This window comes from Uloborus diversus, unplaced genomic scaffold (assembly GCF_026930045.1).
Source record: "Uloborus diversus isolate 005 unplaced genomic scaffold, Udiv.v.3.1 scaffold_512, whole genome shotgun sequence".
Lineage (NCBI taxonomy): Eukaryota > Metazoa > Arthropoda > Arachnida > Araneae > Uloboridae > Uloborus > Uloborus diversus.
In genome coordinates, this window is record NW_026558695.1 from 1,181 (window position 1) to 73,269 (window position 72,089).

Below are 72,089 nucleotides of genomic sequence, written 5' to 3' on the forward strand. Positions count from 1 at the left end.
AATTAGTTAGGCATTAAAATACTTTGTCGCATAATATTTAAAATCAGTGTTTATTTTACAGTTGGTTGTTTAGTTTGGGGTGATTCTTGTATTGGAATTGTAAAATAAATTTGATTTATTGGTTTGGGTAGGAAATCGTATGTAAATATGACCAATTACTTTTGCTTTTTTAAAATTATTTAAAAATAAAGGGTCGTTACCTTAGTGAAAGGATGTTGATCCAGGGACCTTCCTCCAGAAATGTTTGGAAATTGATGGTCGAAAAGCGCCTGAATAAATGCATTTTTAGGACATCAATTTCCATTATTACTCCAATCGAACTGCTAAAACTTATTTTCAATTTCTTGCAGGGGACGAGAGTTAAGGAGAGAAAATTTTTGAAGACCGTTCTTTTCAGACTGACTAGGGAAAAAGAAGGGGGGGGGGGTGGAAAGAAAGAGAGGGGAACTTAAGTTGCAAAGCAATAAACTGCATCTGTGAAATATTTTTAATTTAAAGATTTCTTTTTGAAGGAATCGAATTTTCCCCCCAACATTATTTGCTTTTCTTTTTGTTAAAATAACTTCGCTTTCCCAAGACGCGTTCTTTTCTTGAGTAAGGGTTTCGGAACCCCTGACTCCTTCTGAACACCACGCCATCGCCTGGTGCCTTCTAACGCAGGATTCCCAAACTTTAACGATTTGCAGCACCTTTTGAAGAATTAGAATTTTCTCACGGCATCCTACTCTAGTTTTATGTACATATTATTGTTACTATGAACACTTTGCCACGCCTCTCACCTCCTCCTGCGGCACTCAGTGATCTGGGCAGTCATTCCAAGCTCGTCAGCTTGCGAGATCGAGATTCTCGCTCACGTGATCGGTTGTGACGTAGGCATGTCGCAAAGTAGCATTCTAATCTACTCAAACCTAGCCGCAAGATAAGTTCAGATTAAAACTTATTTTCAAACCAAAAACCCTCAATCTTCATTAAAAGTAAACATGGAATATCGAACAAGTTATATTTCATGTACTTAAGTTGATCATCAAAAACCTCTTTTAAAACCATTAGTTCACAAATTGGAACATTTACTATAAGCTCTAAATATAATACAGCTAAGCCTGCGCGAACCTCAAAATGCATTATTTAAGTCGATATTACCATGGGTATGCAAAAATTTTATAGTCTACATTATTTGCATTTGTTATAAAGGGTGTCGCAAAATTAACGCAAGATTTGAATTTGCCGCCATTTTTGCAATAAATTGTGGGCAATCTTGAAAAAAGAACAATTTGGCAGCTGAGGGTCTAGGGTTATTACAAATGGAGCGTTTTCGATTCTGTAATGCGTTTTCATTATCGAACAATTGTTTGAAAAATAATGAAAGTTTGGGCGGGTCAAGCAGTTTACTGTTATTGGCACTCGATATCGCAATTAGGTAATGTGCAGGTGGTTGTGGGATTGCTGACATAGACGTTTGACTTCAAATAACCCCATAGGGAGAAATCTAATGATGTAAAATCACACGATCTAGGGTATAATTCATATCACCGAAACGAGAGAGTACACGAACAAGAAATTCCTCATGCAGTGATTGAATTGTTTCGCTGGCTGTATAATAGCATAACACTCCATTTTTACTAACCCTAAACTCCCAGCTGTCAAATTGTTCTTTTTCCATGGCTGCCAACAATTCACAGCAAAAATTGTGGCAAATTCAAATCTTGCGTTAATTTTGGGACACCCTTTATTTTAAATGTGAAAACCAAAAGTAATCATGAGCAGCATTAACTGCATCAAAATAATACAAAACTAAGAATTGTAACTTCGTACTTAGCGCTGCGCCCCGGTAAGTAAATAAACATGGCCGACCGTGATTTACAGTAGAAGACCGTTATAACACACACCTTGGGACCAGAGCTTTTGCGTTATACAGGTTTTTGCGTTATATAGATCATTTCACAAATTTTGAAACTAATATTCAGAATATATCATATATTAGCACTTCAGAAAGAGTTTTATCTGCAATGAGTATTAAAGCACCAATATTACAATTAGTTATTCACAAATAAATATGTTTCACAATCAAAAGAAAGTGCATCATCCTGCACTTCTGTTGGTTCATGGTTTGCATAACAACTGCATTTTCAAGAGCCATCTGGTATTTTCTATGTACTGTAAGTACTAATTTTCTCTTAAAAGCTTTGAATTAAGATGGAAAGATGAGAAACTATTTCAAAATTTGATTTTCCTTACAATATTAGTGCTTGCAATGCAAAACAGAGGGATTTTTTAAACTTCAAAACATATTGTTTACAAAGTTGTGCGTTTTATAGAGAATTGCATTATATAGGTCGGCGTTATAACGGTCTTCTACTGTATTTAGGAATAAACAATGTTGCAAAAAATGGTACAATCCAGCAAATTGTACAAAATTATTACTTATGCTTAATTAAAAACGTATTACTTTAAAAACCGGTAAATTAGCCACTTTTGTTGAATTTTTGAATATCATGGCTTTTAGGTTTTATTTTGATGCGGTTTTGAATCGCACTTTTATGAAATTTTTTTGGATGTCATGCCTTTTACGAAATTTTTTGGGATTTCCTGCTTTTTGCTCTCTGACCACTCTCTTTCCTGATGTTAAATGAAAACATTTTGAAAGTTAGATATTTTTTGTTGGGATTCTTTTAGCGTCAACCAATGGAATGAAATTTCCAGTAACTTTTTGCTGTTTAATAAGTAAATTTTTTTAGACTGGTTAAATTAATAAAATTTTCTTTTTCCTTTTTACGTTACAGAAGTTTTGTGTACATCAAACTCAATTTCAATACATTTTGTATCAGCATTTCATATACACTTTGTCCAGGGTTGTGTCCAAGGGGAGGGTTTTGGGGGTTAAACCCCTCCCATTGGGGAAAATATAATAAAAAAACCAAAGAAAAGTACATATTTGACTTAAAATTAACTTGAAGGTTAAAGTTTGTGTACAGCATTTAAAAAAAAAACATTCTCTTTGAAGTTTTGAAGCAATTTTTTTCTTTTTTCTAGTTTGTCTGAAAATAAGTCGTCAAAATGCTACTACTCCAGATGCCCCCCCCCCCCTTCGCTGTACCAATAAAATTACGGAGCATCTCTAATTTTGTGTTCAGATCTTCAGTTTTGCTAAATTTCCAGAAAATGCCCCAAATACCTAACATCATTTAAATTGCATCCAAAAATCGCTTAAACGTGGTTTTGGATTTGTTTCAGTTTTTAAAGGTCCTAAGGTTACCAAATATCGTCACCTCAGAATAGTGATGTAAAATACCTGGGTATTTATTTTTAGGGGTAAATACCCAGGGTATATACCCGGGTAAATACCTAAAGTGGGTATTTACCTGGGTATTTATTTCAAAAATTTATATTCAACTAAAATACTTTTCTCTGTGTATTCCACTACGAATATATACAGGGTCTATTTCAAAAGTAACGCAATTTTTTTTAAAAGTAATTTATTGAACAGATTTGCACAAACATTTAAAATTCTTCAAAGTAATGTCCTTCGGCTTCTGCCATGACTGGTAAGTGCCCTGAAAGGCATTTTAGGGGAATTCCCCATAAGGTCTTCTTCATAGCTGATTGGATCTCTTCTAGGGATGAAAAATGGGTTCATTTCAGGCCTACCTTAATCCGAGGAAAGAAGTCTGTCAGACTGTAGGGGGCTGGGACAGCATTTTCACTTGGGGTTTGGACAAATACTCGTGGACTCGCAGCTCATTATGGCACGGTGCTTCAGCACAAACTTGCCTCACACTTTTCTCATCACTAAATGTTGAGTAATGCAAAACACAGCAGTAGACGACATGTTCAGTTCATTTGCAACCATCTTGATAGTCAATCGAGGGTCCAAGTCTAACAATTGAGGAACACAAGCCACATTGTTGTCGGTTTTGCTGGTTGACAGTCGCCTAGAGCGTTGTTCATCTTGAACCCTCCGCCCTCTTTAGAGGTCTTTAACCACCTCGAAACTTATGAATAGGACAGAGAAGAGTTCCCGTAAGCCTCACCATGGGCGCCCATATAGGGTGCTGTTTAATAGGTAAATTTTTATCGACTGGTAAAATTAGTAAAATTTTGTTTTTTCAATTAATGTTTGAAAAGTTTTTTGTATATCGAACTCAATTTCAATAAATTTTGTATCAGCATTTCATATAGACTTTGTCATAACTGTGTTACATTTTATTGATTTGAATTTGTATTGGTTGAAATGTTCCACCCTTAGAATTCGTTGCAGTTGGATAAAATTGACATGACATGCATGTTAAATGAAAAAAAAATTGCAAGATAGATATTTTTTACTAGGATTATTTTACCATTAACCAGTGAAATGAAATTCCAATAACTTTTTGCTGATTAATAGTTAAATTTTTTTTTACTGGTTAAATTAGTAAAATTTTGTTTTTCCAATTTATGTTTGAGGAGTTTCATGTGTATCAAACTCAATTTCAACTCATTTTTTCAGCATTTTATATACACTTTGTCGTAACTCGGTTACATTTTATTGGTTTGAATTTGTATTGTACTAACATGCATGCTATGAAAATTTTTTGATGAATGAAAAATTTAATGAAAGACAACTTTAATTGTGTTATTGTATTAGGATGTTCAATTGAAACCTGGTCAGTGCGTCCAACTTTGCATTAGACGTTTATGGCTCCATGTAGCTGTGTGTGTGGTGACCCCATGTATAGGTAGAGAGACTGATGCAAGCACAAAGTTTGACTTTACATAGTGACTGTCTACATGAGGAAGGGAAGGTTGTCATTTAACTTATCGTTCACAACAGAACAGGCAAGTTCACAGGAAAATTCAACTCAAACACGGTCAGTGTGTCTAACTTTGCATTAGACATAAGACTTTGCAGTAGACGTTGCCCCTTACATCTAATGCCCAAGTTAGACGCATTGACCGGGTTTCAGTTGAATGTCCCTGCGAACTCGCCTGTTCTGTTGTGGACGAAAAGTTGAGTGTCAACCTTCTCTTAGTCGTACAGCCACACTGTCGCTATGTAAAGTCAAACTTTGTGCTTGCATCAGTCTCTCTACCAATACACGGAATCACCACACATGCAGCTACATGGATCCCCTTACGTGTTTTGCAAAGTTAGACACACTGATTGGGTTTCATTTGACGGCCCCTAATACAATAATTCAGGAAAAAGAATAAGTAGAGTTTGAAATTAGATATTTTTCTTGATGTACCTCATAAACATTACTGAAAATTTTTTAATAATTAAAAAATAATTCTTAATTAAAAACTAAAACAAACAATACTAATAGGAAAAAAAGTATGGATCATCCAACTACTGGTAATTTTCTGGATGAAAAAGAAAAGTACAGTTGGCTCTCTGTTTAACGACACTCTATTTAACGACTTTCTCTATTCAACAACCGCTTTTCACCTTCCCAGATGGTCCACTGCAGTGTTAAAAGCATTCTATTCAAGGACAATTTTTTGTGGTCCCTTGAAAGTCGTTAAACAGAGAACCAACTGATACCAAAGACAGAAGCTGGAGAATTCACTATTGGAATTTAGACATTATTTAAACATGCTTTATGTAAATTAAAAAGATTTATCAAATTTGATGAAAAATGCAATTTATTGGTAGAACTATGCTAATCTTGCTATTTTTTAAAGCTAACTACAATAAAGAGTAAATTAAGAACTTTTTTCCTTTGGAGCAAGTCTTGCAATTTTTCTTTTGTTAGGGGATAAGACAATTAATAAATTGTTTTTCAAAAAAGCAGAATATTTTATTATGTAAATTACTTTTAATGTAACACTATTAATATAAATAATTGAAAGAGACAGCTGTTGTAAATTATATTTCGAATCATATAGAAGGTTTTTATGACGTCAGATAAGTTATAATTTACTGCTGTGTGATGGCGTAAAGTGAAAAATAAATGTACGCCCCCATAAAAACATCTAGTGCTGGATATCCTGTAAAAATCAATATCCTGCATTCCTAAAGGAAAATAAGTAGCAGAGTTCTGTAATTATCAATATTTTATGTTCTTGCCACTGTATGCATAGTATCTCAACTAATGACTGACTGGAAATTTTAACATAATAAAAATTAGGTATCTTCTAAAAACAGCATATCAGTTAAAAATTTTGGCTCCTTAAGTCAGAAATTATAAAACCTTTGAGAACAATAAATCGTAACCTATTTGAAGAACTGTAGTACCTTATTGGTATTAATTTCTTTTTTACTTTATTAATGCATTTTGATTGTCAAAATGGTTCGAAATGTAGTTAACTTTTTTTCAGATTACAATTAGATTGATGTTAAGGAAAAAAATATAAAGATAAAAAATGAATGTCAATTAGGAATACAGTAAAACCTGTAAAGTTGACCACTTGTCTAAGTTGACCGCTTTTGTCAGGAACGGAATTAGTCCTATCTTATATAATGAAGGAAAACCTCTCTATCTTGACCACTAATATACACCAGCTTTGGTTTGGAGAAATGTAAAAAACTAGGGATGCACCGGATATCCGGTATCCGGCTGATTTTTTAACTATCCGGAACTATGAGGTATCCGATCCGTCAAACCACTCCGGATCCGGATATCCGACAGTTTTTTGCAGGATATCGGGCAGTTATCCGGTAAAAATGTGAGAGATATCCGGCAGGTAAGGGGGCATCTGATATCCGGTATCCGGGAAATCACTATCTGGTGCATCCCTAAAAAAAACCCTTTGTAAGTTGACCAACAGGCAAAAGCATTAAATTGTACTAGAGGTTTCATCAGTTATGCCTCAAATAAATAACCAGACATTTTAGAAAATCCTATGAATATTTATGTTCCATCGAAAAACATTGGCCTGATGTTATGTCCCAGAAAATGCGCCAAACTTCAATAAGGAGTTATTTTGTTGAAAAGTAGATTATTACCATGGTTACAAATGTTCAAGAAAAAATCAAATGAAGAATTTGAGTAACTTTCGACTTATGAATTTTTAGGAATTGTTAATATCAAGTAAGTTGTTTTTCATCAGTAACGACACTTTTTTTTTTGATTGATTCACAGAAATTTTAAATTTGTATGATACTTTACGAGTCATTCTGGTAAAAAATCTCTAAAAATATTTAAACAACATTTTTTCTTATTGTTTTAAAGTAATGTTAAACAATGAAAGTGAGTTTAAAGTATTCCAATTAGTTAAAATGAATGCATGAGACAAGAAATGACAAAAAAAAAAAGAAAAAAAATTCCTTACTACCCTCTATAAGTTGACAACCTGTCTAGTTGATCATCAAAGTGCAAGTGGTCAACTTACACAGGTTTTACTGTAATTGCAATAGCAATATTTTCTCTTTTTTCCCTACCCAGCTATGCAACTCTTAAAATATCAAGAAATGTATAAAAAGGATAATTTCTTATTTTAAATAATGTATATTTTTTTAATTAAGTTTTTAATTAGGAATTGTCACATACGTACGTTAAAAATCTTTTTAATCTATCTTTATTTATTCCAATTGCTCATTTTTTTAATGCAGTTAATGGTTTTAGCAAAAATCACAAAAAATAAATAAATAGTTGTTTAATATCTGCCTGCATAGCAAATTCTACCTTTTGCGTTAATGTTATAACAGTAAAGAGTATGATAAACCTGTGGTCATTTTGACGATGAAAGATGCTAATTTTAAGTACTCTATTCTTGAGAACAATATAAAATTTTGACTGAAAATATTATAAAGGGTTCTCGAGTACATCTAATATTAACTTTTCTAAAGAAAATCGAAAAAAAGGGAAGTTTTTAAAATCCTCACAAAATTACTTATTTTCCACGAAAACAAAATATAAATCAAGTAAAGCAAATGGCTAAATTTAACACCTAAATGAGGAAATCAGAATATTGTTAGCGGTTCAACCACGTACCAACAAATGAAAGTCGGAAAACGCTAGTTATGGTTCAACTTCATCCCAGCAATGCAAGAAACGAAAACCCGAGTTATGGTTCAATTTCACTCCAAGAATGCGACGAACGAAAACGTGAGTTATGGTTCTACTCCGCTCCAGTTATAGGGGAAAAGAAGAACACGATACATGGTTCAGATTAACTCCTATGGTTGGAGAAAGATGGAATGACGAATATGGTTCAACTACGCACGAAACTTGGGAGTGATATAAAACACCCTGTTTTGGTTCAATCGTGCACTGAATATAGGTTGCAGCAAATTTACTCCTTTCTTTGGTGCAACGGTGGACGTAATTTTTAACAGTGTAGGAACGCCGGATATGCTTAACCATGGTGCCTCGACCTAAAGACGCGGGCATTGCGAACCGCATCGCGATCCAGTGGGCGTAGGTTCAAGTCAGCCATGAGGCAAATCTCGAGGGTACTTTTCGGAGAAAATGCAAAACGTTGCTAAAAAAGGATTTGTAGAAAAATTTTTTGTTATGTATATACGCATCATTGTCATATTTTTCTTATAAATTAACCAATAATCCTTATATATTATTTCTGAAGCCTGTGTTTTTGTTCCTACGCGAGATCTTCCTTATTTCTTGATCGATTTCTTTGATTTACCTCTCGTTTTAAAGGTTATCGTGAAGGCTAATGACGAAAAATACACTCACGTTCCAAAAAAAAACTTTTTTTGTTAAAAAAAACCTGTTTTAAAGCACCGAACTGTGGTTTTCGGTTAATTTTATAAGTTTAACTTACGCTGTGCCAGACAGAGCTTAATGGCTTGATCGGCGGAGCGTTCGACTGGTAACCAGAAGAATGAGTGTTCGGGCCCAGCCCAGACTATCTGCATCGAAAAATCAGACTAATCTCGCATTTCATGAACACTTAAAATACAATAAATAACACAAGTCAGGCAATAAAATAAATGAGATTGGAATGCTCCTTGCTGCTACGAAAACTTGCTGCAACCTGCAGCTAAATTGTTTCGTAATTGTAAGGATTATTTCTCTCTTCTGTTTTTCAAACTTAGGGCTTCGATCAGAAAAATAAAGCATAATATAAGCGAAAATATAAGTACGAGTGTTCGTATCAGGTTTAAGATTTCAGACTACAATAGAATAATTTTTGCTCACGAAAAAAAAAATCGTATACTGAAATGTAGATTCTTCTGATGACAGTTTTTGACCTTTTGTACAAACAAAATAATTACTATCCCAAATTGAAATTACGCTTTTCATTTAGTTAACCTATGAATATTTATCAGAATACAAAGCAAAATATTAAAGCTACAAACAACTCGATGGGTAAAATATTATTTATTTTTTCTCTTTCGGGAAAAAAAAACAAATAGCCAGTCACATTTTTACTGCATTCGAAAGGCTACGCTTAAAAAACGAACTTAGTTGAACTGATTTTGTATTTAACCGTGCGGTTAAATGATAAACACGTGCTGCCATCTAAGCCATAACAGTTCAAGCATCCTGCAATAAAAAATTGTATAAATTTTCAAAAATAAAAACACTTCTCTTCAATATCTTATCTTAGATATTATTTCTGTGGATTATTTTTATGTCGGTAAGCGAGATCTTTTTTCTTTCATGAAGAGATTTCCCCCTCATATTTAAGCTTATCGGACCGGCTAATGACGAAAAATAGACCTACGGTCTAAAAATCAATTTTTCGGAAACTCCCTTTGCTGCTGCAAAACCTTAATCGAAGGGTGTTTTTTCTTTTTTTGCAAATTTTGACTCCGTTCAGATAACTAAACATAATCTATCGATACCAATAATATAAAGCAGTAGTGTTTGTTTGTTTGAACGCGCTAATCTCGGGAACTACTGGTTCGAATTGAAAAATTATTTTGGTGTTGAATAGTCCATTTGTTGAGGAAGATTATAGGCTATTTTTAGCGTGATAATTTTTATGGGAGGGTAAACCAATTTGTGACATAACGCCCGTAATGGCGCAACTCTCGTCTAGCATTCCTTTCGTTCGCGCATACAACAAAAGCGTGCATGGTCGCTGAAATCTTGTTTCTTTACTCTTTGGGTCAGCTTTAACCGTTAAGTGAGAGTAGAAAAAGTAATGAAACTAACAGAAGATGGATGATCGTCGCAACATAACGCAATCTCCTAACGAAAAGTGAGTTTAATAATGCAATATAATACCAATAACATTGTAAACAATATATATTCAAAACAGCATTTAATCTTTAAATTTATTTTCAAAACAAAAACATTTTTGCGATTAGTTATACTAAGAATATCTCGCTTCATTTAGGATTTTGAACTGTGATAAGACGTACATATTTTAAACGAACTTCATCCCCGCAGACTCCGCAACGCGGCGGTTAGGGACGACTGAGAAAACAAAAAACAATAAATAAACATTTAATTTGCATGAGAGAATAAAATCTAAACTGACTTTAACTTTAAAACGATCACTCGTTAAAAGGTTATTTATTTGGGGGGGGGGGATCCAATAAAGTGTGCGGTTAGGGTCCTTGGTTATTTTGCGGGGGGGGGGGGGGGCAAAAATGATGATACTAAAATTATTCCGTCTTTTAAACGTATTGTGTAATTTAAACGTCAAAATATAAGAGCAGGAGACGTAGCAGTTTATCAGAATGATATTGATTGCATAAATATTGTCACTTAAAATATAGAATTACATGTTAATAATGCTACAAGCTTTAATACGGCTACACAAAACGATATTGGTGAAATGTGTATAGTGGGATGTCTCAATGAAGCAAAGAAACAAATTATTATTGTCAACATATATATATATATATATATATATATATATATATATATATATATATATATATATATATATATATATATATATATATATATATATATCCAAACGAAAGCATTTCAAGTATTATTCAATTTATTCATAAACAGCTTTTAAATTATACACAAGAAAGTTCTGCTTTAGTTAATGAAGATAATTATACAATTCCTTTAATTTTAACCAGAGATTTTAATGTTAATTTTGCTTCTGATCGAGCTAAAAATTTACTTTCGTTTCTACAATCCAAATTACAATTACAAATGATTAATGAGCCAGAAGAAGCCACTACAAGTCACGGAACTGTACTTGATGCAGTCTTGGCAAGATTTTTAGATAAAAATACAATGTAAAAATTTCGTTGCTTATTATAGCTACCATAAGCCAACTGTTACTTTCATAGGATTAAATAATGATAATAATTTAATCCTATGAAAGTTATCACTTCCTCCGAGCGTCCGTGACGCATTTTTTTTTCGACAATGAAAATTATTTCTTTAAGTTGACATTTTACTGTTTTTATTTATTTTTGAAATGACATTAATTCGTTTTTAAAATTATTTTTTGTCAACAGGGGAAAAACAAACGATTTTTTTCTATGATGTATTTATTTTAATGAGCTTATTAATTTTAATTCTTTTTTTTCTTTTTGAAAGCGTTTAAAGATTTTTTTAAGTGGAAAAATGTGTATTAGCTGCTCTGTTTGAAAAGTACTGCTATTTCATATGTTTGTTTTTACGCATCTAATTCTTTAGATGAGCGAGGCATACTTTATTTCTAGAAATCGGCTTAAAATATTTTTTAAAGTATGGTATAAATAATTTGCGATTTCAGCTAATTTTGAGAATTTTGATCAAATACTAGAAAGTCGATTGGTATACGGGAAAGTAGGCTCGTTTAGTTCTGGATGTAACTTCTTGTTCAAAGTAAAAGAAAACACATAGCGCCAGTTTGCATTTGCAATAATGTACTGCGAATGTTATTCACCTTGTGACAGCATAATTCCTCCTCTCTCTCTCAAAGCAGAAAAGTACTCTTTCCATGCGATGCGCCTTGTTATCGAGCTATACTATACTCACTTTCTGTTTTCAATATTTTCTGTAGCTGCATTAAAAATGAAATGTGTCATAAACTGAAATGGCTGCATATTTTACTAACCTCTCATAACATGTACTTAACTTTTCTCTGATTAGCCCTTTTTTTTTACAAAGGAGTTGTACCACGAGAGGTATCGAAACGTAGCTGTGATGTTCGCTTCCATACCAAACTACAAGGAGTTCTATGATGAAACAGATATTAACAAGCAAGGACTAGAGTGTCTAAGGCTTCTTAATGAAATTATTTGTGATTTCGATAAGGTTAGTTGATATTTTTTACCAGTTTGTTTACTGGCAATGTGCATTTCATTCATTAGGACTGTATTGCTCAATTTTAATTAACATTTTAAAGTTCTTATCTACTCTATTAAAACTCAACGGTATGTATGTCCGCCGTAGAGTCACTTCTGATTCGCTGTTTAATGGATGACGTCATCACAAATTTTACGTGACCTTGATCATGGCCACATGACAGTGGTGGTCCCATGAGACCTTGATGCCGCCATGCATCACAACTATCATGTGACAGGGATGACTCCATAACTGTGCAACGTGCCTCAGGCGGCAAATCTAACCTCCATGCGCTGCTAGTTCAAGTATGGAATGAGTCCTTTTAAAAAAGTCTTATTTGAACTTTTTTCATTGCATTTGTTTACCTATTGAACTGTAACTGCACTTTATTTTTCAATACTATACCACAATCCAGGTTTTTTATATTTATTACATTTACGTTGGATTACTTGCTTTTTGTGTATGCGCTTTTGAGTTCCTCAACTAATCCGAAATAAGTACTACCGTGGGCAGGTAAATAGCCGCATCTGCAGAAATGAGTTTCTTTGAAAGAATACGTTTTTTATTCAATAATAACAATAGAGAAATAATGGAATTTGGCGGGTTTTTTTTTAACAGAAACCAAATAGGCAAGCTTGTACAATAATGCTAACGTACAATAGATGTAAAAAGTGCAAGAAAAAAAAGAAAAGAAAATTTTGCAGTTACTGCCTTTTACTGCCCGCGGCAGAATACGTTATTTATTCTTAGATGAGTATTGGAAATGCAGCGTTCTGTTGAAACAAATTCCACTTATATATCCCTTACGAATTATAATGAAATGTTTGAGTTCAAGTACCCATTGCAACTCACTTAAAATGCTATCCTTAATCGTTCCCTTTTTACATACAAGTACTTATCGGCTGAAGTACCTGTCATTACAGTAAGCCTCCAGTAGTTGTTACAGTAATTTCATCCTGAAAATACCCCTCTCCTTACGCTTTCCAGAAGGAGACTTTAAGTCGGATTTGAAAGCTTTTAGTCGAAGGATATACAAAGGAGGATTGGTTTCCATTTACGTTTATAAACAATATGCTGATCCACAAGCGGCATGCAACATACGTTAAACTGGCAAAAAGCAGCAAATTGTTTCTAAATTTATCATTTTATTGTTATTACGGAATTTTGAAAACTGTCCATTTAATTTTCGTAAAAACTCAGCAGTTATTTATATTAAAATGTCGTATGTGCGCTTCTGTTTCCACTCAAAATTATTTCGTTGTTTAAAATTTACTGCTCTTTGAACGGTTCAATGAAACTGTTTAAAATTTACTACTCTCTGAACAGTTTAGTGAAATTGTTGTCTAAAATTTACTGATCTTGCTGTTTAAAATTTAATACTTTCTGACTAGTTTAACAAAATTATTGTTAAAAATTCACTATCTCTGAACAGTTTAACAAAATTGTTGTTTGAAATTTGCTACTCTCTGAACAGTTTAGTCAAAAAAAAAAAAATAATAATAATAAATTTACTACTCTAAACAGTTAACAGAATTGTTGTTTAAAATTTACTATTCACTGAAGTTCAAAAAAATTGTTGTTTAAAATTTACTATTCACTAAAGTTCAACAAAATTGCTATTGAAACTTTACCACTTTCGGACTAGTTCAACAAAATTGCTGTTAAAAATTCAGTACTCTCTGAACAGTTTAAGAAAACTGTTGTTTGAAGTTTACTCCTTTCTGAACAGTTTAAAAAATCTGCAGTGCACCTTTAAGAACCGTACATGTCCCCTAAGTTCAAGTTCTTGTAGTATAGTATAGAAGACAAGTACAGTCGACTCCCGCTACAACGCGATTCGACTTACGCGAAATGACTATAACCTCGAGTTTTTCACGAGTAAGGAATTTTAGAGCTAACGCGATTTCTGACTCGCAACACGGAAATAGTTGGAAAGAAATCGTGGTGCTAAGCGTCGGTTCCGTTATCGATTACTAAATATTGGTTTCATGAATGTTCTTTCATCATTTTAAGCATCACTGATTGCGCAAGTTTTAAGTTTGCACTAGTCTAAACATCGCTTTGTTAGTCTTTATTCTTTTTTTAATTCTAAATGTGAAAGGTACTGAAATATTGAGTCACCTAAGCACACTGTTTCATCTAAGGTTTGAATATAGAAAGAAAAAGCGAAAGTTTGTGACATTTTAAGAAAAAGTAAAGATTCTTGATACACTTGAGCAACTAAAAAGTGGATCGAGGTAGCACGACAATTTACGTATGGGTAAATCTTCCATACATACAAGAACTTAAAAAACAAGAAAATGCGATCCGTAAAAGTTCAGAACTTAGTTTTGAAATGAACTCCGTGTATAGTGTCGAAACAAAATGCAAACAGTAGGAAATTGGAAGCTGCTCTTGTACTGTGAGTTATAGAGACCCTGGAAGAGGGAATTACCATAAATGGAAAACGTTATGAAAGTAAATGTGAAGCAACTGTTTTTGTGAAAATATTTTAGAAAAACCATCTGAGATTGTGCTACATAAATCATAAGCTTCAATTTTAAAGTTATAAATAACTATCGTATGCACTGCACTATATGGTACACTATTATAGCGCAGCGCTTTATTATTACTACATACTGTACAAACCGTACTATTTTATGTCTCTCTCTCCTACTGATCATTGGTTTTATGCGTTGAATAATGCAGCTGCTTTAAAAATACAGCTTTTTACTTAATATACGGTAATATATAGCAAAAATTGGACTAAAAAACAGTTTGAGGGGTGTTTAAAAATGGCTAAAATAAATGAGTGTGTCAATTTTCAATTCGTATACACACCATTTCCCCAATGCGGAATTTCGACGTACGCGAGAGGTCTTGGAACGCATCCCTCGCGTAAGTCGGGACTCGACTGTATTTCGTAATTGTATTTGGACATGTTAATAAGACATGGAATATTATTAGCAAAAAATGGTAGAGTAAACCTGGGCATGTTTACGCGGATTTTTTTTAATGAATTTTCTAATTTTTATGTTTTAACCTAGGAAATTGTAGGCATTGTGGTTTTAAAGCAGTTAATGAAGTCAAAATTTGTATATTCAGTTGTTGCTCAGCTTGTGTTTTTAGCCATAAAAAAATGTTTTATAAGTTCAAGTCGGTTGCGTAAACTTGCTCCGAACACGGGGCACGTTCACGCATATTAAAAATGATACCAAGCAGTAAAAGAAATAGATATTTAACCAAATTTAAATGTTTTATTTCTTTCAAAACACTTTAAAACCACAAACAATTAAAGAACATTTTATAGGTCAAAGTAAAATCATAGGGCTTACTGCTAATTAAAAACAGAAACTATTTAGTCATCTTCTTCATCACTGTTAGATTTTACTAACAAAAATAAAGTATTTCATTTCGCATACTTGTCATGGGACTGCGTTTTAACATCTAAGACATTGAACCCTGCTTGTCCTTTTTTCGATTGGTTGTGTGCTTTCAAACAATAGATGCAAGCACAATTTTCTACTTCGTAAACAGAATCGTTCACTAATTTCCTTTTTACAGAGTGTACTAACTTTTTCCCTGTTGCAGGTTTTGGTTTCATACTTTTTTCTTTGATGTCTTCTATTTCTGCTTCAATAGTAACTTGTAAATTTTAAAGTAATTTCTCCTTTTTGTTTTGTTCTGCCCATTATGTTTTTTCTTTGTAGCTTCTAACTGCGATTGTCTAAGAGCTTCTTTAATTAGATTATCAGTTGGGATTGTGAGCATCTTCTTTTATTTTCCTTTCCTGGTTCATAAACTTGTCCAAATGGTCTCAGTTGGGGTAGTACATATGCGACGATGGTGAAGGCTTACTGAGAGAAATACTTGGATTATCGATAAGTTTTTTCGTTATTTTGACATCTAACGTGGTTCTGTTGGTGTTTTGAACCTAATGTCTTACCGTCTTTAAAATAAAGAAAATGTATTACAAGCTGAACAATGTATAAAGTTAAAGCTGAGCAGGCATGAAGACAACACTATATGATTGTAAGCTATAAGAAATGAATATGTTGCTTAATTAAAAATGAATGGTGATTTTCAAAATTAAATAACCTGAAAATTATTAAAGGTCTAGACACTACAGAGCGAAAAAAGCGTTCGGGGCCCGTTTAGAAGTAAGACAAAGTATAGAGTAAGACACAGTAAGAACGTGCAAAAATGTGCCCCGATGGAAATGCGTAAAAGTGCCCCGTCGGTAAGTTTGTATTAATTTTTGACGTGCAACAAAATTTAATAACTTTTCTGTCCATACAAATACATATCTCAAAAAGTGATAAAAGTCTGCTTTTTTTTATACATTTATTTGTTCTTAACTAAGTACTATTTATTCACTATAAACTTAAAAACGTTCAACACAAAATGTACTCGACTGTAGAAAACAGATTTTTCCGCATGTTCAACCGAAGCTCGACTGATGCTCAAAACCTTGGGAGAATAGTTGCTAAGGAGCAGTATCAATCTGGTATGACTGTTGGCCCTCTAGTTATTACTCATTTTGGAAAAAGGGCACGGTCTACCCTAATGTTTAAATTATATACTGTTTTAATTATTTATTTGTTTATTTATTTTTAAAAACACTTCAAATTTCAAGGTTTCGCAAAAAGTGTTATGATCCTCAAAACGCTAATATGTTCGAGTTTTTTTTTTTTTTTTTTTTCATATTGATTACCCTTATAGTATTTATTAAAAAACTATGCTTAGCTACAAAAATTATGGAATTATGTATTCTTCTTTTAATTTCAGTTTTTATGTTTAAAAATTGAATTATGTATTCTGTTCTTAATTTCAGTTGTTGCTGAAGCCGAAGTTCAGCAGAATAGAAAAAATCAAAACCATAGGAAGTACGTACATGGCAGCTGCGGGACTACAGCCGGGAAGAGAAGAGAACGGAGTAAGATGAAAAAATATGCTACTGTTGATTGATACTATTGAGTCATTAGACATTTGCAAACATTGTTAACTTCCTTCGCAGGTGGAATGCGAAGCGAAGTTGAACAGTTGATTCTCCTGGTACAAAAAGTTTAAGAAAAATTGACTTTTTAGTGCAATGCTTCAATTTCCACGTTTTGAGACAGAGACGGGACTGCATTAGGTTTTCAATCCCGAAATCCCGATCCCGAATCCCGCAAGATATTTAGCGTGATTAATCCCGCGGGATTCCCAATTCCGAAAAATTTTTCCATTCAACCGTTTTACAGCTTTTGCCGCTCATAAAACGATTATTTTCACAAGCATCATCTGAAGTTTGAATCTTCTTCTTCCTATATCTGCAAGAAAAACTGTTTCTCATCTGACCAACGATGGATTTACCATTGAAGAACACAATAAAAATATATAGAGTATATTTTTCTGAAAATTCATTGGTATTCTCATTCAATGTTTCAGTTTTTTACGTTCAGCAACTGAGAAAATGCGTGTAACCTATAAGCATTTTTGAAAACCGTCACTAAAAATATTTAAAATCCAATCAATTACGCTTTAGAAAAAAAAGAGAAATTGTATTACATATTCCAAAGCCCACTGGAGTGGCCTGAATGCAATGTTGGAGCACTTCTGTAAGCTTCAGTAATGCGCTCAAAACCTTTAAGTTACAAAAAGTGCACTCCAAAGAAGAAAAAATTGAAAAATATGACATTATTTATATATTCGGCACGACTTTAAAGGAGCGACAGAAACTTATATGAAACATAGAATGACTCGCATGACAATTCAGTAAGTTAAGCTGCTGATGTTTTTGAATTCCTCTTTAAAGTGAGAGGTAAAATTAGCGAAATTAACGCTTTTACTGAGACTCCGACTTGGTGATATGGTGAAATCAAGCAGTATTCACCCCTTGTTGCAATGAATCAAATTCACTGATACAATGACCAACGTTAATGAAGCATCAAGGGTTATTATCAATGCACGTTATACTGGATACAGCAAAACATATATCCAACAGACATCGTTTTTGTCCGATTGTCCGAAATTTGCGGTTCTTAAACAAAAACCCAGCAAAGAAAAGAAAAATCTATTTCAGAAGGTGATGAAATTAATGCGGATCTTTTTCTAAATGTCCACAATTATTTAATTTTAGTAAAACTAATTGCAGTGGAGGCCACAGCACGTGTTTTCATCAAGCGCAATATTTTTAGGGTAAAAATCCTTTACCATCCCATACGAGCGGCACACTTTTGCTTACCAAACGATAATTTCTACGTAGAATCTGACTTAGTAGTGATTTACAATTGCTATACAAATTTCAAAAAGACTATTAATTTACAAGTTATAAAAGCAGTCCTTCCTAAAACGTACAACCTTTTTTTATTCGACATAAAAGTTTAATTTTTAGAAGAATAAAGTCAATCCCGCGGGATTGGTTTCTTACAATCCCGAAATCCCGCGGGACTGAATTCGGCGCGGGATTGGAAACCCTAGACTGCATAAATGATGTCACACTTTTCTTCACCCCTACCCCCCATTTGTCTCAAAGTGTCACACTTCCCCTTGCTCTCCTCCTTTGCCGCATGTCGCGCTACTTTTTATAAACATATCGTTATAAAAAATGCGTGATGTGACGCTTCTTGTTATACCGTCCCAACTCTCTTCACAAACTATCAGTTTCACAAACCTCTCTCTCCTCAAAGCGTGACATCAGTTGTAGGCTAATACACATTTGTAACAAAAAAACTGGCATCCCTGCAAAGTAATAGATGCCCCACGTTTCGTTCTGTAAACCAGATGCTCGCTTTTTCATCTTATCAGTGATCAAACAGTAGATTATGCAAGAACAGTTAAAACTGGATCTTTTCGCCGTTTATTTAAAAAGTTGTAGCAATTTTTTTTTTTTTTTTTTTTTTTCTTTTTGTTATTGTGACCGAGGAGGCAAATGTCAGTTCATTGAAGTTTAGATTCCGTTAGAATGGTGCGACTCAACTCATAAAGTGAAGGTAAAATGCTTAGCTCCAGAGACTGCAATCCTGAATGTCGTAACCGGCCTGTCGGTATATGTTTGTAGTTCTGTCTTAGGCCCGGTTTATGGCGGAAACTTACAACTTATTTATTTATACAGAAGCTAAAGAGCTTCACATACATAGAGTATAAGTTCCGTACAAAGCGCCTTGCCTCCGGATACACACAAGAAGGATTTACTACACAAGAGAGAGAGATATATATATAACGCCCAGGGCACCGGCGGGAATCAATCCCACGAATTCCGACGAAGCTTTTACCAGTGCCACGGAGGCCCCCAACTTACAACTTATTACCTGAACTTTTACCTTCTTTTTACAAGTTGAGCCGCATCATGCTTGCATACTCTTGCTGGTATGCTGAAATAATTTATGCTACCAATGTGAAGGTAATATCAGCTTCAATGAAAAGACATCTGCGTTCAGCTCGGTCATGATTACTCCAGACTGATAAGCCTAAAAGAAGAGCGAAATTGCAATCTGTGTATGTCATATCCGGAATGTCGGTACATTGTTAGAGCATGCAGTTTGACTCTCATGATTTCAAATGCGATGGGCTATATTAAACGATTCTATTACTGAAAATGTTTCAAATGGCACTGCATCTTGGCACCTCACTATCTGCTGACTTATTGCATCCCCCAGCGGAGGACATCCATTCTTATAGGGTAACGGCACCAGTAACAGACATGCTTAAGACATCGCTCTCGGGTTAACTCAATTTGCTGAGCCTTTTAATGTTTTTAGACTTTTTTAACTATTTTTCTCTCACGCAACAACATTTCATTTAACGTTTGACTGCTTCTGGATCCTCTCAATTAGTTAATTCTATTTTTATTCGCTCATTTTCCGAAAAAGGTCCGATCCCCCCCCCCCTCCCCTCGTAACACAGTAACATACCCCGGCGGCAATACTGAGGATACCCAGTATAAGATACAATGAGGAAAGGATGAATAATGGACAGAATTCCCATTTTCTCTTCAAAATGTGCAAAAGTTCCTAATTTTTAGATCCAAAAACTTATTAAATTCAATTGAACATGAAACACCGGCAGACCTCGTAGTGGCTGTTTCTAACCTTCCATCACTGTCTTGTAAATAAATACCAACTGGCTGATAAAATTCCCTCTGATGACACTAGATGGTTGCACTGCATTCAAGGGTCGCAGCAACATCAGATTTACCCGCCTAAAATTCTTATTTAAATTCAAACTTACGACTGTCTGTAACTGGACCCTTGTCTGTTACTGGTGCCGTTACTCTATGTTTCGTCACTGCCGGTAGTAGCCATTAGGATAACGGCACCAGTAACATACATGCTTAAGATATCGCTCTCAGGTTAACTCAATTTTCTGACCCTTTTAATGTAGTTAAATTTTTAAAACTATTTTACTTCCATGCAACAATATCTCGTCTAACGTTTGGCTGCTTCTGGATACTCTGAATGAGTCAATTCTATTTGTATTTGCTGAATTTAGAAGAAAGCTCCGAACCCCAGTAACAGACACCGAAAAATCTGATGATACGCAGTAACAGACAGGCTAAAAGGATGAGTAATAGACAAAATTCTCTTTTTCTCTTAAAAATTTGCGAACGTTCTTTATTTCTAGTACAAAAGTCTTTAAATTCAAATGAACAATAATTGAGTACCTACCCAACTAGAAAGTGTACATCACAAAAAATAAAATAAAATAGAATTTATGACGACAGCCAGGTTTTTACTAACAAAACTTGAATTTAAGCTCGTACAGGAAACATTTTACTTTCAATATAAGTAGGAAGGCAACTTGCCTAACAGCCTCTTTACTAAACTATGCAAATGTAAAAATAAAAATACGTACGTAATCAGTCTTCTTCATAATTCTTCATCTCCTTCTGAACTCGAAGCTGGATGCCACATTTTCGTGGTTTCGTTATTGTTTTTTTTTTCTGTTCTCTCCTTTTCTTCATCTAATTCCTGCTTTCTTATTCTTGATGTCTTCCTGTTCCTTATTTTATTAAAGTCTTGCTTCAGATCGTATTTTCTTAGCCTCTTCTTGTTCCTGTTTGTATTTCTGTTTTTTCAGTACCTCGCTTTGCCACTCTTGTTAACAAAAACTGCTACTTGTGTTCTACTGTTGCTGTTAGATTTTATATTTACATTCTTAGCAGGAGCAGGGAGGGGGACTTTTACAAGAGTTTTTTTGCAGGAGCCTTTGAGTTTTTAGCCTTGGTTGAAATACATTGACCAGAAATTCAAAATACGTTTTGCTTGTCATCCACTCTGAATCAGTTTCCTAATCCTCAACCACGGGGCATGCTGAACTTGATCTGTGGGGTTCTTACTTATTTATGGATCACTGTTGGTGGTAGAAGATGTCCAGCAGCGTTTGCAGTGAATAAAACTGACATCTTTGTTCCCATTTTGGTTTACAATTTTGTCACCTTTAATTGCAAGCTCTCGGGTACCTTTTGGGTTGAGAAAAAATACAGTTTTGTCGCAATTAAAAATTCGATTCGGATTTCCTAAAATGCCAAGGTGATTGTTCTCTTTTCTTTTAAATAGTCGTGAACGGTCTCGAACCAGTTACCAGGAAACTTTTGAACGGGACAATGTGAGGTTTTCATTGATCCTATGAGCGACTGAAGGGTTCCGTTTAAGCAAACCATTATACCATGATTTCCCAGGTCTTCCATCAGTAAAAATATTAAGTCCCCCCCAATTCCTTTAAGAGCAGCTGCACATTGTCTAAAAATTCTTCTTTTAATATCAGAAACCCTGCTTTAGATGATGAGGCTACCCAGAGTACTAGTATTTTCCCTTCGTTCTTTGAAAGCACTGGGCCTGAACCCATCCTGCTTATGCTAGGATAAACTCCTTTCACTTTGTTCGTGGGACTCTATTTTTCCTTGCTGAAGCGGCAACACTCATACCATTACTATTTACACCCAATAAGGCTGTTTGCATTTGTTCTTCTCTGTAACAAAATTTCCTAGCATGGGGTGGGGGGGGGGGGGCATCCTGAACTGAAAGAAAAAGGTGTATTCACTATTCTGAGGTTCCAAAAAATATGGCATGAGTAACATACACCCTTTTGAACCAGTAACAGATACCCTGTCTGACACGAGTCACGTTGTTCGATTTTCAATATTGAACCTGTAGGCATAATTGCATCAATGAATAACCTCTACTGGAGCAAAAAAAAAAAAAAAGAGGAAAAAATGAAAGAGACTTCAGGGACCAATAACAGACATGGGAGTCTGTTACTAGAAAAGCGAATTTTCTGAGGATCAGTAATAGACATAGATAAAACTCACATTAGAAGTGATTGTACGTGAAAAATGATGTGAAAACCGAAAAGAGCATGGTTCAAACATTAAAAATACCTCCAGCATGCACTCATATCGACAGCTTACAATAGAAAATGATGGTTAAAAACATTCACCTCCTTAACGTAAACAGCTAGCTGTAGTATGAAACACCAGCTAACCTCGTGATAGCTATTCATAACCTTCCTTTACTGCGTCGTAAATACCAACTGACTCATGAAATTCACTCTGATAATACTAGATGGTTGCATCGTATTCAGTAGCTACAGCAACATCAGTTTAGCCCTCCTAAAATTCTTATTTAAGTCCGAACTTATGACTGTCTGTTACTCGTGCCGTCACCCTACTACTTGAGAACTTAGACGTCTAGTTTAGCACCAGAAGGATCTTGTTATCACATCTAGGGGAAATCAGATCTACGTCTATTATGGGTAGAGCTACTGAGTCTGGTAACAAAATTATTTTCTGATGAAAATGAAAATGTATTTTTATTTAGTAAGTATAACTTTTACCATGACTTAAGTATGCTCACAAAAGAAAAAAAAAGATTAGTACGTTTTAGGAATTAGTATTTCTCCTATTTGAGTTTAATTCTTACTCAAAATTAAGTTACTGTAAATTTCCCACAAGTTCTTTCAAATAATGGACGAACTGTTTTCTTTCACAGGACCTGTCTCGGCAAGGGCATAACGTTGTTGCGCTAACAGAATTTGCTATTGCACTCATGGCATTGTTAGATCAAATCAACAGGGAATCATTTCAAAGATTTAGGCTTAGAGTTGGTAAGTAAGGGTTTCATTTACTTATTATTAAACAGTGTTTTTGCTATGCATGTCAACACGTATTTTTCTGCTGCAAATCATCCAGCTAGCCGTTAAAAATTTCTAGCAACAAGCAAAAAAGATTCAGCAACTTTTAATCTCAATTTTATTTGTGTTCTGCTATTATTATTTATTACGCGTATAAAATATCAAATGAAATAGGTATATTTGTTGAATACATTTTTAGCGAGCTGATGTGTGCCTCACATGACTTCCTTTTACTCCAATTTAATGTCATTTCCCCATTACTGGCAATTTTAATGTGATTCAATAGTTTACTCTCGAAATATCACCAACAGTGCCCAAACTGGAACAGATTTTTAAAAAAAAAGTCGTCTAATTTGTCGTCAAGTTGGCGACAAATTAGACTTGAAGGCGGTTTTACTTCAAACAAATTTTATTGGAAACAGTTCTTGACGCCAAAATCCAGACTCCAACTCCGAGAATTTAGGGGCACCTGACTCCGACTCGACTCCTGTGCCCAATAATTAATCGGACTCCGACTCCCCGACTTCGACTCTGACTTCGTAGCTTTGGCAAAAATTTATACACGGAGGACAGATGACTGACTCTGATTTTTGGATATTCGACTCCGACTCCTTTATCCCAAAATGAGATTGACTCCGACCCCGACTCCGCAGCTATGGTTTTAACTGTGAAATAATTATTGTTGATATGACTTGTTTTCATTTTCACGCTAAAGTTTTAATTTAGGCATTCAGTTTTCGGCGAATAAACCCGAATGAAAAATAAACGTTTTTTTTTTTTTTTTTTTTGATATGATGTATTTATTTTAATAAGCTTATTAATTTTAATTATTATTTTTTCGTTTTGAAAGCTGTTAAAGAATTTTTTAATGGAAAAAAGTGTATTAGCTGCTTTGTTTTAAAGGTGCTGCTTTTATTTTTTTTAAGATGAGTGAGGAATATTATATTTCTAGAAATCAGCTTAAAATATTTAAAAACATTTTTGAAACAATTTGCGATTTTAGCTATTTTTGAGAATATTGATCAAGTACTAGAAAATAGTATGGGTATAAGGGAAAGTAGGCTCGTTTAGTTCTAGACAGAACTTCTTGTTTAATCAAAAATTTCTTTCAAACTTTTATTTTTAACATACCCGATTATTGAATTTGTGAAGCTGTTCAAAATAACAATACAAGAGATAATACATTACAAATTACAGCATATTCAAAATCAAAACACACAAAATGATTTCGATAAAATCATTATAGCTCGTTTGAGAAATGTGCCTGTTTTAGATGCAGTAAAAGCGCATTATCATACTGCTCGTATGTCGACTTTTTATAACTATTTTCGCATGTCTTTTGCAATCTCTATGTTCCCCGGATTTTCAAATTTTTTAATTTAGCAATTTAACCTGAAAAATTACATTTTTTGAGTAACTAAAGCGTAAATTGTAATAACAAGCTTAAAATTTTACGTAATGATTTTTTTTTCATTCAAATTCGAGAACATTCCTTTTTTTTTTTTTTTTTTTTTAACTATTGTATGTATTTTAATACCATCAGAAAATGGAGATTCCAACGAAAAAAATACGCTCCGTTTTTTTTTTTTTTTAATCAGATATTTTGCAATGAGATTTTTCGACTGAAAATTAAAATGCTTTTTTTTATTAAATCAAAAAAAGAAGAAAAAATAAACATTTTAAATTAAAAAATGCAGTGTATTTGAGACATAAAAAGGTCGACATAAAAAAAAATCATTTTTTTTATGAAAGATAAAAATAAAAAACAAAAAAAAAATGTTTTTTTAATTTTTCACATAAATTTTAAGGTTATATAAAAAAAAGTGCAAATACAAAAATTGTAGTTATTTTTATTACCAATAACTTTGTCATTTACTTTTTCCGACAGGACTCGTAGTTTTGCCGGAAATCACGACAAAACGTTTTCCTCCCTTAAACCCCCCCTCCTCCCCCTTTCCCGAACTCAGATCGTCAGTAAATTATTTTTCCTATTAATTTTATTATATTTTCTTATTTTTCCAATGGAGTTCAACCCTGTTCTAAATTTTTTTTGGGCTCAAACATTATTGGCACTGGCCTAATATTTCTTCGGGAAGAAAAGAGCATTAAACTAAGTTATGAACGAAAAAACGCAAGTCAACTATTTGACATGCATCTTTTTCGAAAAGTTGAATCAACTAACTGCCTCGTGTGTAGGAGGTCTTAAAGAAATAAAATTGGAATTTTTTAGAATATGAAAATCATATATGTTGCATTAATTGATTCTTATTTGTAATAGTAGCTCAGCTAGTTACATTTTACTTTAATAGAATTTTCAGAAACATATGTATAAAGAACAGCTCAGATGATTGCAATTTTGTTTAAAACTCTTGTGAAAAAATATACTATTTTTCTGAAAACATTGCATCCCGTGAGTCATGGACATTTTTGAGCAGAAGTCATAGAAAGTCATGGATTTGAAAACTCTAATTGTTACAGTATCGTGTGGGGGAGGTGACATCTTCAAACTTACACCCACACTCTTCTTTCTTCCGTTGGCTTCCCTAGTTTCACAATTATTTCTACACTTGAACTAAAATTGCTTCTAAGCATTAATTAAAATTAGGGGAAAATATTCATTCTTTCTTTTTCTCATTAAAATATGTCTATCAGCAACACGTTTGTTATACATCAGATAGAAAAGTAATGCCAAAAATTAAAAACTTGACTAAACTTTTAGAATAGAGTCAGGTAACTTTTATGTTTTGTTTTATAGTTTAAAAAAAATTGTTCCGTTTTACCAGTACACATTGCTTTAAGTTTTGAAATCTTAGTATGTTTTTTATTTTTTAGTTTGACTGTCTTTGTTTATTTATAGCTTTTTATTTTTAACATAACTTAAATTAGATATGCTAAAAATAGGGTGCTTTGCTACTAATTTTGTCATATACAGGTGTCCCTCGTATAACACGGTTAATTCGTTCCGCGTAGTATCGAAAACGTGCTATACGAGACTTTTTTTAAAATAACGTTTTTACTTATTTTTAATACAAATTATGTATGTGCATGAGAAAAATCCGGTTTATATATATATATATATATATATATATATATATATATATAATATGTATCGTGTTGTATCGAAACCAAGATTCATAAAAACAAAGTAAATAACTGGAGTTATTAGCAGAAATTAACAGAATGTATTTAAAAAAACGAAATTCCATCTTTTATAAATATAACATTCGTGTTTTATCATAACTGTCAAGTATTAAATTCAAGTTTGGTGCCGTGTAATATCGAAGCTGTGTTGTAGAAGTACGTTTTATACGAGGGACGCATATATATATATATATATATATATATATATATATATATATATATATATATATATATATATATATATATATATATATATATATGTATATGTATATATATATATATATGTATATATGTATATATATATATATATACATATATATATATATATATATATATGTATATGTGTATATATATATACATATACATATATATATATATATATATATATATATATATATATATATATATATATATATATATATATATATATATATATATATATATATATATATATATATATATATATATATATATATTAGGGTGGTCCTTATTTATATGGGAAATTTTTTTTTTCGGAATTCAACAAGTGACGCCCCCTAGTTTTGTGACACTATATTAAAAAGTAACGTGTGCAAAATTTGAACTCGATCGGTCAATAATAACACGTGCCCCTAGACCGTTGCACTTTTTAACAATTTGATAATTTTCCCTTAAATCTTCAACTTTTTACTTCAGACCCAGTACATCGTTTCTCCTAGGTTTGCAAAATATTTTTACAGTGAGGTAGCACTAAAATTAATCTTTTTAATTACTTTATATCATCTAAAGATTTTACGTTGAATAAGAATGAAATAATGCTTTAGAAATGTTCCTTAATCGTACGCTTTTCTCCATGTATCTCGATAGTGTGTATTTTTTTCCAATAGTCTTGGACGGTCTGTAAAATCAATTATTTTTGTGACTCATATTTGGTAAATTAGTTGTGAAATCCTTCGATTAATTGTGCTCCTCTTTCAATTGTATCATTCACAATTTTCAGTATTTTAACGATCTCTCTTCCCTTTAAATAGCTTTCTTCATTTTGCCGTGAATCAAGATCAAATAGGAAAAAATCTTTTAGTATTTGTAACTTATCCCCAAACAGTTTTATTGACTCGTAATTGATTCTATAAAGAGGAAGATCTTTACGAAGAAAGTATTCTAAATCATCTACTGTTATCTGAAATTTGTTAAACAGTCATCAGACACGTCTTCCTCATCACAAGCATTTTTTGGACTAGTCATTTCCTATCTTTAAAGTTAATTCCTTCATCGATTACCGACAAAGCTACTAGTTTATCCCCTGAATACCATAAGTGATTTATGAATTTTCCAATCACTGCTTCTGCTGCATGTTTTTCATCATTTTGTACGCTTCTAGTCTTTCAGACATATTATATTATTCAAAGGAGCCTCGATTGGGTGACTGCAAAAAACCATATCTTCATCCAGCATTTAATTGTAAAACAGCTTTGTAAAACAGCATTGAAGGATCTTCTTTTCATGTAAGGTCAATTTAAATTGTTTCTTAAATATAAAAATTTTCAAACAAATATTCCTTTTGCCACCCATGTGGCTCAGGAATAAGCTCCAGGTTGCCGAAAACATATCCCTGTAGGAAGAAATTCACCAGGAAATATTATTACAAGTTACGAGAATTCTCTGTAATCTTTCTCAATTCCGCTTTTTACGAACAATCATCAACTTCGTCTTTTAGAATTTAAGTGGTATATGTACTTGATTGAAATGTTATAAGTTCTGAATGATGAAGATCTTTCCACAAAGTTTTGAAGTGCTTAAATAATTGAATATCTGATCTAGAACTAAGAAAGGCAAGAACTTCTTTATGGACACACTCTGCAGTACGATTTCTAATGCATGATGATGGCAATCCAAATGTAATATATCACCGTTCAGTTTTTGCTCTAAAAAATTGCATGCACAATTTATACGGTTGATATTGCAAGTCGTTGTATCAAACACTACAGCTAGAGCGGTTAGCAATAAAGAGCTATCATCTAAGATATCATATACAACTGAAGAAATATTTAAGGAATTCCGAGTAGCTGTTCAATATTAGGACCTGAAGCTATCACGGTAATCCCGTCGGCGTTCTTTTTCCAGTTACATCTGAATGTAGCTTTGTATCCCACTGAATAACTACAAAATCTAAGTTTAAATTCGTGAAATTAAATTTTACCTTTCGAAGGTTTTCTCTTGCTCTCGTACGATTGATCACTAGGTAATTCGGATTAAAATTTACTGCATCTACATAGGCTGTAAATAAATTAGCAACATCTTTATCCCTAATATGGCATTTGTCAAACAATGATGAAAGGCGAGAAGATATCCATAGTTGTCAAGCTTTTTTGCATTGAGGTAGACCAGCTGTATAAAACAAAAGTTCAACAGTTTAGGATAGATATTCATTTCGGTTTCTAAATCTTGTGAATCGCAAGAATTTGATGATAATAAAGGACTATGTACTGAAGTAGAAGAAAATTGATTTAAAGTATAGATTTCTACATTGTTCTGATCTGGATATTTTTTTTAAATTTATATTTTCAAAATTAAAAATTGCATAAGCATTTAGGTATGTTTATAACTAAAGAACAGCGAATGAAAATATAATTGCAATTACTTATATTTATAGCACTGAAACCTTGCGACTCTATTTGCCACACCTATTACACAGGGAATTTTGTAAATCAACACCCCCAAAGCCTGGAGGAGGCAATTTGTTGTTGTCAAAGATCATTCATTAATGGCCTAGGACATTCATTAGTGGCCTATAGAATACCTTGTGTTTATCTTGGTGGGAGTAAACGTTCCCCTGCCGCTTGGTTGGAACAAGCGCAGAAAAGCGGTACGTTTGACCCAAGGCCATTGGTGTACATGTACCCTCTGTAACATGTGAAATTTTACAGAATGAAAGTGAGAGAATGGTCAGTCTGGAAGTAGCAGCACCTATTGAGGTTCAAAATTACTTTAAATATAAAACGTTAGAATATTTTTGCATAAAAATGAGAAAATCCGCAATTTTTTCTTCGAAACTCAAAAAAGGAGGCCCTAGGGGCACGTGTTAATATTTATGGATTGACTTAAAATTTTGCAAGGATCATTTATTTGTATAATGGAACAAATTGAGGGGGCGTCGCGTAAAATATCTGCAACTTCAAAAATAAGGACCACCCTAATATATATATATAGTATATATATATATAGTATATATATATATATATATATATATATATATATATATATATATATATATATATATATATATATATATATATATATATATATATATATATATATATATTACTTGGTAAATAAATTTCATCTTGCTGTTTCTCTTTTATCACTTTAAGATGCATAGAATGATAGAATGGAACATTAAAATTCTTAAATTCGACGTCAACAGAGCCAAATTTATCTAGACAAAAGCTTAATATCTAGATGAAAGCAATACTACACTGAAGATTTTTTTTTCCTCATCTTCTTTTCCCAATTCTATGATAAATTTAAAAAAAAAAATAGAAAGGAATGGAAAAGAGAAAAGATATCATTGCTGATTTATTCCGCCTGATCTTGCCGCAGGTTAGACCAGAAGAAATAGTGTTGGACATATGTTTAACAAAAATCACTTCAATTTTATAGAGAAACTAGTGGTACCCCGCACGTCTTTGCCCGTAGTAGAAAAATTAAATGATCATTTGGTTCGCCGAACAATGGATGATAAATTTCTCGCCAATTTGCTATGGCTATTTGCTCGCTCATGTTACGGTTTCATTTTATGATAATTTGATAATCTACTCTTTCACGTTGTGATAATTTGCTCGGTAAAATTTTCTTAAAATTAAAATATAAAAAGAACAAAATCGAATTTTCGAAAAATCGCTTCGAGGTGCACACCCCCATGCTACAAACTAATTTCGTGTCAAATTTCATGAAAATAAGCCGAACGCTTTAGGCGCTGTGCGCATCACAGAGATCCATCCAGACATCCAGACAGAGATCCTGATATCCAGACAGACTTTCAGCTTTATTATTAGTGAAGATTTAATTAGATTGCTTTAATATTATTCTAAAATGTAAATGCTAATGTGCTTTATGTATTTGTGAATCTAAAGTTAAGGGGACGTCGAGTTCGTGATATTTCCTTTTATTTTCAGGTATTAACCACGGTCCAGTAATTGCTGGTGTCGTAGGGGCACAAAAACCGCAGTACGATATCTGGGGTAACACAGTCAATGTCGCCAGCCGGATGGATAGTTGTGGGGTCATGGGGAAAATACAGGTAAAAGATAAATTATGCAAATTATGAGTGTACTTGGAAAAATTCAATACTTTCATAAACTGTTACTTTTTAAGCCCTTAAACTTATTTTCCTGATTCTTCTTTTTATTTTCTCTTTTCTCTCTCAATACTACTTGAAATGTTAGTGAAAATTCAATAAAGGCTATGGTTTTCTGGGCACCAAAACACGCAGTGTTTTGACGAAAGCAACTGTGTTCACGGGTCATTCCATAGAAATGTCAACCTCAACCTCAGAAATTTCTTTTCCACAAAACCTTAATTGTGACCTTTCATTTCATTCAGCATACTTTCTAGTACATAAATCCAATAACAGTTTGCAAAAATTGCATTCGGTGTTTTTCTTCTGGCTCTTAACGTGCGAGGTTGTCGAAAAGGCTTAGCATGTGCAAAAAACATGCGTCTACGTTTTCATGTGTAATGTAAAAGTTTTTGCAAATTTTTAAAAGAACTATGTTTATTATAGATGATTAGATGTTGGCCCAATAAAATTGACTGTTCTTTTTGCACACATTATAAGATAAGTCTTTTAATTAGTTTGGTCATTTTACTGAAAATATTTACGTTACGTTAGTCACGAAAATGTACTATTTTCTGCTTAAAAACTAAACCAGATGATTGAACCAAACAGCACTTTTTATTCTCTTATATCTGTGTCATATCTACTTAAAAAGTGCAAAATATTCATTTTAGTATCAGTAGATATAAAATAATTAGTGTGACTAACGCAACAGTTTGCATGTGACTAACGTAACATTTTAAAAATGATTGCTAATATTCAAAACTTATTTAATTTAATGTACGTTTTCATGAACAATTTTGAATATGTCGGTATTCTATATTGTTTAAAAATATGAAGGGTAAAAAATACCAGTAATATTACATTGTAGACCTTCTGTTTACTTAGAAAATACTTTTTTAAAGGTCTTTATCAAGATACTTTCAATTTAAAGAATTATTAAAAAAGAAAAAGGTGAGTTAAGCTAAATGAGTACTCTGCTGAATGTGCATTCAACGCAAGAATCCAAGCTTAAGGATTAAGATAATAGCAATACAGTCTTAACAAAGGAGAATGCCTCTATTTTTTAGAAAATACATCTCTACCTATTATTAAAATGAAGTAATGGCTGCTCGTTGGAAAACATTCGAAGATGTTACATGATACAGTGACAATAAGCGCTGCTGCCATATATTTCAGAAAATGTAAGAATGATCATTTAGAAATTCAAACATTTGCGGTGATATCTGGAATTAAAATGCATTCTGCAAAAACGTTCGAATATTTTTTTTCACTATTACATTTTAATTCAAAAAGATGTACAACACTATTCGTTCGATGAATCAGTAAACCTTAAAAAATAACATGCCATTGAAAAGTACTACGGAGTTTCTTATGACGATAACTAATACCGACAGAATACTAGAATTCGGTAAAACTATCAACTTGCATAAAGTTAATTTTTTAAAAGAGAGATATTTAGGATTTAATTAGCCCAAATTGATGTTATTCAGTTTGTAAAAACTGTTTTTTTTTTATTTGTTATTTTTTTTACGCTCATTCAAATTGAGTTAATTGAACTGAATCCTTCCATTCAATTTCTTACACTAATATAGAAAAAAAGTAAAGAAGAACCATAATGCAACACAAAGAAGGTTCCTAAAAAGTGTAAAAGTAATATAAGAGCAAGGGATTAATTACAAAAAGTTTTTTATATGCATTCATTGCGTGTTATTCGATGGTTACGTTAGTCACGTTACGTTAGTCACACTCAGTTTTTCGTAAAAGTACCATTAAGGACCAAAAAAGATTCATCTGTAATAAATCTGTAGTACATTTTTAAAAATAGATTATTTACCTCTTACAAATATATCTGGCAATTTTAAATGCCTGCGTAAGTTTCAGAAAAATTTGCCTCGTAACATAAGCATTGTTTCTCAGGGTTGCAAAAATATTACGTTAGTCACGATGCCTTTTTTGGTGAAAAAACAGCTGCCAGCGCTTATTTTGCTTCAAATTCTTGGTAGAAATAAAAAATAGTCACCTTGTACATTTTAAATCTGCATATTAAACCAAAACACATTTATTTTTACTCCCGGTGTAAGTAAAAATAGTTTGAAAATCAGCTGCGAATGTTACGTTAGTCACTATGGAATGATCCTCACGCTCTTTTTTTTTTTTTATAAAAATCTTGTACTGTCAACTCTAACAATGAAACGTGTTGCTTTATAGTGTAAAAGCTCTTATTTTCGTGAGGCTTTTTTTTTCGCAATTTTCACGAGTCCATCGACATCATGAAAATTTAAGCCTCGAGAAGTATTTTTTGAAGGTGTAGTCAGGGTTGTGCGCAGAGAGGGAGAAGGGATACCTGTTGGCCCGGGCCCGAACCTGAAAAGACCCAATATTTTTAAAATGAGGGGTGTAATATAAAGGCAAACAATATGGAGAAGAAGAGCCCATAAAATTCATTTGTGACGGGACCCAAAATTTCTGTGCACGCCGCTAGGTGTAGTTCTGTTCGTGTAAAATTCACGAAATTTTCAGCTAACAAAATCCCTCTTGTCTTATTTTCTGCGAAAATTACAGCTCGTGAAAATAAGTGCTTTTAAAGTAATAAAACTAATTTCGCACACACCAACAAATGATCACATATCCTTTGCTTTGAGCTCTTATGGGAATATATCTGAAAACTAAGGACATGTGAAATTTGTAAGAAATCTTTTCCTTTCTCTCAGCAATCAAAGGCAATAACTCTTTTGGTTACAATTAAAAATGTTAGGCAAAGTATTCTCTTATGATTAATCATATTTTTGTGTTCTCGATACAGGTCACTGAAGACACAGCAAAAACACTCATGGAGCATAATTACGAGTGTGAATGTCGAGGGACAATCTACGTCAAGGGCAAGGGCAACTTGACGACCTATTTTGTGAAAACTCAGTTCGACCGACATGGAGATTGCTGACATGCTTCACGAACCTAATGTTTTTGCTCATCGAAATGTTATCATCGTTGCAATTAAATGCTCAACAGTGTAAGGTATTTTCCCAACTGCTTTAAAGAACAACTTTCATTTGGAAATTCGGAATCTGATGAACTTCTGAGCATTCACCAAAACTTACGGTGTTCGATTGATGCTAAAGCTCTTGCGTGTGCAGTGGTATGCGGCACGTGTAAGTTGTACGACTAAGGCTAAAGCTCTTATTTGTACAATGGTATGTGGCATGTGTAAGATGTACGACTAAGGCTGAAGCTCTTATGGGCGCAATGTTATGTAGCTCGTGTAAGCTGTACGTAAGGTTAAAGCACTTACCTGCATGTGTGCAATGGTATAAGACACATGTAAGTTGTATGACTAAGGGTAAAGCTCTTATGTGTGCAGTGGTATGTAACATGCGTAAGTTGTACGACTAAGGTTAAAGCACTTATTCGTGCAGTTGTATAAGACACGTGTAAGCTGAACAACTACGGCTGAAGCTCTTATGTGTGCAATGGTATGTGACGAAGGTGTGTCAACCCCAATGGAAACTTTTAAAAATTGTTTTATTTATTTTGGTTTATCATAGCATTCATCATCTCGTATTTATATGTAAAAAGGAAAAAAGAAAAAACTATTCTAAGCATAGGTTTTAAATATGGCTAAATATTTTGCGTTTCTTCTTGTTCGTGAACGCATCGTGCAAGAAAATTAAAACACAAATTAAAAGTGCGTAAGCGTGTCAGGTGATAAGTTTTAAGTACTTAAAATGCAACAAATATCTTTTATTGCTCAAAATCTTTGTGACGGATATGTACCATCAAAATCAATCGTTTAGCACGAGAGGGGAAGAGACATTTTTGTGAAAATAGGAAACATGTGAATGGGAAGAGATAACTGAATAAGCAATTACAAATAATGGCTTCTTTCGAAGCTTTTAATGAACCCAATGCATTTCAGAATCATTAAATTACCAATTTGTATTTTTATGCCGAGCAACGCAGCACTGAACTTTGAAAATTTAGAGAAAATGTCTTACCATATTTGTGCATCAAGTCATCTAAATATCCATATCGTCACCTTAAAGCAAAAATAGGATATCTTACTATTATTTCTAGGATTAGACAACTTACTGACATAACGATGATATTCAGAAAAATAAATCAAACTTAACGCGTAGAAAAACTGTAATAATGAAATGAATTCTACATTTAATGCCTGCAACTGGAAACATAGAAAATGCTTTTTTTTTTTTTTTTTTTTTTGATAGAAAGAAGAGAATTATTTAAAATGTCAATGAAATTTATGTAAACTGGAGTGCGATTTTAGGCTTTCAACACTGGAAATTCTTGAGCGACTCCAAGTGAACAAACATTCACCGGAAAGTTTTTCTATTTTTCTTGACATTCTCTTTAATAACGCAAAATAAAAAATAATCTTAGCAAAAAAATACTTGCTTATTAAATGAATTCAACATTTTTGAAAGAAAAAGAAGAAACTATTTTGATATCTGAAATTTGATGAACAAATTAGCATATTGCTAGTAAGATATTTTCATGAATTATTTTGTTTTACATTTTTTACTAGTTAAAATGAAACATAAATTATGTTTCACTAGATTAGTTCTTGAGCGATATTCCTGAAAATTATTCAAATTATATTTTTGGTGATAACAAAGAAAGATAAATTTTGTACAAACAGTTTGAAAATACATCATAATTAATGTTGTGCATATGTAGAAATATGGGGTTTTTTTTTCGAATTGAGTAGAGCTATTCTTTTGAAAATTAAATTATTTGAATAGCGTTGTAGATTAATATAATTCTTGCAATAAAATAAAATGTTATTATTATTTTTTAAAAATGAGCTGGAATAGCTTAGAATCCATACATCATATAAAAAACAAGCTACAAAGCTAGAGGTTTGAATGGTCGGGGGAAAACGGAAATTAGGAGGAAAAAAACAGTTTTTTTTTTTTTTTTGTGTCTTTTCGAAGGGGTTTATTTCCGTTTAGAAAAAACGTTAAAGTTTCGAAATTTCTGACACTAAAATCATGTGTTCTGAAATATATTATATATACATTTTTAATGTAAACACTGATTTCAATAATGAAACTGTAAGATAATTTACTTTCCCTGTACTCCAAAATACACTCGCTATTTTTCTAATTAACAGGTGTAAATGTGTACACCGAACAGAAGTAGTGTATCCCCGTGTGTATGTATATACTACCATATATAAATGCATGTAAGAAACTTAAAACTAATTAATAATAATAGTATTTATTAGGGGTGCACCCATTAATCGGCCACTTTGCCGATTACTTATAATGGGACAAATTTTGCCGATTAATCGGCAGAAAAAAATATTTTTCAAAGTCAATTTTTTACGCATACCTTCAACAAGAAACTATATGATGAATACATTTATGATCAGTAAATGAATGTAATTTGCTAGAAACATTATAATAGAACTGCAATATGAAACTACAGAGTAAAAAGAAATAGTTTAGAAAGTGCGTAAAACCGAATGAAATATTAAAGAATAACTCCCACACCTTTTTTCACATAACAATACCAAGAATAATTAATTTCCAGGACCTTTAAATTGGAGTGCGAAAAATATCTCCTGCCTTGGAGCTACTTTTTATTTTTATGTTATTAATGTTATTTCTATTTATCTTTTGGAGGACAGAAATGTATCAGAAATAAAGAAATGTGTATATGATCCCACTGGAACCTTCCCTTAACTCTCTCCAACGAAAAAGAAAAAGCTTCCAAATGCTTTTGTTTCATTTCTTAAAGAAAATCAGGATCGTTTTCTGAAATGTACGTGTTTTTTTTTTTTTTTTTTTTTTTTTTTTCAGTTATTAAGTTTCTAGTAACTATACATATGATTAGATTACACATTTGGAAACTTACTACTTAATTTATCAATTTTTGATTCAATAAAAATAAAATTAATCTTTTAAATACCATTTGATGCAAAAGAAAGTGTACATCATTATTATCATTTTTTTACAAACTGATAGTTGAAGTTATATTTTTTTCATTATTTTTTTTTACTTGGAATAAATATGCACATATATACAATTATGCATGATGTTTCATGAGTCAATATTTTTCCCCTTTAGAATAGTGCTAAAATTTAAAATTTTAAAACAAATTTAAATTAAGAAATGATTCTAAAATTGCCTGCTGTCCACAGGCTGCCCCATAATATTTTTTTAATTTTCATGTCTAATTAACGTCATGTGATTTTATTAACATTAATTATAAAAATTGCCTGGAAAAAATTGCATGAAATTTTGAAATTATATTTAGAAAATTAGGAAAGAGGAGAAAAAAAATAGTTTTTTAGAAAAAAACTGTCAACTATTTCTAAAGTCAAAAAATAAGTGACGGAGGAATTGGTAGCATTGAAAATAATCATTATGATCATTAATCGTCCAGAGCCGATTAAACGGCCGATTGTCAACAGCCGATTAATCTGTGATCGGCCAATTTATTTATCGGTGCATCCCTAGTATTTATAAATGACAACTTACTTTGAATCTCACAAATCACAAAAGGAAAAAAAAATGTCAAGACATTTCACTAAACACTTTACAAAATCACATCTTACTCAAAATTAAATGCTGATTTGGTGATTTGACCAATTTTAGGTCATTTTTGGTACATTGAACAAAAAAAGCCATGCTGTTTTTTTAAGTAAAAATTTCACGCATATTTCTCACAAAAAGAAAAAAATAGCATAACATAAATTTGCATATATCTTTAAAATATGTTTTGTGTATTCTAAGAAAATGTAACTATTAAATACATATTAATTCATAAATTGTTTTCATTTTTTTAGAAAAAAAACCCGGATAAAACTTTTTTCCCTCCGTCTCAAAATTTCCAAAAAGGATTTACATCTTTATATGAGGGTAAAATCTCTGTTACAGAAGGTATTTTTGCTATTGTACAACTAGAAGAAATTTAAATGTTTTGAGTGCTTTAAAAAATGAAAATCGCTTAGCAAAGCAAAAGGCATGTTACAAAAAAAAAGTTTCGATGTACATCTGTCAATGTTGAATTATTGTACGAAACTAAGAAGTTACTTCTTTGATACCATTTCAGTCAGATCATTCGTTTTTTAATAATATTTGTATAAAAGTATTTGAAACTTTTAGTGATACTGACGACGTTCAACTAGATCAGAGACGTTGATCTAGTTGAACTAGTTGATCTATGACGCGTACCCCAGTGTGTAACGTCGTAGTGTTTAACAGTGGCACGTGAAGATTTATTTTCAAAAAAATTTAGTTGAAAATATAATAAATAGATTGCTTTAAGGCAATATTGCCAGCTCAAATTCTAATTCTTCGCGTTGATTGGCTAGCGTTTCTGTTTGGCAGACGATCAGAAGAAACTCAAATCATTTTAACTTTACCTTTTGCAATTTTGCCTCTTAAAAAATTAGAGACATTCGACATGACAAAAAAAACAATTGCTGAAACAACTTTCTTCGTGTTCGTAGGTCTGCTGGAAGAGTAAAATACTAGAGTTATGACACTAAATGTAAGCGAATAGCATTTTTCAATGTCATCTACAAACAACAGTGATTTGCACATTCTTTGATAGCAAGTGAAACTCTTTGAATCTCTTCTCTGTACTGTTTGGTCTTCACTAAAGAACTCAGAAACTAAACAACTAGAACCAAACTTTTTACCATAAGTTTTAGCTCTAAAAACCACTACATGTGACTTTGCAATTTGCTTCCATTTGCCCCACGTTCCCAATTACCCCAACAGACCATAAGTTTAAAAGGAGGTTGTTTTAAAATCTCGCAATAAAATATATCACTCATTAAAGTTCCGTTAGCAGCACTGAAGGAAAATTATTACCAAGATTTTTATTCTTAGGAATAATGAACATTTTTCATTCAATTTAAGTATCTTCCAAATAGGTTAATGGAAATTTAAAAAAAAAAAAAAATAGTGTAGTTTTAGGGGCTCACAGAACACTTAAATGTCTGCAACTTATGTATAATATACGGCATTATTTAAACCCTACAAACTGAACCATGCATAACAAACTAAACTTCTCTCTCTGAAAATTATGTATTAGCCATTTTTTGGCTAGTTTAACTAGAGAATTTAAAGGTATACATTTTTTCACTGTATAGTTATAGCATTATAAATAGTTTTACATTAGAAAAAAAAAGCAAACTTATGACTAAAAGCACCTTCTTCTCTTCGCCAACAGAAACCATACGATATCTTTCCACTTTTGTTTTGCAAGGAAACTTTTTAAATTCATTTTCAATTAGTTATTCGTTTTTCTTATGAACTTTTGTTATGGAACTCTCTCTAGGACAGTTTGACAGATATCCATAACCGTCTAAACATATTGTGGACAGTAAATTGGAAGCTTATATCTTTTCTGTCGAGTTAGACTTGGAGCTGTTCTGGAAAACCTCATGCAACTCATACCAGCACAAATCAAACAGTATCAGTCTCACTGTCTTGTTCACTTGAGAAACGTCGTAAAAAGCTTCACAGAACACGTAGAATTATATCAGTATTTTTTATCTATTCTTTGAATCCCTTTGGTTTGTTCTTCTGAAGAGATTTATAAAACCCTTAGAACTAGTTGAAAATTATCATTCTCGATGGTTGATTCTTTTGAAGAACATTTATAAAACATTTCACAGTACAAGTCTTACAGTATGAATCAGTTTGGTTTGTTCTTCTGATCTTCTGAAGAGATTTATAAAAACCTCAGAACAAGTTGAAAAGTATCATTCTCGTTGGTAAATTCTTCTGAAGAACATTTATAAAACATTTCACAGCACGAATTCAAGGGCATGAACCCCTTTGGTTCGTTCTGCTCATGAGCTTTATAAAAAGCTTCACAGAACAAGTCGAGCTGAGCAATATCTGTCTCTTGGATTTTTTTTCCTTTGGAGAACTTTTTTTCAAAGTTTCACAGAACAAATCGAACAGTATCAGTGAAATTGAATGGATTTTCTCTCTAACTTTCTGAGCATCTTGCGAAAAGTTTTGAATGGTATAGAGGAGGATCTTGTTTCAATCGTCTGAGAAGCCTTATGAAACATTTTAATGCAGCAATACTGACTTCTCTTGAAGAGTAGCAGACACAAATGCAATAGAAAACAAATGCAGCAGCAGCCTCTTAAAAATATTGATGACTTCTTCATTTTCTGTGAGGAAATCTGTGACGAATAGTATACATTTCCCGGGGATAATTTGAATAGTAACATTGATATTTTTGGATTGTTCTTTTTGACGGTAATAAATATAGCAACAGTATTACCTCAACAATCATTCATATTATCGAGCTGTTCGACAGTACAAAATGTAACTTGACAGTTTTTGACAGTTTTTCTTAACAGTAATAGATATAGCTCATGCAATCCCGGTGTCAACTCGACTTTAACATTGATGTTCTTGGATTATTCTTTTTAACAATAATAAATATAACTTATGCGGCATTATTTCATACCGCAACTGCATTTTGTCTCACTAAATGTCATTGTCCTCTTTATGTTAGTCTCCGAAGAAACTTAAAATATTGAGGGTTTTTTTTTTTTTTTTTTTTTTCAAAAGACCTTGAACTGTATCATTGACCACCCTATCATTATTCTTCGGAAGAAGCAAAAAGATTTAAAATTTATGCAACAGAAAATTTTAAGATACCAATGTGATCCACGTTATATGAGGAATAACCCTGAAGAGAGGTAAAAATTGCTACTCTACTAATTTTGCTTAGGAGCATAATATGCAGAATCCTTCCCAAACATCTGATAGTATCGTAAGAGTAAGTTTAAGGTATAGAAGAGTTTTGAAACTCATCCTGTTAGATACATAAATGCTGAATAAAAATTATTACCTACTCGACTCATTTTCCTTTGGAGCACGATGTCAGATCTTTTTCGAGCCGCTGATAAGCTTAGTACTCTAAGGTCCGGCTGCAAAATTCTGCTCTTATCGAGTATAAAGTCAAAATCAAATTTTTACATTACAATACGAAAGGGACAATGTGTTTTAGCTAGGTTGCCTAGCAAGAAGTGCCCGCAAGTATTTTTTATCAAATTAATATTGTTTGACATTGTGGGGTAAAAATGACGCATTTGTTATTAAAATAAACTATACTCTACTGCAAAAAGAAATATGCCATAATAACTCGAAAAGTTGTGGTTGCCGTTGCGCAACTGGTCGCAACCTATTCGCAGCCACATGTAAATGGGTACTATTGGTGCACATTTCTGCACTCATAAAGTATAGTCATCATTTATATATCAAATTAAAGCTTTTTTTCTGAACGTATTAAACTAAGGTTGCCTATGAAAAAATGGATACCATTAAAGATAAATTAACGAATAGGGGATTTTTAAACACATCCTGTGATACATATAAAAATTGTTATTCAACATATTTTTGCACGATCCTTACCGAACCTCTTGTAGGATTTTTTGAAAGAAAACTTAATGTACCGGAAGGCTCTGGAACAGGATACGGTAAAAGATAATTTAACGAAAAGAGCAATTTTTAAACACATCCTGTAATACATATAAAAATTGTTACTCGACAAATTTTTGCACGATCCCTTACTAAAACTCTGATAGGATATTTCAAAAGAAAAATTTAGGTACCAGAAGGCTCTGAAACACTCCCTGTTAGATACATACATTTTGCATTAAGTGTTTATATTCTTTAGGAAAGTATTTTTGCATACTGCTAGAGTATTTCACTAAATCAAAGATTATTTTTTCTTGTTAGATGCGTTTTATCTAAGATTTTGCTCTATTACTGAGAATCCCCAAAAAAAGAAAAATCAAAATTATTTTTATAGAAATTCTTTGACTTAAAATAAAAATGTATAGATGCCTATCCATATAAAGCATCGTTGCTTAAAAATGTGATTATTATTCATTTAAATCATTTTTATACCTATATGATGTAATACAATTTAGACAATCAAATAGTTCTTTTTTCATAGATTTAGTGAATAACAAAGTATTTTGAGTAGTAATCAAAGAATAAAATTCTAAAATATCAGGTAAAAATCAAAAGCCAACTGCGTATTTTGAATATCATGATTGGCTAATGGTGATTTTGTTGTAAATATGTGATTACATAGGCATTTGTAATATTATGAGCTTAAAGTTCTTCACTTGGAATAATTTATGTACAAGCTTAAGAATGTTTATTTTTTAGGAAATTAGTCAATTTTTGGCACATTATTATTTATGACTTGAGAATAATCTGTTAAGAGTTTTATCAAAATTTATAGAAGTTTTTGAGCAACTATTATGTGGCAATAATACTTCTGCGTATAGATTTAAATTTTTCTCCCATCAGAGAACTAAATTCGTTGCTACTAAATGTTTTACCTAATTTTGTGTCCTTAGAAAACCTATTAAAATTTTTATTTTGTTTTAAAAAAATTTTGAAATCTTAAAACATATCAAAATTTAAAGATTATTCGTATTATACGCAAAGTGATAAATTTATTATTTCATACATTTTTGCTCCTATTCAAGTAAATAAATAATTACATTATACAAATTAATATGTTCTTTGTGTAAGTAAAGAAATAACCTTATAAAAATCAGCAGAGAAAAAGAAATTTTCAGCAAAGGAGTCAGGGTTTTTTTAATAAAAAAGTAAGCACCTGTTAGAACACACAATAAAATGTGTAAATGCCTTTCCTTTTTTCCTACAAATAAGCAATTTATTACAAAGAGTGTTCCATTCTAAATGCAACAAATTTTTAGATATTTTTTCAGTTTTTCTGCAAGTTTTCTACTAATAAATAGTTTGCTTTTTAGCATTTTTCTCCATTAAATCACATTATTTTTTAGCTTAAAACCTTAATACTGAAATAATTGAGTTGATGTTATGTATTCTTCTTCAATATCCAGTATTCCATTGAATATGTTATATTCGTTCATTCTACAGATGAATTTCAAGTCAGAACTTTAAAATTGAAGAATGTTTAAAGTTTTAGACTCTTGCAATAAAAACGTTACTTGAATTTCAAAGTATTCTTGAATATTGTTTAAAAAAACTATTTCTAAGTTATCTAGCTTTCTGTAACCTAAATTAAATCGAAAAACTTGATAAATGTATACAGGCCATGTAATTACAAATCTGTTATATGCTACTGTAAAATATATTTTCATGTTACTGAATTAATTTTAGAAATAGCATTTGAAAACGTATGCATATCAAGTTTTATCAAGGCATTTCTAACGGTAATCTGCTATGAATTATCGATATTAAATTGTATTCAAAGAATCAAAGCTTTTTGCCAAAATTTATGGACATTTAAATTAAACAAATTTGTCTTAAACTTTGCAAATTTAACAGTATTTTATTTGCATTTTCACGCGAGCGATATTTGTTGATTTAGAAATGCGAATTTTTTGCATTAATATTTATAGCTATATGTAGGAAAACAAAAAAAAAGCAATTTTTTGAAAGGGAAAAAAAGTTAAGTTTACTTGTAGGCCTGTACTTTCATGTAAAATTCAATTTGTATGATAGTATTTTTTACCCAGTTCAAAGAGGTTCTCGCCAAACTGTTATTCTTTCAGTGAGTTTGGTATCAATCTCTTTAAAGTATTCCTTGCAATTGTGCCAATCCAGTGCCTATGTTGTAAATGTTTATTGTTGCAAAACTCAGAATAAAACAGCTGTTTGCTAGTTGTCGTTGTTTTTTTTTTTTTTTTTTCATGTATAAACAAGAAAGCTACGCCATCACATATACGAGATAACACACACTATAGGTTTTTAGTTATAAATTTAATTCAGAAACATTAAGGTAACATAGGAGAAAGCAGCGTAAAGGTAAGCGATCATGCTTATGTAAATAACCTTATAAAATACACTATCAAGAAATCGATTTTCCTCCCTGCCCAAAAGTGGAAAACAAGTACAGGGTGGGGCGCGGAAACTTCTTTTTTTGAATTTGGCACGCAAAAAGGGTAAACGTCACAGACTGATGGGGAGAGATTTTAACCCGTTTACATGCGGAACCTACATGTACGCTTTTACAACTTAAACTTCAAAAAATTTCTGAGCAGCCCTTCCTAATATGATTAAAATATGAAACGCGCGTGAAAACAAAAGGTTCCCTTTCTTCGATCGGAATTGCATATAAGGAAATTACTCGTTATTTATGTATACGAGTATACTTGATATTTTATCATTGTACAAATGTATACTTGATGTATTATCACAGTCTAGTGATTATGAAATGAAACAGATTTCTTTTAACACAGTAACGTAATCAGTCACACTCAACACTGAATAAAAATTCTCTTAGGTGAAAAACTGAGTGGACTTTTGCCTGACTGCGATGAAGGTCCAGAGAAAGGCTAAAGTTTGTCCACCAGACTGGTTAGTTTGTAATTCAAGTGAACGATAACATTATTTTTGTTGGAAAATATTCATTGCAGAGTCGGCAATCATGTGAAATACGAACTGAAATTCTACTTGAATAATCACAAAAACTTCTCAAAATAACTTTGGCAAAAATTTATTCAACTAAAATCATAAAACACGATTGCAACTAATAGGAACTGAAAAACTGGCCATCCCGGCATTTCTTGACAAATTGCACTTAAGTGCCCCAACCCGCGAGTAGCATGAAAAGAAAAGACTGGGAGGATGAAAAATCACTTCATCAAAGTTTTATACCTTAAATCGCTATTGTGATTGCGCAGTTGCATGAAATTCAAAAAGTATTTCGATTTAGAAGCCAACAAAGCAGTTTTGGCATATTACCGTAGATGCCAAATCAAATTTAGTTTAGAAAAATGAAGGACAGGAGGCACATGACCTGGAATGTTTCATTATTTCCAGAAATTTTCCCTTTGAGCAATGCATTGGGGTTGTTTCCTTCAGTCAAAAGTACTACTTTTATCACTGAAATTGATAGAAAAAGCAAATAATATGGAGCGAGAAAAAACTTTCATTTTCCCAACGCTTGATTTTTATTTATTTATTTATTTTTTTATTGCCCGATTTTGGAAATAAGGCGTAGTCTTTATGACGTCACAAATGATGCACTTTGGCGCATCTTTCTACCGCGTTTCCACGTTATGATAATCAAGAAGCGAATTAAATATTGCGCTCTACGCTTGCTATCAACCATATCGTTGCAAGCACACGTGAGTACAGATGCAAATTAAATATTATTCTGTGTGAATGGCATCAGTGAATGGCATTTCATCATTTGTGATGTCATTGGCAGAAGTGTAAACAATGAAAGCGCACCGATTAAAATAAATTTCTTAAAATATTAAAATTAGTCAAATTATTTTTTGAAAAAAATAGTCAAATCCTATGTTTTTAAGCATGCTCTTTCAGAAAAAAAGTACTTTTAAAATTTCGGAAACAACCCGTTTGGGAAGTTAAAATTCAAATATTCTTATTCAAACTAATTACGGTGCAATAATGTGCAGTATACGGGTGCTCGAAGAGTAGATGACATCATGTCGTGTTACATTCAATTCTTAAATAAGTTATTTTAAATGATTTAATCCATAACGCAGTTTTTTGTGTTTTGAGAGATTTTATTTTACCCACGCAAGTGGGTACTTTTTGTCCACTATAATATTAAAATCTGTTCTCGTCCGTCTGTCTGAAAATCGATCTTCTCGAGAACCGCTGCGAATCGAGAGTCAAACGAGATACCGATCAATTCGAAATTTTACAAAGAAAACAATAGGACCAATCTCGTAATTGTGCGACTTTAATTAGCGGAGACATTAATTAAAACCTTAATTAACATAACGTTATTCAGGAATTTTTATTTCTTTCCTGTTGCAATTTTGCATATGAGTGAGCAAATGAAATTCTAAGAATTGATTTGAAAGAAATTTTTTTGGTTGCTGTCCAAATCTTAAAATAACGTTTCCACCTAGAATTTCATTTTAAATTAGTTTATAATTGGTTGCTCTATTCGGACATAGCCTTTATTTTATCGTCTGTCCTTTTTTACTTTTTACATTCAACGTTCTTAACTCTTTTCAGCATATAAAAGTTGTTTCTTTAGCTATGTTTGGGGCCCGTGGTAGCCCAATCGGTAGAGTGCCGGATTCGGGGCCGGAGGGTCCTGAGTTCGAACCTCGATGGTCGAAGACCCACCGTCGTCATTAAAGGGGACTGGGCGACGTTAAATATGCTCATGGTCTCAATGTCCTCCAAGTGAAACGATACCCCTGGGGGTGCTAGCACCAGGTAGCTATTAGCTCCTGAACTAGTTCTAAATTCTCATTAACTGTTCGATCCGGTGATGGTGCTGCCATCTATCGGTATATAAAATAATGGAGGCAAGGCACTTAGTATGCAGTCCTCGACATAAATACAGTTGTAGTCAGTTGTGACTCTGAATAGGAATAGGACTAATTATGTTTATTTTGTTGGACTTTTTCCCGTCACATGAGTGAGTTTTCGAATTGTAATAACTCTTTTTTTCCTTCCTGATTCTATTTTTGAAATACAGTTTGTATCGTTAAAAGAACATGTTAAATTAAGATTGTTTTGATTTCTTTAAGTGAAACAGAGTTGAACAAAAAAGATTGTTTTTAAGGATTTTAACTAAAGCTAAATTGGAATCTGATGCCTTGGTATTAAATTAATGATTATTGGTATTTATTTAAGCTTGGTGCTTTAGTTTCACGTAATCAACCAAAAAGTGTGCGTCATTTTATGTAAAAAAACTGATTGTAATTGTACATTAATATTTCAGATATAGTCTATCAGGTGTAATTCATTTTAACGTGAGCACAGATTATAGTTGATAATGCATATATTTTCAACTTTTGTGCTAATTGAAAATACTCATAACTTATACACTGATAACTATGATTAACGTTAAAGAGATTTTTGCCAAAAATATGCTCTACTGGTGTTTTGCAAACCTTGCATTACGCGTATTTATTTACTCTTTAGCGCTTTAGAAACGGGTGTCAGCGTAATACAAAAACATCAATCGGACATCTCTTTCATTTTTTGAAGTAGCCCGTGCAACACCGGGCACGCAGCTAGTAAGTTAATCTAAAACCTGACGTAAATGAAGATACAGTTTTGAGAATAACTTCTGAAAAGTCAAGACGCTGATGTTTTAGTGAGCCGGTGAAAGTTTCTTAGATGGAAGAATAATCTCTGGAAGCATCGCTTCTTCCCTGGATCTAATTCGATTCAATCAGACGATAGTGGACTGCAGAGATAACCTGTTAGCTATAAAAATCAGTTCAAGTATTTGTATTTAAAAACGCAATGTGAAACAGAAATGTCCTATCGATGACTTTTTCCAAATTTCGGAGCAATTATTTTTCCCTTTCACCTTAGAAGATTTTAAAGGTTTGTTCCTTTTTTTCCCCCTTCGAAACTTGTGTCAAATAAAAGATCTGAGAACTCGTCGAGTAAGAAATTTCCTAACGCGCTTGTTTCCCTTAAAAATATGTCTAAAATGTGTCTTACTTCAAAATATTTCATTTAGTATTTATGCAAAACATCTAACAAAATCAGAGTAAGAACAAAAGATTAATTTGATGAAACAAGATTTTAAAAAATTTCACTTTGTCATGTTGGCGCGAATTCTGAAGGATTATAAAGTGTGAATATTTCCTTCGACACTTTGAAAGCCGCAGACGATCAAGTGCAAACGATTTTCCCCTTTCATTTGCGTATTCCTTTCTCAAGCTCGCAGAATCATCACAGAACTGATTTCTCCAAATAAGACCGTTTCGCTGTTTAAAACCAACATTATCGGTCGCCACCGGCCAACTGATGACTAAATAAAAAAGTGACTAAAAATTTTAGTATCATTCGGCACCTGTGTTATCGATTAACGTTAGTACCTTTATTACTTCCATTAACCTTTATTTATACTGATAATTTCTATGTTTTATTTGCAATTCAAAACATAATTTGCTGTTTGGCTACTTATTTTTGGTGTACAAAAAGAAAAAGAAATGGCAACAAAAACTTTACTAATAGCCTCCAGAAAAATGTTGAAACTTAATCTTTATTCGGGGTGCAACTGCTTTGATACTAATACTCACACAAACATTGTAAAACTTACTAGAAGTCACGTTGTACTTCACCTTTTTTAGGTCTATACTCTGTGACGATTCGGGATGAAAAATGTTGCTGTTGTTTTTTTTAGAATCAGTTACGTTTACTTAGGTTTTGTGTGGTTCTATTGAGAAGTAGCACTTTTGCCCCCCCCCCTCTCTGAAAAATATTATTAACCGCTAATTAGCTATTTTTACGGTATTCACCGTCGAATATTCATTTAATCATCTTTAACTTGAAGAATTTCCTTAAGCTGTAGTCAATACCACGTGTAACTGACTGGCATTTTTAGAGCAAAGCAGTAAGTATATTGTAATATTCAACGCAAAATATACGTTGTGCGAACGATATTTTCTCCTGGACTATTTACTTTTTAACCTGAATTCTGTAGTTGAATTCTGGAAACATATTTTGGTTGATTTTTAAAAATTTGTTATAAACACGGTAATTGAGAGACATTTGAAAAATTAGCATGTCAATCCGTTACTATGCTTTTGAGATTTTTTTCTTTTTTTTGAGCAGTCACGATTGCTAATTGTTTTCATTTGACCGTCCTTGATGTCCGGTTCCTTTTACAACCCCACCGTCCTCTGCAGGCGCGACTCCTCCCGGTAGCCGCTGCTCCTGGTCGATGGCGTCCATGTCCTACCCACACGCACGCTCATACACACTCACACACATCCACAGATGCGCCTTTACACACATACACACACGCCAGCGTGCATACACACTGGTCTAAGCGCACACACAAGCATACACATACACAACTATAAACAAGTAACTGCCCAACAGCAGGGAAAGGAACCGTTTCTAGAAACAAGTGTTTAGGGTAGTAACCACTGAGTAAGGTCCTGTCGCAACTCGTGCTTGCGAAAAACATAATTTGAATTCAAAATTTCAGAATTCAAATTAAAAGTTTTTTTTTTAATCATTCCCAAAATGTATTTCTAGAATTCAGTTATACCATTGAATTCAGATAAAGATAAGATAAATAAATACCTTTGTGCTGAATAGTAAAGTCAGAACAAACAACGTAAGTAGAAGCTGTAATTTACAAATTTGTGCTTCTACTTACGTTGTTTGTTCTGACTTTACATTGAATTCAGCTTCAAAAATACAATAATCCAGGAGAAAAGATCGTTTACCCAACGTATATTTTGCGTTGAATGTTGCAAAATATACATTATTTTGCTTTAAAAATGTCAGTCAGTTACCCGTGCAATTGCCCATGCATAATTTAAATCATTTAGCGCAAGTATTTATTTCCATTGTTCTTGGTGTAAAAAAGATATATAATTTTCATCTGTTAACTATATTTTATTGAATATTCTGATTGCGCAACACATATGCCAGAAAGGTCATTTAATGACTGTTTTGCGCATTATGAATTAAATTTTCAACTGTTCGAATTTGTAAGTTTGCTTTTGTATGATATTTCTTGTGTTAATTGACAAAAAAGCAATCCTCTAGCTTCAAACAAAGCATTGACTTTAAAATAATCTCACGTTTGTAGATGCAATAATTTATGGAAAATTGAGTCCTTGCTTTATACTCAAGAAGAATTTCATCTCCCAGAAATAAAACGATTTGTCTTTTTGCAGAAAATGAAATTTGAATCCTGACTAAAAATGCTAGTATTAAAATCGGAAAGCTTAAGACCAAATATTTGTCGCTTCAAAGTATTTTAGAATTTTATTCTTCGCAAATAAATCTGCAGCAATAGAGCAATTCTGTAAAAAAAAAAATCTGCAGTACAGGTAAGCAGAACAACTACGCGCAGCAGCAAGGAATACGTTAATTTTTAATTTGGGAATTAAGATCATACTTTAATTACAATAAAAACAGAAAACGTTTCACATTTATGGACGCATTTTTTTAACTTCATTTATTTTTCATCTCCGTGGGTTGAAAACAAAAATGCAAAACTGTTCGTTGCTATTAAAATGCATAGTTTTAAAATACCGTAACATTACGTAAAAGTAAAATATTTTAAGACGATAAATTAAAAAATATAACTATAGATTAATTTTATTTAATTGGGTTGTTTCCATCAGTTGAAAGTACTACTTTTAGTCAGTGAAGCTGATCGAATGAGCAAAAAAAAAAAAAAAAAAAAAAAACACGGAGCGAGAAAAAACTTTTAGTTTCAAAACGCTTAATTTTCAATTAAATTTTTAAACTGTGCGATAGTTTAAATAAGAAGTGGTCTTTATGACGTCACAAGAGATGAACTTTGGCGCGCTGAATGCTTACGTTTGCTGTCTATCGCGTTTCCAGATTATGATAATTAAGAAGCGAATTAAATATTGCACTCTGCGCTAATGGCATCAGTGAATGGAATTTTATCACTTGTGATGTCATGTGCAGAAGCATAAAACATGATACTGAATTTGTGAACAGATTAAAGTAATGGGGTTGTTTCCTTCAGTCAAAAGGTGTACTTTTAGCCACTGAAATTGATAGAATAAGCAAAAGAAATAACATGGACCCAGAAAATTCTTTCGTTTTCCAAACAGTTATTTCTTAATTAATTTTTTAAACTGTCCGATTTTTCAAACAAAACGTGGTCTTGATGACGTCACAAATGATGCTCTTTGGCGCATCTTTGTACCGTGTTTCCACATTATCATAATCAAGAAGCGAATTAAAATTGCGCTCTATGCTTGCTAAGAACCATATCGTTGCCAATACACGTGAGTAATGATGCGAATTAAATATTTTGCTCTGTGAATGGCAACACAGAATGGCATTTCATCATTTGTGATGTCATCGGCAAGAAATGTTAAACAATGAAAGCACACCGATTTAAGTATTTTTTAAAAATATTAAACTTAAACAAAATATTTAAAAATAGTTAGATCGCATGTTTTTAAGCATGTTCTTTCAAAAAAAAAATAATTTTAAAATTTTAAAAATGACCTTATTGTTAAAAAATATTAAACTTTGTTATTTTGTAAAAAAAAAAGATCAAATCCTATGATTTCAGCATGCTTTTTCAGAAAAAAAATGCTTTTAAAATTTCCGAAACGACCCGATTGTCGTTTTTGAAAAGAAAATTACTTTTAGCTATCAGACGATATTTTTCACAATATATTAGATTTATATTTTTTTAAGAAACGCGGAAAACGAAATACGAATGCAAACGTACTCACAAGAAACGTAATGAAAAGCAGTCCCGGTAGAATTTGCATTTACTTCAGAAATTATTCAGAAACTTTAACAAACAATTCATGAATATTCAGTTAGAAACAACGTTATTTCTAGATTTATGCACTGACGGGCTGGTTATTTAATTTTACCGCTGATGAAGCAGTACGATGTTCTTCACTAGAGAGAAAGATAAATATTTAAATAAATTCAAGCGAAAGTGCTTTATTTCAAGAAATTTTCGATCTAAGTCCACTTCAAATGCATTAGCGCGATCATAACGTAAAATTAGTAAATATTTCAATAAAGAGTAAATGTTAAAAGCTCATAGTTTATGAATAGACGTTCGTAATCTTTTAGGCAAATCTTGTTTTTAAGTATTATATGAAGGAGCAATGTGTGTCTATGGCCTATGTTATACGTTGAAATGTCTTTTGTGCATAACGAAAAACATTATTTATTGAAACGTTTTCACTTTAATATGCCTGATAATTTTCGTAAAGGAATCACCAGTATTTTTATTCAATAATGGAAACAACTGAAGCGTGAAATAAAATTAGAAGTTCCTTGCTTTTCAAAAAGAAAAAAAATGAAAAGAAGAAATAATTTTCATTCCGTTAACTTTAGATAGATGGAATTCAAACTTCAAATTCACTGATCGAGTAACCCTCCTGACGTCATCAACAATGAAATTCGCTCCACGACGTGATAATTTGATAATATTTTTTGATAATGTGTGACATGCAAGGCAATCCTTTATTTTCACGAGGCTGAACTGGATCCGGTAACTTACTGTATTACCCCGCAATATCCAGCATGCCGAAAAATAGCAAAATTTTTAAGTGAAACGCTATGAGTTTGCAAACAACAAAGCGCGAGTATGAAATTTATTTTATAACTCCAGTACAAAAATCAACTAAACTAAACACCCAGTTATAAAATAAACACTGACTTTGATTACTATACGATGAATTATTTCAATACCTAACTAATTATATACGATCTCTTAATTTTTTATAACCTTTTGAAGTCGGGGCCTCCTATAAACTACTACATAACGTAACTGACAACCCACGTGAGTTGAACACTAATTTAACTAAACGCGAAATTAGTCTTTAAATCTATCCTCTCCCTCGATTTCTCCAGGTTCCCTTATACCCGGACTTGAAGTCCATTAGACGACAGGGAGAAGTAAGTATACCGTTTCAAACAGAAAAAGAATTTTCCTAATCTGTACAGGCGTCTTCTAGTAATCGGGGAGTATAGTACATAAAAACATTCCAACTGAGTCTGTAAATCAATATTACCCTAACTGTAAATTAAGCTGACGGCATCATGAAATATTAAATCTAGAGTACTAGTCAAACTTCAGAAATCGGACGCTAGTTACGATATATTTATTAAAGAACATAAATTTAATCTTCGAAGGGAGCGGCGGAGGGATTTTTATCTGAAATTCCCCTTGAATTTAACACTAAATATATTTCAAAACTGAAATATAAAAAAAAAAAAAGCTGATGACTAAATGAAGTTATTTATTATCAAAAAAAATAATAATAATAAATTAATTCAACTATTTTCGTAGCAAAATGCATTTAATTTACTGATTTGCTACATGAGTAAGAAATACATTAGTAAGACAAAATTAAAATTAGCAGGCGGCGCCGTGAAAATCAAACCCCGTTGCGAGAAAATTATATACGTATTGTTCAAAACAAGATACCTCCGTCAATAACTAATAAAAAAAAAACTTCAACCAATTAGAAAATACAGTCTAAGAATGTACGAATTAAAAATTTGTGACTTATGTGAGCATCATATTTTGATATTTTTGATCCAGACAAGGAGACGAGCAGTCCCTGATCCCAAAGCAACGCCTTCAGAGGCATTGCTTTGTCAAGAGATTTGAAGGACTTAGACACTACGTCAAATTTAGCGTGCACTAGTACCCATTAGCGTACACGGAGAGTCTTAGACGAGCTAGTATTGAACATGTAGTTTTAAAAAAACATATCCTGTTGTATATCATGTGTTTAATATTTTTTCAGTCAATGTTAAACATCTCTTTCATGTATCAGGCATAAAGTGGATCAAATTCCACTTCAACTTGTCCCACTTAAGCTCTGAACATAGCTGATTTGGCAGCGAAATATTGCGCTCGTAAATGAGGCGTTCAGAGCTAAAGTGGATTAAGTCGAAATGAACATGATCCACTTTAGCTTTGAACTCCACATATGAGGCAGTGAGAAGCAAAGGGATGTAAGTGGACATTTTCAAGCTTTAAGCAAAACACGTTTAAAAATAACATTCTAGGTAGTCTTTCATTGAAATTTTTTTCTAAATCATGCTGTATAGCAGCAACTACCAGGGCTACTAGTACTATCTCTTGCCCCAAGACAGAGAGGTTCCCCTACTATGTGTACTGGTTATCTCCAAGTTTTTAATTTTGCCACTTACATCCCTTTGCTTCTCAATGTCTCATATGACTATTTGAAAACGTCAAATCAGACTAAAAATCGTTCTAATAACGAAGCAATTTGCATAGGTCTGACATTTCTAATACCTTTTTGGGGGGTTGCAAAGGGTGTTGTATACTCAATGCAAATTTGGTCGGAAAACAACAAATACCACGTCCACTTTTATGAAAAACATGAATTTTTCAAAGCCGAGCCCGGGAGGGGGGAGAGGGGATTGATTTCCCTAAACCCCCTTAATGACGGACTTGAATTTGCACCCCCCATGGCATGACAAGCGATTATCTGGTTTAAAATAGCAGCCATCTGTAATTTTTAACGACTACTCTAAATAAAGACAATGCAAAACTAGTTTTTTTTTTTTTTGTATGGGCATAATAAACTGAAGAAAACACCAACATTAAAAGTCATAAGCCATTCCACCGTGATTCGTTTGGAATTTAAAACGTTAAAGTCGAATGTCCCAACTTTTAAAGCACTTCTAGCAAGGTAGAAGGTATTTGATTTTCAAAGAATCGAAAAATTCTGCACCTGGCGTCAGGATGCATTTTATATCGTGAATAGGAAAGAAAGGATTTATTGACGTTTGCAAACGTTTCTGTAATCCTGAGAAGTATTGATCGAAAGTTTACCAGCAGCGACAGAACATAAAAATTTTAGAGTTTTTGTTTCTTTTAAACGAATTTGCAATTTGTTTTGAAAATGGTTGGATTTATTCGATCGGCAAAACTCTTTAATGGGATTAAATTCTTCATACACCTAGATAATTGAGTTTTTGTTTAGAAAATTAAATGAATAAATAGTTAAATAAAATGCAATATTTTTTAAAATCGTCTGCCTCTTAAAAAAAACGAAGTCTTCAACTGTCAGGCCAGGGGCACAGCGTGGGGGATTCTGGGGGTCGAAACCCGCAGAACCTCTGGTTTTAACCAGGGCTCTATCTACATAGAAGCTCATGGGAGCTCAATTACCACACTTACAAGTTCATGTGGGTTTTCCAATTACTAACGAGATTCAGGTTAGTCACACACTAAAATAAGTTCTGAAGACCAAAAGGCTCCCAAACATTTTTTGTTAGAAATTAAGGTCTGGTTTTAACACATAATATTGCCTTTTCAACTTTGTAAAAAGTTAGCTCCCACCCCCCAATTTTGTTTCAATGGACAATAAAATGTTGTGTGTAAAATATTAGCTCAATCGGAAAAGTTTAAAGGGTGTCTCAAATAGCATGTAATTATAAAATTTTCCCCGAAAAGACATTTTTTCAACTTTTTTTAAGTTTAAAACAAATTTGTAGCAGATCTGGATTTTTGATGGCCTTATTTCCTGTCACAAGTGTTATTTTATTCAAACTGCTTTTTCCTGTGACTTTGTATAGCTTTCCCGCTTTTCATCTGGTTCCTTTTCAGGTGGCGAAGCTTTTTCGCCAAGACGACGCTCGCGTGACGTTTTTGCAATCATTTCTACAACAATTTCCCAAAGGCTTCTCTGTTAGTTATTTTTTAACATTATCTTTTAACATTAATTTTCACTTCGTGCGGTAACTCTATTTTTACAAAAGGTGCATCGTTTACTTATTTTCTAACCAAGCACAGCATTGTATTTTTCACTAATTTTCTCTTAAGAGCGGTTTGTGCTGCTGGTAACTTTTGCCTGACTATTGTGACGATACAACTAGGCTTGTAACGTAGCACCAACGTCTACCGATAGCTGTTCACGCAGGTTAAGAAGATATTTTTATATCGATCTTCTTGATCACATCAATCCAATCAAATTGTTGGAGTGAAAATACCATCAAAAAGGCAAGTATTAAGCTTTTTTTTTTTTTCTACTACGACATAAAAAAGGCAAGAAGTGCAGCTTTAAGAATTTCTGTTTTCTGGCAAAAAAAATCACGAATTCCTATAAAAAGAAAGACACTGATAAATTAGCCTAACTATGTTGCAAGAAACAATTATAGATTTTTTTTTTTTTTTTTTCAAGAGTTCCAGGTTGAAAAAAGGAAGAGAAAAAACCTTTTTGAGGGGAGAGATCTGAAATTATGGATCATTTCTCTGACATTGCGCGTGGAGATGCTTTAAAAGAGATCAAAAATGAAAAGGATAGGAAATTATGAATTCTTCAGTGCGAAAAAGGACGCCCGAGCTCTATGATTGGTGCTGACAAAAAACTAGCACAAAAAGAGGAGAGAAAAAAAGGAAGAACAAAAAAAGGAGTTGTTCGAAAGAAAAGAACTTATGACGAAATGGAATAACAATATGTCTCATCAACAGCCTATGATTTAGCTTCTAACTTCAAACAAACCAAGCAACGATGGTTTTGACGACAGTGACAGAGAACCAGGAAAAAATTTGACAGTAAAGATATGTATCTGATAACCAAGGAAGTACTTGATATATTCACCATCATGCTCGGATTTTTTGAACAACACCTTTCTATTCAGAAACAACAGCGTGATGATCATCGAGACATGTTAGATTTAGCTATAATACTCTTACCGGGATTCTAAAGAATTTGCTATCATTTCGTAAGCCAAAAACTATATAGTCATGCTAGGTGGACTTATGTATCTTCTCTTTATGTAATTAAGATTTAACTACTTTAGAGTCAGTTTCAGTTATAGTTATCTAAAAGAGAGAGGAACTGTTGAAGAACTTTATGTACTTTTCTTGTGCTCGAGTCTACATTCGAGCCTGCTTTCTCTCCCCGGAAGCTGTTAAAACTCCCTATCCAGATTTTCTATTCATGCGTCAACTGATCAACGGGATTTTGCTCTCAATCCCACGGCATTAATCATGTTAAATATCATGCGGGATTCGAGATCGAGATTGGAAACCCTATCGTGGAATCCGAGCCGGAATCGGATATGGATTTTGGATTTTAGGGCAAACACGTTGTAGTCAAAGAGCTTTAAATTCTCAGAGTCGGACATTTTCCATTTGACTCCGTAGCCCTGCTTAAAACTTAAGCGTGCCTAGTAATTTCTCCATCTTCATAATTCAGTCACTCCCATTTAATCATCCTCAGATAAATAATAACCGATGATCGAGTAACCCGCGCGTTTCAACAATGAATCGCGCCACGGCATAATAATTTGACAATATGTTTTGGTAATGTTTAACACCCAGAAAAAGGCTTCATTGTGAGAAGGCTGAACTCGATCCGGTATCTTAGCTGTTTTACTGGTAAGACTGTCATTTCAGGGGAATGAAGAAACAAACTACTGGGGTTTAGGGTTAATCCACTGGAGTTAGGGTTGCAACTTCAACTGTCAAAATATCACCGAACAGGCAATGACTTCGTTCAAATGTAGAAGCAATTTTCACCCGTCGTACGCCACATGAAAAATTTTGAGGGTGGGGCTCAAAAATTTTCCCCATGGTTTAGCAGAATATTTTCCCCATGGAAACCGATTTCAGAACAGATTAGGGATATTAAAATTTGATATTTTTATTAGCTTATTCATTAATGGCTAAAAAAGAAATTTTTATACATTTTTGCAATGAAATAAACACTTAAGCAAGGAAATTCTCATTTCTAACGTGGGCTTGAGCCCCGCCCCCTTGCTCCCCTATATAGGCGCCCTTGCATACGTTGACGGGAGACTTTCTAGTTTAAAAATAATTTTGAAAAAAAAAAATGGAACCGACTTCGAAATTTCTCAAAAAATGAAAAATAATTTTATTCTTTGAACACGATCGATAGTACTTTTAAACGTAATTTTTGAAGTTGGCGCAAGAACAAAAAGTAAAATCAAGTGTAACCATGCTTCGTTCATAGTTTTCCAGAAAATCATCCGAAGTTAGGAACGAAACATTTATACCGTTATTCAAATATGATGTTATCAATGCATAATGTATGCGAGAGGTATTGAAGAAACTGGGCCCAGTTAAATTTATAGCTGTACTAGTTGAATTATTGCTTCTAACGATTTTATCTATAGTTTTTGCGCCAACTTCAAAAATTACGTTTAAAAGTATTATCGAAGGTGTTCAAAGAATTAAATTATTTTTCACTTTTCAGAGTAATTTTGAAGTCGGTTATTTTTTTTTTTTTCTTTTTTTTTCAAAATCATTTTATTAGACCACTGTAATTTATTGTAAAATCTGTACAGGAACTTTACATTTAAGAAAAGAAAAAGCGAATATTTGGCATATGATAGTTATCTTATTGCTAGCGTAATTTAAAATTGCTATTTTTGTAAAGATAAAAATGTTTTTCAGAAAATTTGATCCGGACGAACGAGGGACGGATGAACGAGGTTCTGCTGGAATTTCCCACACATAATACATTTCAATAATCCTCCATTAATATATTTTCTAAAAATAGTTCCACTCCGAAGTCCATAGTCTGGATCCGCCACTGTTTATATTCAATCATTTAATAGGAAAAGCATGAAATTTACTTGTTTTTACCCATAACTTTTTTTTCTAACGACAAATATCGTCATGCAAAGCAATGGGACCTAAGTTGAACCATTCCCTATCCATTAAAAAAAGAATCATCAAAATCAAAAAAGAATCATCATCATCACTAGGTAAAACGCTGTGAGTGGACAAACAAAAAAAAAATTGAATTCTGAAATTTTGAATTCAAATTATGTTTTTCGCAATCACGAGCTGCGACAAGACTTATCCATTGGAGTTATTGTTTCTAGAAACGGCTCTTTTCCCACAAAGCCTGCCCCTCCTCTTGGACGGTTACGTGTGTATAGCTGTGTATGTGTTGGCTTGTGTGTGTGCGTAGAGTTGTGTGAATGCACGTTGGCATGTATGTGTGTAAAGGCGCGCGCGTGTGTGAGAGTGTGTATGTGTGTGAGTGCGTATGTGTATGACAGTGTGTGTGGCTAGGACATGGACGCACAATTGGTTTATTGAAATTTGCTACTTACTCTCATTCATCTTTATTTTCACAATAAAAATGGGCTTTTGAGCTTTGATTTTTTTTTTTTAAATTAACAAAATAACTTAATTTACCTCAGAACATTTATCCCATAATTAATCCCCATAATTATTTCTCTTTTGTAACTCGTTGCACGCGTAAAATATACATTTTTAATTCTCCCTCCAACAAAACAATACTTCAAACTTTAAGATCGATTTTCTTACTGAAATCGTCTCTTCAGCAGCAAAACAAAGTTCTAAAAATCAAACGATATATTTTTTTTTCTAAGAAGTATTAATAAAAATTTTAAGTGTTAAAACTTCTCTCCGCTGCAAATTGTAATGTAAAACTACTTTTAGAAATACTTAATCGCATTTACAAGAAGTAAAGGCAGAAAATTAGATTTTCTTGCTCTCTTCGTTTTCGTAACGAATTTAGAAGCTTTTGGGATTAAACTATTTTCAGACTTAGCATTACATTGAACGTTCGATTACATTTTCAACTCGAATATGTTTACCGAAATCGGGCACCTACTAGGTGACGAAACAAACATTTTGAAAAATTTATTTATTTTTTTTTGGATTCAAATGGTTATAGAAAAATTGTATTAAATTTAAATTGAAATATTTACTTTTTTTTCAATCTATCGTTTTTTTTGGTTTTTTTTTTTTTTTTTTTTTTTTGAAAAGTATATAACTGTCCATGTGTTTTGGCATCACTAAACCGACCAAGTAACATGGCTTGCTGTCGAAAATTTCAATCGAAACTTTAGCAGCTCAGTTTTTATTCATTATTTCGGTTATCTTACATAAGAACGACTCACAAAAACTAAATATGGATTTTTGACAAAAATATGATTTTTGTGTTCTTTAGGTAGGGGCCGGCTTACAGGTGACATATTACTCGGAAAGGTACACTAAATTCAGAAGGTTTTCCTTGATATTAATGATTTGCAAAACATTCGGACTAAATAAAAGCTTAAAATACATATATTATTATTGATTTAGCCTTTGAGTATACATAATTACTTGCGCGGCGTGATTTAAAAACTGACTATTTGTAGTAAATCTTTCTTATTTAAATAGCTTGCTCGTTGGGATAGGTCACCTATTTAAACAATTTACTCTTTCAAATAACTTTAACGTATGTATTATTATTTAAAAAATTGCTAGGTCGCCTGGGGCATTGAATATAACAAAACATACTACAGTAGAACCTCCATAAGTTGACAAACACTGAACTGGGTCAACATAGGAAAATAGCCAACAATGTAGAATTAACAATCGCAACAAAAGATCATCGCTATTGTACCACTAACTGCCAAGGAAAGACTTCAGATGCGAAAACAAATGAAAGTCGCTAGGAACGAAGTCGAGGGCGAAGGGTTCCTCATATAAATATTTTAATGTTGCCAAATACAGTTTAACACTTCCATCCCCTAAATATACACGATTGCAAAACATAAAACTTTAAAAACATACCTATCTGTTTTTTACAAAATTAAAATTACAAGAATATATAAGTAAGATATAATAACTGTAAGTAAAGGGAAAATTTAAATTTTATATTGTTGGTTAAGTATGAATTCTTTTTTTCGGGAAAATAAATTCTGTTCCGTTTTTATAAAATTCTTCCTATCCACAACTTTATCGATGAATTCTTTAGTATAAATTAATAAATATCACTTTTCCAAAGAAAGTAACTTGAGAACAAATTTCAAGAAAAAAGCTCTCTTTTCGCAGAAAATCATCTTTTTCAATGTTTCGTAATTCTTTAGCTACGAATATTTTCCTAGTTTATAAGTATAAAGTTACAATTTCTAGGTTTGATCTCGTTTTCCAGGTAAAACTTACAACTGTATTTCAGCGAAAGGTAATCTTTATATCTGGTTTGAGTTTCATATGACTCATATCGGGAGCGGAGATCTACAACTAAGTAGGTAAATACAAAATCGGTAAAATAGAATGTTTTACTTACAAATGCTTCTTATTGAATTAAATTTAGATATGGTATTTTAATAACAGTAAGATCAAGTTTTCACATTCTCTAAAAATCGCGAAAAATATTTGTTGAATTGAATTTTTGTTTACTTCGAAACAGAATGAAAAAACCTCAATTGACATTCCAGTTAAATTATCATACTTGGGACAGTACCTTAACTCAGAGGTTCTCAAACTGGGTGCCGTAGAAAGAGGTCCCCCTATTTTTTTAAGGAGCATAATAAAAGTTCGCTACATCGTGTCTTCATCGTTATCATAAAGCCTAACTGATGATTATGTCTTTTCAACAAGCAGTTTTTGATTACCAGGCATCAACGTAGCAAAAGTTATAACAGAAGAGAAATATCAAAACTATCTTAGCTTATTTTACGGTAGGTTTTGTTTCTACATGGTTAACTGTAGTTTACTAGCAAAAAAAGTTGTTTTTTGTTATTGAAGCCTAATTTATGTAGTTGACTCATTCAAAGAGAGAAATGTCTTTGTCATTTCTTCCTATGATTGGATATTCTGGAAAAGTGGATAGTAGCCCAATAAGGCCCTCTGATGAATATGCAAAAGTTGGAGCCAATGGGGTCGTTTCCAAAATTTTAAAAGTGTTTTCTGAAAGAGTATGCTTAAAAACATAGGATCTGACCATTTTTTAAATAATTTGTTTAATATTTAAAAAAAAATACTTAAATCGGCGAGCTTTCAATGTTTACGCTTTTGTCGTGTAACATCACAAATGATGAAATGCCGTTCAATGTTGCCATTCACAGAACAAAATATTTAATTCGCATCGTTACTCACGGGCATTGGCAACGATATGGTTGATAGCAAGCATGGAGCGCAATTTTAATTCGCTGCTTGATTATCATAACGTGGAAACGTGGTAGAAAGATGCGCCAAAGTGCATTATTTGTGACGTCATCAAGACCACGCCTTGTTTGAAAAATCGGACACTTTAAAAAATTCATTTTCCCTACAGTTTTTTTTTAAATTAAAGTATTTTCTGGGTCTATGCATTTTTTTTTTCTTTTTCATTCTATCCATTTCAATGTCTAAAAGTAGTACTTTTGATTGAAGGAAATCACCGCATTTAGTCATAAATGAGCGTGATATTTGAATATGAACTTTTGGATGGCCTTATTTAACGCGTTTACCTTATAACAGAGATGGACTAGGGTGCCGCAAGAAAATTCTGTTTCGTCAAAGGGTGCCGTGAGTCGGCAAAGTTTGAGATCCCCTGCCCTAACTAGAGACATTTCGACAAAATTTGTTTTGAGTGCTTGTTCACCTGTCCTAGAGATATGTGAGTAAAATTTTGATGCTTCAACTACACCTATAGGCTTAATTATTTAGAAACTTTCTAGAAAATAAGGGATATTTAAGTATGGAAATAACTTTTTTTACCTACGTTAAGTGAGTAGCACAGGCAGGGCCTGATTTTCACATAGGCTGATAAGGACCGGGCATGGGGCCCCATCTTCCAAAGGGGCCCCAAATTACTTGAAGAATTAGCATTACAACTATACGAAAACTACATGTATTTTTTAAATAATAATAAAATAATAACTTGTCTACTGGAAATAAACTTCCTTTAAAGGAGAATTTTTATTCATTTTTCCAGTAGAAAATTTACCATGTCACAATTATGAGGGGTCTTAAAGGGCATTCATAATGCACATGATACAGGTTGTTCCAAAAATGACTGATACATTTGAAAAATCAATAAAAACTAAACAGGCAGCGACAGAAATATACCGTTTGTTGCATTGTTCTTGGGACAACAGTAAATTTTCAGACAGACAAACTTACAAAATTAGTTACAATGTTCCTCAACAGATGGCGCTGTAGGTATTTTAAAAGGTATAAAAGGAAACACAGTCTGTAAGATCGCCAAAATGACCGGCATATTTGAAAAATCAATAAAAACTAAACGCGAAGAGACAGAAATACACTTTATTTGCAATATGCTTGGAAAAATAGTAAATTTTCAGACAGACACACCTGCAGCCTCTTCTAAATACCTGCAGCGCCATCTGTTGAGGAACATTGTAACTAATTTTAAAAGTTTGTGTGTCTGAAAATTTACTGTTGTCCCAAGCATAATGCAACAAACGGTATATTTCTATCGCTGCTCGTTTAGTTTTTATTGATTTTTCAAATGTATCAGCCAATTTTGGTACACCCTGTATGAGGGTCTCAAAGGGGGATTCATAATGCACATGATAAATGATTTACATAATTCTGTGATAGAAACAAATGCCTCAAAAAAACGCATGCAATAAACCTGTAAATCAACCCCTGTATTTCGCTATAGAGTTTTCAGGGGACCTCCAAATTAGTGTGGGCCTAGAGCATCCCCTTTGAGTTAGTCGGGACCTGAGCACTAGATTCAATTTTTGTCACTCTTCTTCTCAGTTGTGTAACTGGGGGCGGCGAGGTAAAGTGAAATATTTACCCCATTTTAGCACTACCTATATGGTAATATTTCAACTATATAGTAACATATGTACTACATAGTCACTAAACTCCAGTCACGAAAAAGTTATCTCTGAAGATCTAAGCATTTGACAAAACAAGCAATTTTTAAACATTGATGCAACCCAAGTTGTAAAATTTTCTGTAAGTCAAATACTATTTTTTTTAAATAAAATGATAAAGTTTTTATTTTTAACATTTTTAATATCAATTGACACCTGCTATTATTCCCTGCAGTTTAACTAATAGTAAGCTAGTTTCTATTTTAAATGTGTTATCCAATTAGTCAAGTGCATGCGGGACAAAGTGGATGGGGCCGAGCGAAATATTTTATTTTCGTTTGCTTATTCAATCATTCATTAAAACACTCAGGGGTGCCCCCCCCCCTCCTACGAGCAAGGGCGCCCCCTCTAAATATCACGAGGAATACCCCAAAATCAAGAGCCCTCCCCCTCCCAAAAAAAGGTTAAAATTCCCCTGAAAACAACCCCTTCTAAAAATTTCAATGGCACACTCTGCGCCATGACCCCCTCCCTCCTAGGTGGGCACCCCTGAATCACTTATGTATCGATTTACTTATTAATTCATTTGCGTACCTTCATTTTAAAATTATCTTATTTATTTATTTAGTCGCCTATTTTCTTATTCGCTCCTATTCTACTCATTTATTAATCCTCACATATTAGTCCATTAATTAACTTATTTATGTGTTTGCTGCTTCATTATGTATTCATTTATTCATTCATTATTTTAGTCACTCATTCATTTGATCAAAAATATTTCCAATAATCAAATAAAAAAAACATCATTAGAAAAATATTTTATTTTTCACTTCGCCCCATGAAAAAAAAAAAGAAAAATATCCACCTTTTTCTGAATGTACGAGTACAAATCGACTGTCAAAAGTAAAACATAATGTTTTAATGCTAGTTTCATTAAAAATATATTGCTTTCTTTATGTACTGTATTTTTCAAAACAAATTTCTAACTTGTTCATTTTGAAAAAGGTAAGTAATTTTTAACTTCTCACCTTGCCCCGCAACCCGTACTTCTGCTCTATTTGAGCTCATTCATTTCCACTTAACTAATTCAGTTTAACATATTTATTCATAAGTTTAAGAAATTAAAAATACTTTCCCTACTTGGAACACTGTTTCTAGTTTGAGTACGTAGGCTAAAAGAAGTGTCTAAGAAGAATATCGGGTGAAAAGTTTCTAATTGTATTGCGAAAAAAATATATATATATATTTTTTGATGATATAAATGTGTCATATCGTAACAATACAAAAAGTTTGTCATTGGTAAAAACTCGGAATCTGTCGATTTTTGGACAGATTCATTAGTTTAAAATTTTACACATCAAAAGCGCAAATGATCTTGGCGTCAGCACAAATATTCGTATTTGGACTGTAAAACTAATGGGATAAGAATCAAAACTTTTCCTACTATCATTTGAGTATAGTAGATGCTCCATTCTGCATTCTCAGATGTATATCATAAGTTTTATGGCCTAAAAATGATTCTTTTTTACGGTAAACTAATGATGGATTTTTGAGGAATTACTCGAGGAATTCTACCCTCTATTGAACTATTTTTAGATTTGGATAATAAATACATCTACTATCAGTTATTTGCAGCAGATCTTGTTGCGATTTAAATATTTTTACTTCTCTTGCAAACTATTAAGAATTTTTTTGAATTAAAGTGTGGTGTTTAGCGGAGAATTAGAAATATAATGTTAACTAGTATTTACAAGAGGAAGTATAATATAAAATTTCACTTTTTTTTTTTTTTTTTTTTTTTTACTTTCATTGCTTTAGTTTCATTTGGCTCCCATAAGTAAAATTGGAAAAATTTAGTTTTTGATTTTACCTTTTATACAGTTTTAAAAGAAAATACATGTTGCAGTGTAACAAACAAATGCCTTTACTTATATCTTACTTATAAGCTTAGTGGATGACTAATTTTTCTTCGTGTTAATAGTTAATACTGCCGTGTGCAGCTAAACGGCAATATCTACAGAAATGAGTTTTCGAGATATTTGAAGAAACGCGTTTTGGATTCAATGCTAATAATAAGAAAATGTTGGAATTAGACTTATTTTTCGTGCCTTTTTTTCAGCGGAAACCAAGTAAGCGAGCTTCTACAATAAAGATAACGTACAGTAGATGACAAAAATGCTAAAAAATGAGAAAATTGCAGTTACTGCCCTTTACCTGCACACGGTAGAATAGGGGTTGAGGGTTTTTTTCTATTCTTTTGAAACTACATTAAACCACGAACTACCTGAAGCGGATATTTTACTGCAAAGAGGAAACGTAAAACGGAATGTTTTACCTTTTTCGGTAGTTTCAAAAACCACCGCAAGGTAGCGTATTCAAGCTCTGGAATTGCGGATTAAAGCAAGGTAAATGTAAAGCACAGCAGAGAGCAGACGATAATTTACAAATAGCAATAACAGAGATAAAATCCAAAAAATAAGGAAAATTCAGTGACAATAAAGATTGTATGCAACTCGCAACTCCAACAAACTATAGGGGGCACTGCAACCACCGTCTAATGGCGGATGAAAAAGGTAAAACAAACGCAAGCCGTAGCGTAGAAAATGCTAATAATCCTAGTAATTTTTGTTTGTATGCATGACTTTTTTATTTTATCCTTTTTAGATTAATTTTTAAAGTCTTGTGGATATTCTGGTCCACGTAGAAAGAAATGAGAGTTCAAGAAGCATTACTAAACGTTAGTAATTAATGCAAAACATGTAGTTTGTTGTTCTAAAGCAGCCATTTCCACGGTATTGAATTCGATATTTATCAATTCTTGATGGAACTACATTTTCATTGTGGCCATAAGAACACTATAAATATTTCATGTAACAAAACCTTTGTTTACCAGTGTTGTCAAAAGAGGAAGATGATACTTCTTTGCCTTGTTTGGCTCGCGCTAATTGTTTTACATTTGTAGCTGAGTTATTTCTCAAATTGCCGAATCTGTTAATTTTAATTTTTTCTGTTTCTTATGCTTCTAATTTCTGAATTATGATTTAATTCTGTCATGCATCATCAATAAAATTCTCACGAATATATGGTGGTAGTTTTCTTTAATTAATTGATCTTCCATCATTTCTTTAAACTTATCGAATTATGTAATCTTTCTACCATTTTATTCCACACATGATAAAAAATAAAAATGGTTTACAACTGACATGCGAAAACTCGCCAAGGGTTCTTTGCTCGCACAATACTAAAACTATAACCCTTAAGTATAATCCCACTATTTTGACAATGAAAATTCTCAGCGTTAAACCTTTTTCATTTCGTTCTACGATAATATAGTCAGGAAAATATTTTGCAAACTGTCCATTCCAACTAAATGCTGCAGTAAAATTAGGTTAGTTAAATTAATTATTTTTAAACTAGGCGGAGATGAAAGCCCTAATTCTTTTGCTAATGTTATCAAATCCTTCTTTCGTGCTTAAGTTTTATGCTAATGCGAAGTTTGTTAATCCAGAGTTTTCTTGTGTTTACGCTTTCGCCATTTACGACAATCATCTCACTTTTAAGGGGAAATAATGAAAACTAACATTACTTTGAGAAGCTCGAGAATATCATTAAGGGACGAAACAATTTCTGTTGCTGAAAGCAATCTAAGACACATCGAATGCGTTAATAAATACTCATAACAAACTGCCCATGCTTACCAACAGACACACGAGGAACGCAATGTTTTACCCTTTTCTTTAAATTTATAAATCACCGCAAGGTAGCGTATTCGAACGCTGGATTTGCGAATGGAGTTTCCTGAAATTTCTGAAGTTAACACTTCCTATATTTAAAAAATAAAATAAAATCACTGAAAATTTTAAAGACATATAATAATGTTTGTCGCTAATGGTAAGTATTTGATGATAGCCCACTTTATATAGATAAAAACAAATGTAATCAATTAATGCCAATTTAGCACTCCTTCTAGAAAAACTAGGTTTATTGCTTGCTTAACGATTTAAGTGAAAGTTAATCGTTTCTAATAAAATTTTCCAGACTTGCAATATTTCCACATTACGGATTAAAACGACCTTCCTAGGGTAAGACGATTAAAGAAAAAGTTATGACGCGTGTTGAAGGTTGGAGCTAAATTGGCTCGTAATCTTAATTACGATCGTAAGTTTCAGTCGTATCTTACGCTCCAGGTATGTTTGCTTGCTCGTAAAAATTGACCGATTCTGCTGTTAAATTTGACCCATCGAATTAATATACCATCTATATCTTGACGAAGAGTTTTTTTCTGATTGTGTAAGAAAGGTAAATAAATAGTTTTTATTTCACAAACTAGAGGGCTCCGCCCCCTCCTCGCTAACGCTCACCAACCTCCGAAGATTGCTTCGCAATCTTATTTGATTCGCACAGATTTAAATCGTCAATTAAAAAAAACAGATTAAAAATGCATTATGAGCTCTCTTTGGAACAAAAAGCACCCCTTCCCCCACTTTCAAAATAACTTGTACCAGCATGCAGAGTCATAAGGGCTAAAAAGCTCCTAAGCATTGCAAAACTGCAGTTTTGCACGTTTGAAAAGTCGCTTTCAAATTCGTGGTCTCTTGTAATATATTTTGCTCTTTAGTTCAGGGCTTGAATTGAATTGAGCCTAAGATTTTCCTTTAAAATTGAAACCCTTAAATTTTTTGTGAATAAGAAAGAAGAAAAAAGCGAATCGAAAAGACGTAACTATGGCAACGCCAAATAAAACATCAAATAATCTCATATCCATTAAAATTATTGAACTTGATTTATAATGTCTTGTAACTTTTTTTTCCTGTGGAGATAGAATTCTATTTTTTCGACCAGGTCGAATTAGATCTGAAGTAAAAAAGCCGCTCTTTCCAGTGGAGTCAAAAAGAAAACTGTGGGACAATTCCTTCGCTTTTTACTGATAGATTTAATGGAGAAAGTAGTGCCTAAATTTTAGCTAAGCCTAAAAAAGTTCGAGGTAAAAACGAAATAACTCCCGCCATATTTAAGTTAAAGCTTTGAAACAAATTGCGTAGAACGCGGAAAATTCCACCCTTTCCAACGATACATAATATCAATATATGCAAGTTATTTTTCACCCGTTTAGTTGGCAAAATAGGCAATTAATGCGAAATTTGAGCTAAAAAAATTAATTACGAAAAAACTAATTCGAATTTAAAACTAGTATGTTGTGGCCATCACGAAACTTTCTTCTATATTTTTCTTTTTTTTTTTTTCTGATCCCTCCCCATGCTTGACGAGGAAGCAATATTCCCAACAAAAACAAAATTACACATGCAAAAACTTGACGACTATCCCAATGTCTGAATTATTGCAAAAGCAAAGCAAAGAGCGAAAATTGAAAGTTTTTTAAAAGCCTTGCTTGAATTAATTACAAATATTTTATTTGTTAACAAACATAAGATGGCAACAGTTAAAAATTTTAAATCATTGAGATAATATTTCCTATCATTTCCATACAATTAAAATCACGAGAAATACGCAGACGACAATCTATTACGATTTATCTTTCTTATTGTTGCATTAATAAAAATATTTTTATTCGCAAAAAAAAAAAAAAAAAAATCAACACCTCTTGGAGCGATCGGCGTCAAAATTGAACCAAAGCCTGTTTACACATGGATTCACATATATTCCAAATTTCAACCAGAACGTAGCATTACTTCTTGAGATAGGACACTCAAAATGGAAAAAAAGAACGGGTGATTGCGCTACCCCCCTTTTTAGCTGTTGACACAAAAATAAAATCAGTTCTTATACCCACTAAGGGCTACTTGCCGATAAATTTTTCTTTCATTCCGTTCATTATTTCTTGAGATACAGCAGTCACAATTGACGACAAAAAACGTTCCATAGCTCAACCCCCGTTTGCGTTATTGACACCAAAATTGAATCAGCACCTGTTCCTGTTAATACCAACATATGGACCAAATTTTGTTTGATTCCGCCAGTTACTTCCTGAGTAATAGCAAGCACGCGTAACTCGAAAAACGTCCCATTGCTCCACCCCCTTGGAGGAATTCGCGCCAAAAACTAATGGGCACAAGTTCACATAGGGGCACATATGTGTACCAAATTTCGTTCGATTTCATGCGGTAGTTTTTGTTGTAGAGCGGCCACAAAAAACTGGTCACACACAGACGTGACACACTTACACACACACATACACACACACATACAGACAGACAGACATTTTCCAAAAATGGTCGAAATGGACTCAGCACACCTCAAAACGTTCGAATCCGTCAAAATTCGAAATTCGAAAATTTGCACGAATCCAATACTTTCTTCTATATATTAGATATAGAAGAAAGTAAAAAACAAAAGCCCAAGTGCAAACCACCGGGGCTCGAAGTAATTTTGTACAAAATTTCAAGGCTGTAGGTGCTATCGGGTCTCCAGGACGCAGGCCTGACACAGACTTCCTTCCAGAATTTCTTTGAAACCTTACTTTTATTTACTACCAGCTTCCTGCGGCGACCAGCTGGTTCGCCTTCTTACGCCATTCGCCTTTCTATGCAAGCAGCCACCTACGGCGGCTGTTTGACTAACTTGTCATTTACCCCTTTTACATCAAGTTTTCCGCCTTCGGCGGCTGTTTAAATAAATTTGGCAGCAGTATTAATCGACCCATCTCTATCTTTTTTGTGCCATTCACATTTTTACGACAAGATTGCCGCTTTCGGCGGCTATCAACGTTTACGATCTATCTCTAAATTTTCTTATCAATCTCAATTTATGTTAACTCCCCGCCCATTTACTAATAAAAACAAAGATCACTCAAAAAACCGCTTTTTTTATTTAAGTAGAGCAAAAAAAAAAGTTATCTCCAAAATTCCCCGTAGTGTGCAAAAAGTAGCATTTGACAAAGAAAAAAAAAATCTTGCTGTTTTTATTGAATTAAATGGGCACAACTATGAAATGTGACGTAATATAGATACAGCAAAACGTCCAGCTTGGGGGGGAGGGGAATGGAAAAAGAAATAAATGCAATCCCTAAATAAAACAAAAAAGGAAAGAAAAAAAAGAAAAGCGCTGCCGGAAAAACACGTGGTCATCACGTCATAAAATGTAGAAGTAAGCTATACAGTAAAAAAAAAAAAGATTAACATTGTTTGCGATTAAGATTCCATCGTAAATATCGAATCGAAATCCAAGTAGTGACGTCAGAGGCACAAAAGATTGAAGAACGCTTTTTTCGACCGATGCATGGAAAGAGATGATGTGTTCAGCATTAAACAAATTGTAAAAAAAAAAACTATTGCGTATTTTTAAGAACTTTTTTCTTCTGAAGAGGGCAAAATATTTTTACTATTACCAACTTAAATTTTAGAAATGAGGCTTTGATACTTCTCGCAGGATGATATTAGAAAAAATAAAACCCAGGAAAAAAAGGCAAATTAAAGGTTTGTCAAAAATTTATAAAAAATACAAAAATTGCTCTATCATCAAATTTTTCATTCATCATATTTAAAACTAGATTTCCTACACCATAATATAAAAAATATTTGTATGGTGCGATTGATTCGGGGTCTGTGAGGTAAAAAGTGCTAAAAAGCACATAAAACATTAAATAATTTTTTTTCTAATCAGAATATCAAAAATTGAAGCCCGAGGTGCGCATCTTCTGCAAAAACTGTACCTGTATGCCAAATTTCATATTTCTAGGCGTTACTGTTTTCCCGGGATGCACGCCACAAACACACACACACACAGAGACATGTTATTTTATTATATGTACTAGTCGCCTTCGGCGACCAGCTGGTTCGCCTTCTTACGCCATTCGCCTTTCTATGCAAGCAGCCACCTACGGTGGCTGTTTGGCTAACTTGTCATTTACCTTTTTACTTCAAGTTTGCCGCCTTCGGCGGCTGTTGAAATAAATTTGAGAGCAGTATTAATTAATCCATCTCTATCTTTTTTTGTGCCATTCACATTTTTAAGCCAAGATTGCCGCCTTCGGCGGCTATCTACTCTTATGATCTATCTCTTAATTTTCCATCTCTATTTATTTTAATCTCCCCGCCCATTTCCTAATAAAAACAAAGATCACTCAAAAAATCGCTTTTTTTTATTTAAGTAGAGCAAAAAAAAAAAAGTTATCTCCAAAATTCCCCGTAGTGTGCAAAAAGTAGCGTTTGACAAAGAAAAAAAAAATCTCGCTGTTTTTATTGAAATAAATGCGCACAACTATGAAATGTAACCTAACCCCAGTAGCACCAGAACGTTCAAATTTGGTACAGAAATCGTGTTATTGGTCAAATGACGGTGTTAAGTGTCACTTGTGCGTTATATTCGACGTACAAAAACAGCAATATTATTACGGTGCCGTTCCCGTGCTAATATAACGTAATATTTCACGGCATCAAACCGGTGTTAATTTTACCGTTCAATTTTAGTGCTAATGCCACCTAATTCGAGCGCCCTCTATCTGTGTTTACCTCTGAATAGTATAATGAGCTAGAAGTTTCCTTGGGATTTTCTCTTCGTTCGAATACATAAAATTCTGTAAAATTGGATGTTTCTTTGAAGATTAAAGAACACAGTAATGGATTAACTTTTGTCAAAAGTAAGTAATCGAGTTAAATTAAGTTGGGGTAAAAATCCTAGCTACTTTGTAATTATTGTCATAGGTTAGGCCTATGGCGAAAAAAGCTAGCGATCTACTCAGTTCCATTTATCAAATTCCGTGGCAATTATTATAACTTTTTTAAAGATCTTCAACATGTAAATTTTATACACAAGTCTAATTTTATTTTATAAATTTGTTAAAATTTGGAGATGAGTGGTGTCTTTTATATGTACTGAATTTTATCCGTTTTTCTGACCTTCGGACATTTTGGAAAAAAAATGTTTATTCTGTTTAAAAAAATATTCATTACAAATAACTTATTTGATTAACAGAAAAAGTTCCTCGTTCAAATAGTATTTAAAAAAAATAGATTTATCTCAAAAGAGTCAGGGTTACAAAAATAAGATTCATTGAATAAAATTTAATTCATTCTATTCTAAATCAAAACAAAATGGCGAGCAGCCATATGTTGCAGATTCGTCTGATGTTAAAGCTATCACCTGCCGCTTGGAATTTCCTCCTGCTCATGCTTCAACGGACAATAAAAATTAACAAATTATGAAATTTTAAAGGGATAGGTAGGAAATTAAAATTATTACTTTGAAAAATAGAAAAACTTCTGCCTATAATTCTACCATTTTGGTTGTCGAATCGTAGAAATGTTTTGAAGTAAAAAATAACCATTCATTGAATAATTTACGGATATATTACTGCATTAATTGTTATTTTTAATGAGTTAAGTTTTTATGATTTATAATCTATCGTATTTCTCTGATCAGAACTAAAAAACT

The 72,089-nt window shown here is 32.7% G+C and overlaps 1 protein-coding gene across 1 annotated transcript; it reads left to right on the forward strand.

Annotated features, from left to right (window-relative positions):
• The first annotated feature begins 11,957 nt into the window (after positions 1-11,957).
• LOC129233546 (adenylate cyclase type 2-like) lies at positions 11,958-33,619 on the forward strand. The gene is made up of 5 exons (XM_054867558.1): positions 11,958-12,098; positions 16,942-17,043; positions 23,078-23,192; positions 30,515-30,639; positions 33,482-33,619. The coding sequence occupies exons 1-5, from the start codon at positions 11,988-11,990 to the stop codon at positions 33,617-33,619; spliced, it is 591 nt and encodes a 196-aa protein (XP_054723533.1). The 5' UTR covers positions 11,958-11,987.
• Positions 33,620-72,089: the final 38,470 nt, after the last annotated feature.

Excerpts from the sequence above, each read along its gene's own strand:
- LOC129233546 (XM_054867558.1), top strand. The coding sequence starts at position 11,988 with ATGTTCGCTTCCATACCAAACTACAAGGAGTTCTATGATGAAACAGAT. Across the intron at positions 12,099-16,941 it reads TTATTTGTGATTTCGATAAG|TTGTTGCTGAAGCCGAAGTT; the intron begins GTTAGTTGATAT and ends TCTTAATTTCAG. Across the intron at positions 17,044-23,077 it reads CGGGAAGAGAAGAGAACGGA|GACCTGTCTCGGCAAGGGCA; the intron begins GTAAGATGAAAA and ends TTTCTTTCACAG.